The sequence below is a fragment of the Primulina eburnea genome, chromosome 7 (assembly GCF_022965805.1).
Source record: "Primulina eburnea isolate SZY01 chromosome 7, ASM2296580v1, whole genome shotgun sequence".
Taxonomy (NCBI): Eukaryota; Viridiplantae; Streptophyta; class Magnoliopsida; order Lamiales; family Gesneriaceae; genus Primulina; species Primulina eburnea.
In genome coordinates this window covers 1,781,644-1,836,900 of record NC_133107.1, presented here as the reverse complement: position 1 = coordinate 1,836,900, position 55,257 = coordinate 1,781,644, and the positions used below count along the sequence as shown (strand labels likewise).

At 35.7% G+C, this 55,257-nt stretch overlaps 9 protein-coding genes across 17 annotated transcripts; 4 read left to right on the top strand and 5 right to left on the bottom strand.

Moving 5' to 3' along the window:
- Positions 1–2,926: 2,926 nt before the first annotated feature.
- On the top strand, positions 2,927–12,346 carry LOC140836464 (vacuolar protein sorting-associated protein 35A-like). Of its 3 annotated transcripts, XR_012119097.1 has the most exons (23): positions 2,927–3,189; positions 3,308–3,404; positions 3,509–3,632; positions 4,276–4,461; positions 5,053–5,140; positions 5,266–5,322; positions 5,414–5,503; positions 5,603–5,725; positions 5,865–5,939; positions 6,006–6,065; positions 6,733–6,849; positions 7,522–7,761; positions 7,839–7,901; positions 8,143–8,232; positions 9,096–9,185; positions 9,981–10,070; positions 10,388–10,456; positions 10,544–10,624; positions 10,758–10,865; positions 11,052–11,155; positions 11,407–11,520; positions 11,607–11,874; positions 12,042–12,346. XR_012119097.1 is itself a non-coding variant. In XM_073202002.1 (22 exons), exons 1-22 carry the CDS (start codon positions 3,094–3,096, stop codon positions 11,815–11,817), a joined length of 2,373 nt encoding a protein of 790 aa, XP_073058103.1. In that variant the 5' UTR covers positions 2,927–3,093; the 3' UTR covers positions 11,818–12,346. The 3 variants fall into 3 exon arrangements, 2 of the variants coding, with proteins under 2 accessions (XP_073058103.1, XP_073058104.1); XM_073202002.1 differs by having other exon boundaries at positions 11,607–12,346; XM_073202003.1 differs by lacking the exons at positions 2,927–3,189; positions 3,308–3,404; positions 3,509–3,632; positions 4,276–4,461 and having other exon boundaries at positions 5,120–5,140; positions 5,266–5,305; positions 11,607–12,346.
- A 1,748-nt stretch (positions 12,347–14,094) lies between these two features.
- Positions 14,095–17,192, bottom strand: LOC140836463 (rac-like GTP-binding protein ARAC1). The gene is made up of 7 exons (XM_073202001.1): positions 16,702–17,192; positions 16,108–16,195; positions 15,851–15,960; positions 15,662–15,725; positions 14,794–14,858; positions 14,596–14,661; positions 14,095–14,496 (listed from the first exon to the last, which is right to left on the bottom strand). The coding sequence occupies exons 1-7, from the start codon at positions 16,798–16,800 to the stop codon at positions 14,395–14,397; spliced, it is 594 nt and encodes a 197-aa protein (XP_073058102.1). The 5' UTR covers positions 16,801–17,192; the 3' UTR covers positions 14,095–14,394.
- A 320-nt stretch (positions 17,193–17,512) lies between these two features.
- On the top strand, positions 17,513–20,817 carry LOC140836462 (L10-interacting MYB domain-containing protein-like). 2 transcript variants are annotated; one of them, XM_073201999.1, is made up of 3 exons: positions 17,513–17,608; positions 18,654–19,013; positions 20,024–20,817. In XM_073201999.1, exons 1-3 carry the CDS (start codon positions 17,534–17,536, stop codon positions 20,525–20,527), a joined length of 939 nt encoding a protein of 312 aa, XP_073058100.1. In that variant the 5' UTR covers positions 17,513–17,533; the 3' UTR covers positions 20,528–20,817. The 2 variants fall into 2 exon arrangements, with proteins under 2 accessions (XP_073058100.1, XP_073058101.1); XM_073202000.1 differs by lacking the exon at positions 17,513–17,608 and adding an exon at positions 17,748–17,888.
- A 26-nt stretch (positions 20,818–20,843) lies between these two features.
- On the bottom strand, positions 20,844–26,195 carry LOC140836461 (histidine kinase 1-like). 2 transcript variants are annotated; one of them, XM_073201997.1, is made up of 13 exons: positions 25,776–26,195; positions 25,395–25,637; positions 24,492–25,286; positions 24,163–24,410; positions 23,894–24,053; positions 23,661–23,787; positions 23,485–23,574; positions 23,201–23,395; positions 22,983–23,052; positions 22,787–22,829; positions 22,362–22,502; positions 21,402–22,283; positions 20,844–21,219 (listed from the first exon to the last, which is right to left on the bottom strand). In XM_073201997.1, the coding sequence occupies exons 1-13, from the start codon at positions 25,962–25,964 to the stop codon at positions 21,004–21,006; spliced, it is 3,399 nt and encodes a 1,132-aa protein (XP_073058098.1). In that variant the 5' UTR covers positions 25,965–26,195; the 3' UTR covers positions 20,844–21,003. The 2 variants fall into 2 exon arrangements, with proteins under 2 accessions (XP_073058098.1, XP_073058099.1); XM_073201998.1 differs by having other exon boundaries at positions 24,492–25,283.
- Positions 26,196–27,217: 1,022 nt separating this feature from the next.
- On the bottom strand, positions 27,218–31,790 carry LOC140836460 (protein EARLY-RESPONSIVE TO DEHYDRATION 7, chloroplastic-like). Its single transcript, XM_073201995.1, has 5 exons — positions 30,743–31,790; positions 30,353–30,519; positions 29,245–29,329; positions 28,573–29,176; positions 27,218–27,496 (listed from the first exon to the last, which is right to left on the bottom strand). Exons 1-4 carry the CDS (start codon positions 31,645–31,647, stop codon positions 28,990–28,992), a joined length of 1,344 nt encoding a protein of 447 aa, XP_073058096.1. The 5' UTR covers positions 31,648–31,790; the 3' UTR covers positions 27,218–27,496; positions 28,573–28,989.
- Positions 31,791–35,348: 3,558 nt separating this feature from the next.
- Positions 35,349–39,865, bottom strand: LOC140836459 (26S proteasome non-ATPase regulatory subunit 4 homolog). Of its 2 annotated transcripts, none has more exons than XM_073201993.1 (10): positions 39,710–39,865; positions 39,494–39,607; positions 39,243–39,348; positions 38,702–38,816; positions 38,395–38,604; positions 38,010–38,319; positions 37,315–37,438; positions 36,496–36,599; positions 36,299–36,367; positions 35,349–35,627 (listed from the first exon to the last, which is right to left on the bottom strand). In XM_073201993.1, the coding sequence occupies exons 1-10, from the start codon at positions 39,719–39,721 to the stop codon at positions 35,583–35,585; spliced, it is 1,209 nt and encodes a 402-aa protein (XP_073058094.1). In that variant the 5' UTR covers positions 39,722–39,865; the 3' UTR covers positions 35,349–35,582. The 2 variants fall into 2 exon arrangements, with proteins under 2 accessions (XP_073058094.1, XP_073058095.1); XM_073201994.1 differs by having other exon boundaries at positions 35,349–35,621.
- A 1,445-nt stretch (positions 39,866–41,310) lies between these two features.
- Positions 41,311–45,376, top strand: LOC140836457 (oligopeptide transporter 7-like). The gene is made up of 6 exons (XM_073201992.1): positions 41,311–41,469; positions 41,559–42,138; positions 42,579–43,148; positions 43,842–44,097; positions 44,193–44,375; positions 44,576–45,376. The coding sequence occupies exons 1-6, from the start codon at positions 41,424–41,426 to the stop codon at positions 45,188–45,190; spliced, it is 2,250 nt and encodes a 749-aa protein (XP_073058093.1). The 5' UTR covers positions 41,311–41,423; the 3' UTR covers positions 45,191–45,376.
- Positions 45,377–46,207: 831 nt separating this feature from the next.
- Positions 46,208–50,395, top strand: LOC140836454 (calmodulin-lysine N-methyltransferase). Of its 4 annotated transcripts, none has more exons than XM_073201989.1 (8): positions 46,208–46,366; positions 46,438–46,627; positions 46,892–46,971; positions 47,866–47,926; positions 48,008–48,123; positions 48,558–48,690; positions 48,967–49,228; positions 50,277–50,395. In XM_073201989.1, the coding sequence occupies exons 1-8, from the start codon at positions 46,273–46,275 to the stop codon at positions 50,301–50,303; spliced, it is 963 nt and encodes a 320-aa protein (XP_073058090.1). In that variant the 5' UTR covers positions 46,208–46,272; the 3' UTR covers positions 50,304–50,395. The 4 variants fall into 4 exon arrangements, with proteins under 4 accessions (XP_073058090.1, XP_073058088.1, XP_073058089.1 ...); XM_073201987.1 differs by lacking the exon at positions 50,277–50,395 and adding an exon at positions 49,874–49,939; XM_073201988.1 differs by lacking the exon at positions 50,277–50,395 and adding an exon at positions 49,874–49,939 and having other exon boundaries at positions 46,209–46,366; positions 46,450–46,627.
- Positions 50,396–50,714: 319 nt separating this feature from the next.
- Positions 50,715–51,808, bottom strand: LOC140836455 (thaumatin-like protein 1b). The gene has a single exon (XM_073201991.1). The coding sequence runs from the start codon at positions 51,444–51,446 to the stop codon at positions 50,715–50,717; it is 732 nt and encodes a 243-aa protein (XP_073058092.1). The 5' UTR covers positions 51,447–51,808.
- Between the last annotated feature and the right edge of the window lie 3,449 nt (positions 51,809–55,257).

Sequence of the window (55,257 nt, the reverse complement as noted above, 5' to 3'; positions counted from 1 at the left end):
GAGTAGCTTGCGAGCGGCTTGATTCGACCCTATTATTATCGTAGGCTCAAGACCAAACAAACTAGTTGTAAGGCCCAAGATTTTGATTATTGTAATCCGGAATAATTTGAGATTATTGATTTTGGATCTGATATGATTATAGATGCATTATGCTGAGACCGAACGGGGCCAAGTGTATGAATTATACAAGAGTGGACAGAACTATTGGCGCCCGAGTGGTAGTTTCTGACCGCCTGAGCGTCAATGTTCAACAGAAATGTGTCTCGGGCAGAAGATGTGGCACCCGAGCGGTAGAATATTACCGCCCGAGCGCCAATGCATGATAAGTTTTGAAATCGGGCAGAACATTCGGCGCCCGAGCGGTACTTTCTTACCGCCCGAGCGCCGACGGGGATTCAAGAAAATGGGACACGTTTCTCTACATGCAACGTGTGGTATATATATATATACTTTGCAATTCTTAAGAAAAAAATAACGAAAGAAATCGAGAAAGGGTTTCTGGAAAAGAGTGAAAAATCCTTACGCCTTTTGTGAGAAATCCGTCCGTCCGATTTTAAATCTGACTGCGGTACTGTGTTCTTATCAACGTAGGCTACAACTGGACGTAAGTTTTGCTACGTTTTGATATGTTTTGAAATTATGGTATTGTCAGAATCTGATATGATTCATATATGATGTTCTTGGCATGTTAGACATCGTATAATTGAAACCGGACTGAGGAACAGATACCATATGAAATTGTTATGATTTTTAGAGTTGAGTTGATTGAGAATTGATATCAGAATTGAGTGTTATTGATTATGAGATGTTGGGATTGATATCTGACTGATATGATTGTGCTGGATATATTGAAATTAACGTTATGTTGTTGAAACAAAATTTGATTAAATTCTGATTATATCCAGTATTGATTGAGTGATGTATTGATATCGTACCCTTGATATCGTTATTGTCAGACTGAGTATTGACAGGCTTGAGGTTCGAGACTTCGACAGAGTCAGAGTATCAGAAAGAAAGGTATAAATTAATGTTGAGTTGGGATTGCACAACTCGAGTGAGGTTTGACTCGAGTCTCCCTAAATCACATACTTCATTTATTGCATTGATATTTGCAATTGATGAGACTTATGATTGTAGTCTATTGATTTATAGCCACTGCATGTAATGACTGCTGATTCGCTAGTCATCGATTGATTTGTTTAGATACTGACTGCATGTATTGATTATTGAGTCGTTGAGTCACCGGCTGATTCGTCTGGTTATTGACTGATTCGTCTAACCTTAAGCTGATTCGCTTAATTACAGGCTGAGTTGTCTGATTCGCCTAATTACCGGCTGATTCGTCGGGTTATTGACTGAGTCGTCAATTCTGCGGCTGATTCGCCCAGACACTGATATATGAATTATATCGATGCCTTTAGGGATGGATTCATTCCTCTCGACTGAGATTCGATATAATTACCTATATCCAGACATCGGGATCCCTAGGTTAGAGTTGAGTCGAGTCTGAGACGACGCGTCAGTGGAGTCGAGTCTGATACGACGCGTCGGTTGAGTTGAGTCTGATACGACATGTTGATTTACATTGTTTATATCATTCATGATTATTGAATGCTTGATATTGATTTATGTTTCTGATTTGATACATGTTATGAATATTTCTTATATGCTTTCGTATATGCTTTTATATGATTGCATGTATACATTGTTTATACTGGGATTTATATCTCACCGGAGTTATCCGGCTGTTGTCTTGTTTTGTAACTGTGCATGACAACAGGTGGGGCTGGATCAGGGTCAAGAAGAGGATGAGAGAAGATTAGATAGCGTGGAGATCCGGGCTTCGAAGCAACATAGGATTCAACATTGATATGTAGTTGAACCTAGTTGAATTCTTGTAGATAACACAAGATTTGTATATTCATGTTTAATATGTAATTTGAGTAAATTACATTACGTTTCCGCTGTGTATTTAACAAAAAAAAAATTTAGACCATGTTTTATAATTGATTATTTAGTCCCAATAACAATTAAGAACATGATTAGCGTCCGGGTCCCCACACTAGTCGAGCTCGAGATCGGCTTGATAAACTTACCGAACGAGCTTCTTATCTAGCCAAATTCTAGATAACTCGCGAGCGGCTTAGGGCACTTCCCAAACCAAAACCATCTTTCCTAGATTTTATGAAAGGTGAAATGTTTAAGGTAAAAACTAGTATGAGACGGTATCACGGGTTGTATTTTATGAAACAAATCCCTTATTTGGGTAATTTTTTAAAAAACATTATTTTTATTGTGAATATCGATAGGGTTGACCCGTCTCATTAATAAAGATTTATGAGACTATCTCACAAGATACTTACTCAATATTGAAGGACCACAACATGTAACATGAATAAACAAGTGTTTTTTTAGGTTTGGAGTCCGCGTAGAATGATATACAATCTATTTCTGATCAGAAGCTTCATTATTAATTCAGTTTTAGTCCATCTATACATTAATATCAGGAAAAAAAAAACATAATATGTTAATTCGAATAATGTCTCGACCTATAAATGTTTTTAATGTCATCAAATAAATTGACAAGGTTCTTGGAAAGAGAAGTAAATGGATATTGTCGATTTTCAGTAAAAATTATGTCATTTAATTAATTTGTTATTAATATCTTGATAAATTAATTTTTATGTTAAAAATACAATCATCACCATACTTGCTATGCATCAAATAAGAACCTTAGATTTTTTAGTCTATTTGTTGTATGACTAAATATACGAAATCAGCATAATTATATGTTCTTTTTAAAAAAAAATTAAAAATTATGTATATTTCGTCATAAAATGGATTTAATATATATATATAATATATATATATAATTTATAATATAATTCGTATATTTGGTTTTTTTCTTAAAAAAAACCAAAAATCAACTATACGGTAGCACATTAGAACGGTGGATGTGAAACGAAATTGCCCAAAAACACCATAACTTCGATCGCCTTTTCGCAGGCACTGTAAACATTTCTGGTTTGCTGAGCTCTTGGGAATATACGCCAACTATAACTTCGGAAACCTCTGAAATCAAGAGTCAAAGAGATGATGATTTCAGACGGAGTTGAAGATGAAGAAAAATGGCTAACTGCTGGGATCGCCGGCATTCAGCAGAATGCTTTCTACATGCATCGCGCTCTTGTACGTGTAATCGGAAAATATTTGTCTTACATATTCATCGGCGTGGGCTTGTGTCGATGTTTTTGCGGTTTTGATAAACCCTAATTCTATAATTTCATTTGGGTTCTTTCAATTGTAGGATTCTAACAATTTGAAGGATGCTCTCAAGTATTCAGCTCAGATGCTGTCCGAGCTTCGCACTTCTAGGCTTTCCCCTCACAAGTACTACGAGCTTTGTATGTGAACGAAGCATAGACTTTCTAAATTTGTTTGGTTTTGCTTCGATTTTTTGTTCTCGTGATCTTAAAGATTTTGTTATTCAAAATTATATCATGATTAGATATGAGGGCATTTGATGAATTGAGGAAACTAGAGATCTTCTTCAAGGAGGAGACTAGTCGTGGCTGCTCAATGGTTGAGCTGTATGAGCTCGTCCAGCACGCTGGCAACATTTTGCCTAGACTGTAAGGCTTGTTTCCAGTGTTAAACATCTGCTGGGGTCTTCGGTGGTGATATTATATTCTGTTTAGAATTTTCTTCTGGATGCGATTCAATTGCTTATTAATTAGAAGCTAAAACACGTTCATTGAGGAAGAGGAACGGATTGCATTTATTATGCGAGTGATGGTTTATTACTCTTGTTTCCATTTGTTGGTCTGCGTTTGTTCCTTACCTCTGAAGTTCCCATCAAGAGGTAATGTCAATTGTTTTACTGTTTAAGATTTTATCCTATCTCGTGCATGCGTTATGCAATCTGTGTTTATAATTGTCAACAAGTTAATTGGTATATATTTTTGACTACACATTTGCGAAATTGCTCACCCCATGCATTAGGTTACTGCCTTCTCAGGGCTTGTGAGTTTTGGTGTATATTTATTATCTTTGAAAGTAAGTAGGCTGTTTCCTCACTTGAACTATTGTCATCTGGTCACTCTGTCATAGTCATTTATGTACATTTAATGTACTCTATGGAATACGGATAGAGGAATACATGGAGTTGAACAATGAAGGAGTATTTATGTCTCTCTCCAAGATCTGCCATCTAACGAAAATATGTCGAGGTGATGCAATTGGTTCTTGTACTTATCGCCATTTTCTGTTTCTTAGGTACTTGCTCTGTACTGTGGGTTCTGTTTACATAAAATCCAAAGAAGCTCCTGCTAAGGATATTCTTAAAGATCTTGTAGAAATGTGCCGCGGCATCCAGAACCCTGTTCGTGGGCTCTTTCTTAGGAGTTATCTCTCTCAAGTCAGTAAAGACAAATTGCCTGATATTGGTTCTGAATATGAAGGGTAATACTATGATGTTATTATTAAGATCTTGCGTCTTCATGAATATATGTTCAAGTATTAAAAAGTATAAGAATCAATAAAGAAATGTGTGGCCTACACCATGAACATCTAGATTTTATGCGTAAATTTTTCATCAACTGCTGTTGATTGCATTCTACCCCACCCTGAGGTACCATCTGAATTTAGATGAATGCCAGACTAAGTTACTGCACAAGATACAAAAGTGCTTACAATTTTGTTTATAATTACGATTTGCTTTCATGTAGATTAATATCTTACTTGTTGATATGTGTATTTTCACTGCAATTTTAGGTGTTAACATTTCCTCCAGTCAAGTGATGTAAGAAATGAGGGGAAAGTTCAGCACTTTTATTGTAACTTATTGTCATTTGTCTTATATGCACTAAATATTATTTATATCCCATATACTTCTGAAACATGTGTTAGAACAGTGGTTTATGAATATACATGCATGTATATAGATGCTATGTTTCTCCCATGTTTTATATTCACATGTATTCTTTTCCAATATACATGCCACATGATGTGAGTGTTCTTATGAATTCCAAAAATGGCTATTGTCTTCTACAGAGATTCCGATACAGTTATTGATGCCGTCGAATTTGTTCTCCAAAATTTCACGGAAATGAACAAACTTTGGGTCCGAATGCAATATCAGGTAAAACAAGAAATAACAAACTTAGTCTGAAAAATGTAGCATGCTTTTTGTTCGTTCATGTGCAATTTTTTAATGCATTCTATAATTTTCTAATTTGTCTTGCCACTGCCCCTATTTATTTTCAGGGACCAACTCGGGAAAGGGAGAAGCGGGAAAAAGAAAGGAGTGAGCTTCGTGATCTTGTAAAAACAAGCTGTCGTTTGTCACATTTCTTGAATCGTTGTTTGGGTTTAACTTGCAGAATCTTTAATCTGTTTCTCTCATTTTGATTAGGTTGGTAAAAACCTCCATGTTCTCGGGCAGATCGAGGGTGTTGACCTTGAAATGTATAAAGAAACTGTGCTTCCCAGAGTTTTAGAACAAGTAATCCAGTGACTTCGATTAAAACATTTGTTTCCATTCTCTGAAAGTAATATAATGGATGCAAGTAATATAGTGGATACACCTCTGTTGTGCATTCAGGTTGTCAACTGCAAAGATGAGCTTGCCCAATACTACTTGATGGATTGCATAATTCAAGTCTTTCCCGACGTTTACCATCTGCAGACCCTTGAAACACTATTGAATGCTTGCCCTCAGCTTCAGGTTGATGCATTCTTCTGCACTATCAAACGAACCCTATAATTCTTCAAGTTATGAATTCATGAACTAAGTCATTTACTTCTCTTTTTTCGTGTCACAAGTCATGCTGAGTTTACGCTCGTTCTTGATTGCTTTTTCTCAGTCCTCTGTTGATGTAAAAACAGTTCTTGCTCGGCTAATGGAAAGACTTTCAAATTATGCTGCTTCTGATGTTGAAGTAAGTAACTGAGAAAATTTCATTTGATTCAGTGTGAGATATGGTTCTCAGAAGTTTTTGTTGTAGGTATTACCGGAACTTTTTCAAGTAGAAGCGTTTGCCAAGTTGAACAATGCTATAGACAAGGTATCCTGCCTAGTTTCCTTTCGAAAGTCGAAAATTTAAGACCTATTGGAATATGTTTTTGAATATTATAAAAATTCTTACTTTGTCATATTCATAGTTATGAGGATACTAGGACCAATTATGACTTAAAAATTAATTCACAAGATTGGTCAAGATATGTCTTACAGTTATTATCATGGGATATAGTGAGGTTTATTACCTCTGTCAGAAAACACATTGGTGAGAATAGCCCTTAAATTATTACAGTGATAGATGCAGCCAATCTTTTTCATTTGGCTCAATCCATTCTTGTCTGCTTGCATGTAGTTTTTTATTCATGTAAACATTTGTGCTCATATGACTAGCATAAACTATGCTTCTTTTGCTTGAACTTCTTCCTGGCATGTAGTTTTTTTATTGATGTAAACATTTGTGCTCACGTGAGTAACATAAACTATGCTTCTTTTGCTTGAACTTCTCCTGGTTCAGCTTGATGCAATATAATGCTAAAAAATCATTATGATGAGTACTTGTACTTCTAATCATTATACACGTCTTAGTTCATTATTGTTTTTTCATAATAAGTTTATTCTTTCACGTTGCATTTGAACAAGCATTCCACTATTAATTGACTCGCTAGGAGAAAATTTCTTCGCACTCAAAGTTTAAAGTTGGTTCTTGAATGCAGGTGATAGCAGCACAAGATAATATGCCTATTGTTGGAGTAGTAACTTTGTATGCTTCTCTGTTGACATTTACTCTTCAAGTACATCCTGATCGGCTTGATTATGTTGACCAAATTCTTGTAAGTTAACTTTAATCTTGAATTAGCGATCTCTTCTACAATTATTTTTTATGAGTTATTTCTATTTCTTTCTTGCCACTTACCTTTCTGTTTTTCCTATTGTCGCCCCTTGTGATTGGCCTGATCATTTTATTATATAATTTAATTTAATTAAATGTTATTAAATAGCCTTTGCATAAGCATTGATATTTGTAGTCACATACAGTGGATTTACAAGGAGTCATGTGCATCACAATATCTCTCTTTTTTTTATCATGCAATTTGCATGTTCTCAGACACTTGCACGACAAAAAAGATAATAGTAGGAAACTGATTCTACCATATACATAGAAAAGTAAATGGCGTAAAAGAGTGAGGAACAAAGCAAGCAGCTCAGTGAGAATAGTGAATTAGGACCTGATATTCTGCTACTGAGTGCCTTGAGAAGTCAGCGATAATTATTGGTGAATAATGGGACAGTTTTCTCCACTGATTCAATGGGAGAGGATGCGAATTATTTTACTACCCTATTGAGCGCTTCTTCTCTGCAAAAAGCTGTTATTCTTTTCATTTATCCCTAAAGAACCCTTCATGAGTTTTCAGATGTTTAAATGTGAGACTTATGCAGGAATTGGACATTTGAGTTGTTTGTATTTTAAGATTATTGATTGGATCCTTGCCATCTTCCTGCAGGGAGCATGCGTAAAGAAACTTTCAGGAAAAGAAAGGCTTGATGACAGCAAAGCGACAAAACTGATCATTTCTCTTCTAAGTGCTCCACTTGAGAAATATAAAGATATTGATACTGTGTTGAAGCTGTCAAATTATCCTCTTGTCATAGAATTTCTAAGTGGTCAAACAAATAAGGAGATGGCCAATGTAATTGTTCAAAACATAATGAAAAACAGGACTTGCATTTCAACTGCCGAGAAGGTATATATTTCCCTATTAACTTTAAGTTAACTGATGTTTGATGACTGCCTTCTGACTTGGAGTTATTGATCTTATAGGCAGATGCATTGTTTGAATTGATTAAGGGGCTCATTAGAGACTTGAACGATTTTCATGATGAGGTGATATGGATCTATTATATCACGTGGCTTTTAATTGGATTTATTTTAGGTTGTTTTTTTTTTAAAAAAAACTAATTTTACCCTTGCTTGCACTATTGGTAACTCAAACCTGGGGACTAAGACCTACTAAACCAATTACCCCTCAACTGATTACGTTATTTATTTAGGTCGTTGAAACACAACTCTTGGATGTTATCATCCTATTATGTTCTGAAATTTGTTCTTTACCTTGTATCTTCAGCTTGATGAGGAGGATTTCAAAGAGGAGCAGAGTTTTGTTGCACGTCTTATCCAAATGATGCACAGTGATGATCCAAAAGAGATGTTGAAGGTGATTTTAAATTTTATGCTTCAAATTGATATATGCTCCAATTTATCTTTCCAATGGCAGTACTTTGACTTTTTCCATCTACGAACCCTGTGAACCAAAACCCGAACAATCCAAGTGACTCCCTGGTGGTTATAATGAGTGAAAAAATACCTCCGCTACATCCACACATGAAGTAATAATATTGATAAACTAAATATAATATATATGACGAGAATATAAGAATAAATATATATTTTTATTCGAAGTGTGGACTATCTGAGCATTTTAATATAAACTTATATACCAGAGCACAAAATAAATTATCTGCATTATAAACTTTTTGTGGTCAATTTTTTATAATTCCGTTTCATTGTTGATCCTTTCACACCAGTGACTTCAATATGCTCCACACCTGTTATTTTGGGACGACATAGTTACATACTTACAGTGGTTGAACAGGTCATATCCTTTGGGTATAGTGACACTTCTCACCTGATGATTGAATGCTCCTTCTCTTTGTTGTGTGACAAGAACACTCCTTTTGTAGATTAGTTGATGTGATGTAATTCCATAAGTATGCGGTATTTTCAATTGTGTTGGATGCTCCTCAGTTTTTTTACCACAATTTGATTGATGTGCCTCTTCTTCAAATGCAATGTTCTTTCTTTTAGCAACTTTTGTTGTTTTTGAATTGCCATTAACTTCATGAATTATCCTACCTAAAGTGGCCTACTGTTCTGTATTTACCTATTGGCATTTGAATTGCAGTTTAAGTGTTTTATAGTCAGGGAAAATGGTTTTATGTGTTAATATCGTTGGGAAAATGGTTTTATCTACTGGGTCTGCTTCATTTTGGTGATATTCAAATGTTTATTGTTTCCCAGATCATCTGTATTGTGAAGAAGCATATTTTGACAGGAGGAGCAAAGAGACTGCCATTTACTATCCCTCCACTTATATTTAGTACCTTAAAGGTATTAAAAAAAATTCATATTTTTTAATAAGTTCATACTTTACACATGTTCCTTTTAGCACAAATATGATAAGAAATTTGGAGCCTTGTGGATTATATGGTTTAGGATTGGTGTGTGCAATGGAACAAAAACACAGATTATGACCGCAGCTGTTCGACGATCATTACACGTTATGTTCTAACCCATTGGAGTGTGAAAACACGTCATATCCTAACCCTTTGGAGTGTGTTTGGAGTGTGAAAACTCATAATGTTGATTATTTACTTCTACATGGAAAATACAGTGTGTCTTTGAAATTGTGCGTAGAAATTGGTGCATTTTCAACCTTGTGGAAGGCTACAATCTGGTGTTGAACAATAACCTCACAAAGCTAAACTAAATTTATCTACTCCTGCATAAACAGTCAGATTAAGTTTTACAAAAAGGTGTAATTTAACCTGTCGAAAGGCTCTACAAGATGCAGACTCTAAATCCGGGAATAATTATTATTATTTGATAAGATTAGCTACATCATGGATCCTCAAACTTTTGCTCTGTTCCTGGTGCTTCATTCAGGTAACATATTTACAACATTAACTTTATTGGAGTTGTTTATGATTGGAGACGTAGAACAGGAATGAGAAATTGTAAACCATACTTGGTATATTTTACGTTCATCGGTGTTAGAATATTGGTGTGTATCATTTCCACAACGGTTTTTTATGCAAACCTGAAGCTGCTTCTTTAGGGTAGGTGTGGGTTCTCTTTTGTTTTAGCTATCTGATGTCTGCCTGAGTTACATTTGTTCTCCTGCAGTTGATAAGGCGACTGGAAAGTCAAGATGATAGTGTATCCAAGGAAGATGACTCAGCTATGCCAAAAAAATTATTTCAGATAGTGACGCAGGTATGTTAGTTGAACAAGGCTGTAGATTAAACCGCTGTTGGTTTGTTTATCTATCAGCAAAATCTTTGTGCACTGTTTTTTTATTAGACTCTTACATACTTCGTTTCGTAGTTGACGGTAACTAGACCACCTTCTGAGATAATTTACTTCAAAAATCTCATCACCCCATGTATTTATTTTTTTGTTCTTCAGCTAAAATAATTTTAAGAGATCTTCTCTGCGTGCAAAGTGAAAACCCTTCAGTTCTGCAGTTTCTATCCAATTGAAGCGTTTCCTTATTCTTTCCGATGACAACTCTTATTTATATTTTGTTATAGACGATTGAAGCTTTGTCCAGCGTTCCAGTTCCTGAACTGGCCCTAGGGTTGTATCTGCAGTGTGCTGAGGTAGTTTATCACCTGGAGTCCTCAGTCCTGGATGGAGTTAGTTTAATTTATCTGACCTATGCATACTACTCCTTTTCTGATTCTCAGGCTGCAAATGACTCGGATTTAGAACCTGTTGCATATGAATTTTTCACTCAAGCTTATATTTTATATGAAGAAGAAATCACGGTGAACTTCCTAGAGTCCTGTCTTATTCCTTTTGTTAGCTATTAAATTTGTTTGTTAGAAAATTGCCAGGTTAATCTTAAACATCCATGCCGTGCTTATTTTGTTCCATTTGCCTGAATTATTTTCTCCACAGGATTCGAAAGCTCAAGTAACCACCATACACCTAATTATAGGGACACTTCAAAGAATGCATGTCTTTGGCGTTGAGAACAGGGATGCATTAACACACAAGGCCACAGGGGTAAGCGTATGTTGTCATAGTATTAAGCAGATACACACGGGATAAGGTTTTATCGTGTTGCTTTTTTACTCTATGGTGTATTTGCGTATATAGACACACACAGAGAGAGGAGAGAAGAAGAAACACTTCATTATTGATACTATAAGAATGAACTTATCTTTTTCCTTTTTTGCTCTTTCGCTCTAGTATTCTGCTAAGCTGTTGAAGAAGCCTGATCAATGCAGAGCTGTCTATGCATGTTCCCACCTTTTTTGGCTTGATGAAAATGACAGAATCCAGGATGGAGAGAGGTGGGTTAGCACAATCTTGGCATCTATGGCAAGGGCACAATCTTCTAAATTTTTTTAGTCATTTTTCTGAACATGGTGTTTCCCACCCTGATTTACATATGATTTTTCTAAAAAATAATATTTTGCCAGGCAGACAAAAAAATGTCATTGTTTCATCGCTACATGTCCGATGGCTCGAGAATTCTCAACCCGGCCCTACTATTTTCAGTCGGGCCTTTCCTTTCTTACAACGACTTCTCAATTTTGTGTAGGGTCTTGCTTTGCTTGAAACGTGCTCAGAGAATTGCAAATGCTGCGCAACAAATGTCCAGTGCAACTCGAGGGAGCAGCGGATCAGTTTTACTCTATATAGAAATATTAAACAAGTAACGACTATTACTCATGCTCTCCTTTATTGCTGTTGGCCTTTATATTTATTAGAAATATCTGATGTTTTTTATTTCCTTTTCAGGTATCTCTACTTCTACGAGAAGGGGATCTCACAGATTACTGCTGATTTAATTCAGGGCTTGATTGAATTGATCACAAGTACAACAGGTGGTGAAAACACGACACTTGATCCAGCAGCAGATGCTTTTTTTGCCAGTACGCTAAGGTACATTCAATTTCAGAAGAACAAAGGCGGTGCAGTGGCAGAGAAATACGAGCATATCAATGTCTAATAATCTCTGCCGACTTTTACCGATAGAGAATTGGAAGACTCTTGCCTGTTGATTTCGGTTTGTACCCGTTTCACTCCAAGAGTATGCTGTTTGATTCGGCTTTGGGGCCCCTATGTTCTGACATTCGATATCGAAAGTGATTCTGCTATCAAATTTGTGGATAGGTGTATAACTCTATTCAACATAATAATAAATATTACATGATGTGTCTGTTTTTACGACAGAAAACGTTGTTTCTTAGATGAAAGTATCAAAGGAAGGATGCTGCGGGACGGCGTGAATTCATTGTTGATATTTGAGGGCTTCTTGTATTTATTTGATTGACCTTTTAGATATTTCTCTGCATCATCCCCTTTTGGAACTATGGAAAATGATATCGTTTCTTTTGCAAGAGTTTTTTTTTTCCATTGGGATTGTAAAATATATTATTGGAAGGACACTGGTTATGAATTGTTGAACCTCGTGCTGCTAATACGATACATCGGTTTCGCTCAAATTCTAGAGCCGCAAAGGTACATTTGGTCGGCTACTTTTCCTTCAGTTTACCTGTATTTTTATTAGGAAATCTTTTACTCGAAGTAGACAAGGACTGAAGTCCTTATGACGTAATCCAACCATCTTTATAGCAAAATTTACGTCACACTTAGTGTTCTAATTTCTTTCTTAACTATATTTATTTCTCCTTACTATTTTCAGAAGATATTTATTGGTACAGGTGAGCGTACGATTATGGAATGTCTTTTAAAGTAATTCATTTTGAGGTTTTTTTTTAAATGCAAAATTCGGGACATCATTGTCTTACATCGTTGATTGCTTTAATGTTTGTGTGCCAATTGATATTTGTTTATCTATAATACTAGTTTAGAAAATCTTGGTTGTGTAAAAAAATGATCAAAATATTTCGTTCGAAAAAAATAAGTTGATGATCTAAACCAAACCCCACCAGAAATCTGGATTTGGTTTGATTTTTTTTATCAAATTCGACATATGCTCACTGCTACTCCCACTGTCCCAAATTTCAAAGCAACAATTCATACTTTATGACCAAGTTCTTGAAATATATAAAATGAGCATTTGACAACAAGTGTAAGTTGTGTATGTATGTAATTACGTATGGCTAAAAATGCATTTGTATTATTATTATTATTATTATTATTATTGTACAATATCTTCCGATCTCATCATGAATCCAAAGTCTCTACAATTGGCATTGAATAATATTCCCATTGTTGTTAATATTTGGGTGGAACACTTTGGTCCTAAAATTGAATAGGTTTCCTGAGAGAAAACTAAATTTATATTTAAATTTTGAAATTAAAATTACCTTTGGAGGTTTAAAAGGGTAATAAGGGGGAAAATGGATAGTAACTTGGAAAACTCCACCCGCGTAGAGGGCTCTCGTTTGGTCCTATTATTGTCGCTTGTATTGACCGGCTAGACCTGATCATCACATCATTATATTTCATTTCATATATAACCAAAAATAAGTTCGGCGTGGTTAGTCGAATGACAATGACTGCGAGTTCTATCATCATAAAAATAAATAAATTTGATGTTAATTTTATTATAATGTCACAAACGCATGAAGTTGGAGGGTCTCTTTGCAATTCTCTAAGTTCTTTGAGAATTATTTTTTGTTATAGAGAAATTGAGGAAAATCTCGACTTTGGGATATCAAGCTTAGCAATACGACAAGTTTATATAAAAGGGACGAGAGAATTGACCACTTTTAAAGGTTTATGCTTCAAGGTTTATACACAACAACACACGTTGTATTCAACAAGAAGTGGATCGCCATTAACCAAGGAATCTTATCTTTAGTTTTTTGAAAAATCGACCAAAACTTTATTCCATTCTCGTCAAGGAGAAGAAAAATGGTGGCCAATAAAAGGTATGAAATTAGAAAAAGTGTTGCTTAATATTTAGGCAATAGAAGCTCTAAGATTATCAAGAATCTGGAAATGTCCATTGAGTCCTACAAGTGACAACGAGTCAACAATACATCAAAAATTAGATGAAATGATACTGATAGATTTGGATCATACGAGGCAAATCATAAAAAAGAAAATAGTGATAAAAAAAAAGAACATGCGTTTTAGAAACTTATCATTCGAGAGGAATAGATAAATACCCCTACCCACCATTGCTAAGCCGATCGAAGGTGAACGTCTTTGTGTTTACCAATCAATCCACGTGAAACATTGTAAAGTTTATGTATCCAAATTAAAAATCATAAAACATGTATTTGAAAGCATGAAAAAATTACTGCAATGAAAATAGAATGTAACCAGACCTGTTAATGTTAAGCAGAATCACAATTGTTGGTCTAGTTTATACATAAGAAAAAGCTAATCGAAGTAAATTGGAAAAACGAAGTGGTCTAAATGGTGACTTAGCAATCAAAGATCAAATTCACTAACATAATCCAAGCCAAAGCTATCACAAGAGATCACGAAATCCAAGCCACCATTACTTTCATAGAGCCATCTAGTTCATTGGGATTGAAGTAGAAGCAAAAGAAAGGGAAATCGGGAGAAAGTGACACTTGAAGAACAGTTATCCTTCTTCTAGTGCTGATCACAATATAGAACATGCCTTCTGAGCCTTACTCTTCTTTTTCTTTTGCTTGGGTGGCTGGAGCACGACTTTAATGGCAGAATCAAAAACTCCCTTGACATTCTGTAGCAAACGCATAATAAAATAAGGACAATGTGAGCTGAGTATTTTGAAAGAAGATTTCTACAAACAAGAATTACGAAAACAGGCCTCTGTACATACCTGTTGCGTTTTCGAACTGCATTCAATGTAAGCAGGAGCTCCAATCATCTTACTCAGCTCCTCACCCTTCAAGTTTGAATCAGAGTAACATAACGTTCAGAATAGGAGCAAGAATAAAGAAGTGTTGTCTTTTGTGTTTGCGTGCAAATCAGAAGACAACAAGAGAAAAGTGATATTGGTCAGGCATTATAGGCTCACTTGTGCCGTAGTGATTGGTACAGCACCTGGATGGTCAACAAAGAACTGCTTGTCATCCCGAAGATCTAAATCCGAAAATGTTTAAGATTCGATAAATAAAATCTGTTTCACAAATTATGCACAAATTTTTAATTGACTATGGACAACAGATTTATTTTTTCCAACATGTAAAATATTTTAATTTGGGACGTATAAACATAGAAAAGATGTACCATGCAAGAATTAAGAACAATAATGCTTTTCACATCTCATCAACAAGCTAATGACTGTCCACAAAAGCTTCCTCCATGAACGAAGCTTTACAGACTTGTGTAGACAACAGACCCATAAAGGGGGTAAAAAGTAACATAGCAATCAAATTTCAGGAAGATGGTGGAATTCATACCCAAGCACCAAAACCATTAACATCAGAGGTAAAGTAATTCCATCTGAGCTGCTTTTTTATATAGTCTTATCCAGAGGAAAAAGATGTTTTTTAACTAATTATTTAACAAGGAAACATAGTAACATCAAATTAAAAACACCAGCAGTGTTAAACCTTAGCCAGTAAAAATGTCACAAACAACAACAGTGAGCAATCAAATGACAACAGAAGACTAAATCATACTTTCCGCCATAATTTTCATTGAATATAACTTATATCAAATAAAACTACCTTAATCTACAGGCAATATATTACTCGAAATAATTTTTGTCCGGATAGCTGGAGCACAGAAGCTAAGCATCGAAAATCATCAACACCTACGAATTTTAGCTGCGACTTACAAGAGCATCTTTCTCCATCTGTATTCACATATAATACCTAATGGTGTCGCTTGTGTTGTTTACAGTGGCCTCAGTTTGGAGGGTACATGAATAAAAATCTCACCGAGTTTTGTTCCAACAAGAACTATAGGGACACCAGGGGCATAATGCTTCAGTTCAGGAATCCACTGGCAAAATAAGCGAATAAATTACTTCATCAATAATCAATAAAAAAGAAACAGCTGCGAGTAGAAGGGAAAAGAAGGAAGTAGACAAAGTAAGAGAAAGCAAATGAACAGAGATCAAGTGTCACCTTCTTGGAGACATTTTCATAGCTGGCCTTGCTAATGAGAGAAAATGCCAAAATGAAAACATCAGCTCCACGATAACTCAAAGGTCTCAACCTATTATAATCCTCTTGTCCTGCTCAATAAAATAAAAAATGAAAGTACAACAAAAATACACAAAAGTTCACGAATTTCTATTATAAAGACAATTAACAAAATCCGAAAATGTATAAGAAGCTTTAGCAAGTAAACATTTTGTGAAAAAGATATGTCTACGGCACACCTGCAGTATCCCATAGGCCAAGGTTAACCGTGCTTCCATTGACAACCACATTTGCACTGAAATTATCGAACACGGTTGGCACATAATCCTATTTCATTTCACAATGGGAATCAGGTAAAAATCATATATCAACTTCTCATAGGAAAAAAAACATAGCATCAAATTCAAACCCAATTCGAATAAAATATTCCGGGTATGATTGCACAATAATAGGAGAATCCACATATCGGTTGAAGACAAGTATTGCAGTTCCTACATGACATACACCACCGAACAATGAAGATACACAATCTCCCTCTCGATCTAACAAAGATATTCTTCAAAAAGATAGAGAATTTCACCTAGACAAATGTTGAAAAAGACAGGATCTTCACAAAATCATTCGAATTCCCATCAATGATATCAACTCCAAATTCAAAATCATAAACACAGGACAGGGAAATGCAGGCCCAATATAATATTTATCATTTCAAGCTATTTCTCAAGAACAAAGGAAATCATAACAAATCGTAAATGTTTATGCAGATCACATAAAGAAAAATCATCAAAAAACAACAAATATCCGCAGAGTTAAAGCATATATAAATGGCAGACCGTGGGGAAGGTGTTGCTGGTGTAGGATATCAAGAGACAGGTCTTGCCAACGGCACCATCACCTACTGTCACACACTTGATGAATCTCGAAGCGCTCATTCTACGCAAATGAAAACTCCCCCTTTCAACACACGCACACAGAACACAACACACTATCTCTCGGTCTCTCCCTCGATCTGTCTTCCACTCAGATCTTCTTCAGAAGACCTGACGCAATAGGTAGTTATGAAAAACACCCAATCACACATTAATGCATCAATTGCATGCTAAAAAAGTCGAACATAATCTCGATTTTTCCATCTATTCCACCCTTCAACAGAAAAAAATGCGTGGCAAATAATCAATTCCCAACCATAACCCTAACTGGCAAAGAATGAGAGCAAGAGGAAAAAGGAGTACATGGGGGGTGTAGATCTAGAGAGAGAGAAAAATGAGCATGAACAGGGATGAAGTGATCACAAAATAACAAGATTTACCCGCCAAATACTGCCCTTGAATCGGTCTCCGCTTAGGCACTTTTCAAATGGGCCGCCTAACGGTTTTTCTTCTCGGAGAAACATTTAAATGGGCCAATTATTGGGCCTCCAGGTGTACGAGTTATGGGTAATGTTTTTGGGCCTATCATCGTTGTTTTGTTATTCATGTCTACGTATTTGATAATGTATTACTTTTTTTAATTAATATTAATATTAATATTAGGCGATCAGCTTAAAATTTTGCACAATTTATTTGAAATTAAGCCAGAGAAAGTAAACCCCCTAGGAAAGAAGTGCAAATATATAAATACCCAGGGACGGAAAGTTAATTAAATGAGAAAGATACGAGAAATTAAATGGACAAAAAACAAAATTTCAGCCAAACCCCTTTCTCGTCTGTGTGCCAAGTGAAATTCTCATTCACTTTTAAGGTTTGAAGCTCTTCGCTTCCATTTTATACAGTTTTTTGTTTCGTAGTGTGTGCGTATTTTATGTGCTCTGAGTGCTTTATAGTCTCTGTTTATTTGTTTATGTGTCCCAACACTTGTGATCGGTCTGTATTGTGCTTGTTTTTTTTTTGGGTGGGGTGGGGGGGTGTTTAGTGAAGAACATGTTTAAAAAGTTCTCCTTTTTTTTTTTGGGATTGTGACGATGTTCCAAATTGTCAGTTTGAAGTAATTCGTTGGATTCTTTATTGCAAATGCCAATCAGGTTTATTTTACATTCTAGCTTTGCTCTTATTCTTTTTCAGATGTTCATATTTAAAACTTTTATTCGTAGCTGTTTATTGAAACTCGACTTTCAATCAATTTCTAATGAGTAAATGTAAAGAAAGGCTTTTTAATGGTGTAATCTTGTTTTTTCTGTCAAATTTTTGAGTTCGTTTGATTTAATGTTCATCATATTTTTAACATCTTATTACTATTATCGAAGTCCAAATAAGAGCGTATAATACACGGGTAATTAGAAGTTTTCTGTTGCTTGGTCTATTGGGAATTCTGCAGACTCTTCATAGAGGTTGTGTGGGGAATGCTAAATTAGTTTGTGACTGTATTTTCAGGCTTGACGTGAGTAGAATTGTTTTTATTTTTCTTTTCTTTTTTTAAATTGAACAAAGTTTCTTATGTGTATGCTCAGCTCAGCTGTCGATTTGCTCTGTGTTTTAGTTCAGGCAACAGCAACATTGATTTTGTATTGTTGTTTCCAGATAAGGTTTCTAGTAATATTTTGGGGTTTTTTTTCTTTATTGTGGAGTTTCTTTTTATAAATTTATTTCTGACATCTTGATGTGAGGAACAAAAATTGGGGAAATTTTGGAGTTTATGCAAAAAAAACCAAGATTTGTTTAGTTTCTTGTCATTGTCATTTTGTCTGATATTGTTCTTTATTAAGACACCACTATGTGATCAGTCTGTTTTTACTTCCCCCCTTAATTTCTCCATTCATTGTTTATTTGTTTTGATGGTTGCCTGCTAGATGACAAGCCGCATAACTCGATCAAGGAAACCACAGCCTGTTCAGCAGCTTGAAAATCAAGTACGGGCCAAGTGGACACCATCTTTAACTAAGACATTGGTTGACTTGATGGTGGACCAGATTCAGAAGGGAAATAAATCAAATAAAACTTTTAGCAAGAAAGGGTGGAAATTCATTTGTGATGACTTCCGTATACAAACAGGTTATTGGTGGGATAATGAACAACTGAAGAGCCGTTATATTGCCTTGAGGAAGCAGTATATCAGTGTTAGGTCGCTACTCAATCATTGTGATTTCCAGTGGGATGAAACTTCTGGTAAAATCACGGCAACAGATGACGCATGGGATCAATACATCAAGGTAGTTGCTTGGACCTCTAGTATTTTCGTTCCCCGGTACAAAATTTTGCGTGCTCCTATGAGGAATCATGGTGGTAAGTCACTCTTAATTGTGGCTAACCAATGTTTTAGATTATCAATTTTCTTCCCATGTATTTTATGTTGACATTTAGGCAGGCCTAGTCACAATTATTAATATTCTAAATGCACATCTTAGAACACTATATGAATTATGTGTCTTGGTTTCAAATAATCACGTGGTTAAACATGTTGCAATCAGCCAAATAACTAAATGGGCGATAGCAAACTTGTGAATATTTCTCCAGTTTGTTCATATTTGCATAATGTTTTCAAGCGTTTGTGGGAAGGTGTTGTCATTTTTAACATTGCTCTGCTGTTGTCAGCGACCGTAGCATTAGAAAAAATTGAAATAACAAGTGGATTTCGAGTGTCACATATTTTGGGGTTTTGGTATGGAAACAATAGAATTACATCATCTCTACTTTCATGTTCTACTTTTATTGATGATATATGGTAGATTGGTAGTCATAATTATGATGTCTCTTTACTTTTCGTGTTTGGTTATGATCTTATTCAACGTGGTTAGAGGCGAAATCTCCTGAGCAACTTGCTATGGAGTGATGAATTTTTCTGAACAAAGTGTCTTTTTTTTTATATCTTTTAAATGAAGAATCATATTTCCTTTTTAACAAATATAATATTTTAGTGAATATTTGTCATCATTTTTTTTCTCCCTCTAAGGCAACAGTGCAAGTCCGGCAATCCCAATGAATTCAAGTGTGCTTATGTAATACTGTCGTGAAACTATTATTTTCATTTTGCTTTCTTGGCAAAATTGCACTGGTATATCTTTTCCTGAATGCTGCTGGTTTTCTATTTGTTGGTCATTTTGACAAATGTGCCATTAATATTTGACACCATCCACCAACATATTGAAATCATAGAATCTCCAAGTGAAGAAAGCTTGCGATTGCTTTCCATGAAAATATCCTAATAGAACATGCCAATCAGGAACATCCTGATGCCGAGGCTGTGCGGAGTACAGGCTGCCCCATGTACAATCAGCTGCATATAATATTCGTTGAACCAGAGATTTCTGGAAAACACAATAAGTCAACCAAGGAAGGTGAAGAAACTCCTGGTTCAGTCCTTCAACAACATTTGAGCATTTCAGCAGAAGAGCTATCACCATCAGGATCAGATAAATATGCTGATTCGGCAAATCGTAAGAGAGGTCGCGGAGGAATAGAAATTGGTATTGCAAAAGGTATATTGGAGATTGCCTCTGCTACAAAATTCAGAGCAGAAGCTATAAAGAAGCGAAATGAAGAATTTTCAATAACGGATTGCATCAAGGCATTGGATGAACTAATAGGTGTTATTAGTGATCAAGTTTATTTTGGTGCACTGGACTTATTCACCAACCGTAACGCGAGGGAGACATTCCTAAGTCTCAAAGTGGAAAAGCGATCAATATGGTTACAGGGAAAGTGTCTGGGCAATAATATACCTTAGTATCTTTGGTTATGTTTCCATGTACATAACATATGCTAGATTGGAATGTTTTTTCTTCTTCAGATTTTAACCCAAGTTAGATGAAGGTTCAAATTCTTATTTCTGAGGAAAATTGAATTAGTAAGTTTGATATAAATTATGTGCAGTTCAAGAATGAATACTGGCTGAAGTGGGCATGCTGAGATTAGCTTCATTTTGTCTCCATTGAGAAGCTAATTAGAGTTGATGTAATTTCAGTAGTCTTGATGTAATTTAATTACATGCTGTTTCTTATTCCAAAATTCACATCCTTTTCGAGACCCATATTCGAGATATATATAGTAAGAAATCATAGATCGAATATTGGATTATGGTTACGGGGTTGTATGAACAAATGCTACTAATTATTGTCTGCACATTTACAATTTCCGTCTTATCATTTCTACAAAAATCAAGCACTCGATGTGGCTTGGAAGGAAGGGTACAAGGGTCAGATTTTAGGCCAGTCTCTTGGTCAAAAAAAGGATAGTGGAAACCATTAATTTGCGGTCGATTGGCTTAGTTAGATAAGCATCCATTCCCACTTCCAAGCATTTAGCTTCATCCGAAGACATTGCATGAGCAGTCAATGCAACTATGGGGACGTGCCAACCGGTGCTGGATTCGAGTCTTCGGATAGCTTTTGTTGCTTCATACCCATCCATTTTCGGCATCTGTGTTTTTATGCAAAAATAAAATAAGATGTCAGTTTCTTGGAACATTATAACCAAGATTTTGATTCTGTGAAAGTTATTATTTTTCCAAAAAAATATAATTTAAGATATAAAATTTAAGGGGACGGCTCCCCCTCCCGACCTCTCTTTGGAATCAAGAAACTACCAGTATCTAGACTTACTTGACAATCCATCAAAATCAAGTCGTATGGCAACGATTCTGTATGACTAGTCATGCAGTTTACATGAAGCACTTCCTCTCCATATTCATGGGATTGGATCGCTTTGTTAAGAGCATCAAGGACCTGTATTCCATCTCCTACAACGACTACTTTTGCTCCCATTTTTTCCAACATTATAGTTGCGACCCTCTGAAGTACCAATGTATCTTCTGCAAGGAGTATGTGTAGACCATCAAGAGGATTTTTGTCATTGTCGACCCTGTGGGAGCAAACAGAACTTTGATCTTCAAGATTTGATTTATTCAAATATTGTTCTTCCACCATTCTTCTCACTGAATTAGTCCTTTTAAAACACTCATTTTCCGACTTCTCTGAATCATCAGAGCTGGTAGAACCCAAGTGAAGAGTATTGATTTCAAGAAATTCGTGAATCTGTGACGCATTCGAATTGTTTGTGACAGATTCAAAAATCTGGATCATTTTTGCTTTGTATAGAGGCCTGTTGATCATTAACAAGTGCCCCCGTTTCCGGAGTTCAGCCTTGATGGCATTGGAGGTGTCATGGTTCAAGATCCAAGCAAAACTGGCTTGTCCACGGTATTTGTCTAGAAAATCAAGCTGTTGCTTCCATATTTCTGTTCTCAAGTCAAGAAATCCTATGTCGATTATTATGATGAAAATTGAGCTGATACTTCCCTGGAAATTTGAATCGTGAGGATTCGAGTACTTGGTATGTGAACTTTCAATAATGCTTTTGAAGGGTTCTTGAAGATTTAGCGTAAGATCATTCCAATCAGATGCTTCGTGGGTCTGAACTCCATTTTCTTGTAACCATTGAGTCATAAGCAATCTAGTCATTCTGCCACTGAGTGCAAGAAACACCTGTATTTTTTTGGGTTATGCATTTGAATTTGGGTAGTTTTATGTGGGATGTATTCAGGGGAAAAATGTGACACTTACATTCAAGTTGTGCTGTTCCAGGTTGAATTGGTACTGTCTTTTCGTTCTCTCCTCGGATGTATTAAGAAGCATATATAGCTGCATCATGGTTCCCGGTCCGTTCTTCTTCACCACTTTGATTTCTCCATTCATCTTATTCACCTGTTAAGAATTCTCTAATCATTTAAAGCACTCAAGAAAGTCACGACCTTACAGCGATTCCATAAAAATTCATGATTAATGAATGAGTTTGGAAGATTCTTGCCCCCGCCCCCTAACAGACTGACGGGTCTTTGAAGTTCTGATTTTATTAGCTTATAGTCCAACATAAAACCAGATATAGTTGTGGATCATATGAGAGGTAAACAGTGAGTGTCTCCCCAATTAAAATGACAAGTTTTAATATTTGAAATGCAAGTGCTCCCTCACAAAATTTATTAACTCACCAAGGTCCTTACAATGCAGAGGCCTAAACCAGTTCCACCATGCCTGAAATAATTAAAAAAAAAAACTATTTATTAGATTCCCTCATACGGAGCTTTCTTAATAGATACTTGGGAAACTTCCTTGTATTTGATGAGCTTCTAATTTACTATTCTGCTGCATTGAATCCCACTTGTTAACCATGAATAAGCTACTTACAATCGAGTTGTTGACGGATCAGCTTGCTCGAAACTCTCAAATACAGATTCCCATTTGCTTGGATCAATCCCTGAGAATCACGAGAAAGGCCAATCATCAGATTATAAGTGGAGAAAAAGCTTGTGCCTCGGCAAACGATGTATGCATCACTGTATGAATCACAAACACACATATATATGTTGGCAGGGTTCAATTTTGTATAACTGTATTATTCGTACCACAACCAGTGTCATCAACTTCAAACCAAAGAATCGTTTCATTTCCTTTCTTGGAGCATATCTGTTCATGGCATGTTTCCCGCTTCCGTTTCGTTTTATGTGCACGCCATGACTCCTTTTGATTAAATGATAAATTTCTTGTGCTATTATCAGTATCTAAAGTCTCACACCATCCTCGCAGAATAATGTATCCCGCTGTCACAAGCAAAGGGTAGTAAAATCAATTGGTCCAGAAAATTCCTTGGGTTTGTTTTAAATTTTGAGTTAAATTAACTGCAACTTACAAGTTGTAAACTTAATGGAATTGCTAATAAGGTTGGAAAAAATTTGAAGAACTCTACCAGAGTCTCCCAGAACCAGTTTCGGCATATCATCTGTAATAAGGAAGCATTAGTAAAATAGTAAAATTTGCGTAGAACTTAAAGGTGAGTCACAGACTTGGGACAAAAAAGGATCATACCTGAAATATCAAGAATTGTCTCTACGTTGTGGTTGATACACTGGACAGAGAACATGTCGATTAGCCCTTCAAGTTCTCGGCTTAAATCAAACTCATTTTCTTCCAGTACCAGTTTCCCAGATTCAACCTGCAGTGATTTCAGATGAGAGCTATTTATCATTTCCTAATATGCTGGAAAAGTCGCATGTCTGAAAAAAAATCAAGTAATATTCTCTTTTTCTCTGATGTCTCACCTTACTGAGATCTAAAATGTTGTTGAGAAGCCGGAGTAAAGCCGTGGAACATTTACGAATTTGAGTAATCATCGAATGTTGTTCATTTTTTAGACAGTCGTCTGTCAAAAGTATATCCAGCAACCCAATCACAGCTGCCATTGGGGTTCGAAGTTCATGGCTATGACAAAAGAAAAAAGAACGTATTGTAATCTAAAAGGAGTTGTTATTTTTCTTTCCGTTAAACGACCTAATTCTGGACAAAAAGGTCATTTCCAAAGACACCCTACCTCATATTTGCTAAAAACTGGCTTTTGTAGTTGCTTGATGCTTCTGCCTTTCTTCTTGCATCCAACTGTTTTATTAGTTCAGCCCTCAGATTCATCTCTTTTGAAACTCCATTTGTCAGTATAAAGATGCAGATACATCCAACCACCAGGATGCACACTGAAGCTGATATTAATACCATCAGAGTTTTGAAAGCTTTTTCATCAACTTTTCCCATTATATATTTTCTTGGAATGATTATAACCCCAACCTGTAAAAAATTGTTTGACACAAATAAGAACGGACAGGGAGACCCTTCAAAGATTTATAAAAAGGATAAACCAAAATTTACCATAGGAAGCCTTTTCAAGTTCAAGAAAAAGGAATCTATGTAATACAGTTGGTGCCCAAGCTTTGCATTTTCTATATGAACTTCTTGACTAGGAGGAAATTTGTCACCATAAGCTTTCTTTAAGTGCTCAGCTCCAGATCGTATCACGGTATCCTTAGAATCAACAGCCATAGTGAGCTTTGGCCCTGTCGTAGAATTCATGAGTAGAGGTGTATCAGTCGAAGTAGCAATAAGCCAACCTTCTTGAGAAGTCAAATAAATGTGGCCACTGTGGAATTCAACTAGATCTTTCATCAACTGTCCGACACTGGAAAGTGCTGTAGTAACACCCACAACAGCCACTATACTGTTGTGGGATGGATCCCAAACCGGTAATGCTGCGGAAAGTAATGGCGAGTCTGCATATTTGCTAACAGCTATATGCCAAGAAGCGGTACCATCAGGAACCTGTGAAATACCAGCGATATTTATAAACTGATCTGGTGGGATAGGTGTCGGTTTTCCAGTTTTTTCACCGGTCAAAGGATCCAGAGGTTCTCGGTACCAAATTGCAGAAACATTTCCTCGTATGGATTGGTCGTTCCATCCATGATGAGGCAACAGGGAATTAGTATCAGACGAGCTGCTTATTGAGTAATTAACAAGATCAGAGAATATGTAGTATGTGCTGTTACTCTTCCTATTTCTATGGAAAGCCTGGACAAAACCATTTCTATAACTCAAAGTGATGGAATTTAGAGCCGTGCTGCTCGCAAATAACGCCCATGTAAAGTCCCTCATAACCTCGTAAAGCTGCTGCGAAATCAACATATTGCCAAAAATGGATGGTTAGTGAACACTTTCATTCAAATCAGAGAATCATCAGTTAAACTTCTCAAAGAAAAAAGACAGCTTATCAAGAACCTCGATTTGCTGTGCTTGATTAACGGGCTTGTTATAACGTCTGATAACGGACTCAGAAAGCTTCACCTGAGCAGTTGCAACTTCGACAGTAGAATTAAGAACGTTCCACATGCGCAAAACGGGCCTCTGCAGAAGCTCGTGTCGAAGTCCACACGCCAAGGAGTTGAGTGATTTTGTTGTATAGACTCTAGTGATATGCCATGTTAGTAAAGTTAACAAGCCTATTAAAAATGCCAACATAACCTGCACGATCATAGCAACAAATTAATGGAACACGAGATCAGAGTAGACGCAGCACCGGGAGTTTCAATACCAACTTTAGTCTCTTGATAGTACTCATGGCTCTTAGATGAGAGTTTCAGAGGAACAAAAATTACATACCATGATAGCGAGACGAACAACGAAGACACTATAATATGATGATGAAAGACAAAGGGTACTTTCATCTCGAATCTCTTCTTCTACATCTCTTTGGTAAGATTTTCCGCATCTAGGAGAAGCGATATATCTTTTGATACCAGTCGAGAAGTGACAGATTTTATCAAAGACTCTTCCATGTAAGCACCCCATTAATGTAATAGCGTTATAGCCAAGGTAGTATAAGATTTGGAATGAAAATGGGAGATAAACAGTGAGGTGAAAAACTTGTTGAAGAAGTTGAGGTGGAGATAAATAGAGGAAATGAGTTCAAGAAAAGAGTGTTGAGAATAGAAACTTGGATTCCCACTTATTAAGACAAAGGTGGCTACGCTTTGTGTTTTCAAACAAGTGGGATTTGTAGTGTTATACACTTGTTCCTAATCCAAGATATTTCCTTCTTTTGCAACTTTCTAATACCACTTTTAGGTTGTGGTACTTTAAAAATAATATTCAATTGTGTGTTTTGGAATTGACTATGGATAACATGTTGCACGACAGTAATATTGCATTTAAGCCTTTAGCAATGAAACGCTCGTCGTAGTTACATATTATACAATACACGACATGATATATATTATTCCTTTTTATACATATCGATCATAATTTTAATTGAAAATGTTGTTTTTTCATAATTTATTTATCTATCCATTTATATCCTGCCGTTTATGCTAAATTATTTCCATACATAATATCACTACATGTTTTTTTCTTCCTTTTTTTTTTAAAAAAAATTGAAATTAAATGATACTTTTGGCATGACCTAAAAATTAAGAATTTCGGTAAATTTTAATCGTGATAAAATTAATTAATTATTGAAAAACACTAAGCGTAACTTCTCCACGTCACACGTGTTTATCCTACATAAATATATAAAATTAAACATGCTCTAGAAAAGGAAGCTAAGAGAACTGAAAATCTACTCATCGTTCAAAGGTGTCATTGCGCAGGAGCATTTGGGGGCATTAGCAAGAAGCTTATTTTATTACTATTATTCTTTTTTATGGGCCACACAATCACCCATTATCCATGTTCGGTGAAAATAAATTACTCATGCAGCCCCTGCGGGGTGGGATATACGTAACAATTGTGTTTTGAGTGTGGCCGATAGTATATGTTTTATTATACATGCAAAGCATATAGCTTAAGGTAATAATCATGAACAATGTCCTCATTTCATCACATGATTAGTGGCTTGCGAGCCCACAATTTCTCGTGGCCTATGGAGCATCATCCACTCATATTCTTGAGTCGGCACACTAGGAGAAAATTTAAATCCATACCTACCCTAATCCATTAGTTGAAATAAATCGAAAGATAACAAACTTTATTTGGTCTCCATTAGTGTAGTGTTCAGGTGTCAGCTGCGTCCGTTTCTGTCGAGGAACAAAAGAAAATGCACGGATCATTTGGTGCATATATACTGACTAGGTTCATGATCATAGGAATCATTTAACCTTCAACATGTATTTGAACAACTGATTCTATACTACTCCAGAAGTTCTTTCATCGTTGGAGCATAGCCTTTCAGTATGCGAAAAATGGGTGTAAGCCTCTAATTTTAACGAGACAAACTACAAGGAAGTCCCTTAAAGTTGATTGTAGATGCTGATGTAAGCCAAAAATGGCGCCACAATCAACATCAGCCGACTTTCTGATGTGGCTCACTGGTCGGTTTCCAGTGTCTAAAAGTAAAAAATAAGAGATCTAATATGATCATTTGTAGTAGATTAAATATTGATTATAAAAATATAGATGGACACTTTAGCGATAACCATGAGTTCATACAATATTGTCAAGTTGAGAAATGCTGAGGATACCACGCCATTAAAGTCTATAATATAAAATTGTATGGACAATAAAGCAAGAAAGCAAAACAATTTAAATGCATTTTCAGGAAGACGAATATGCATAGTTTACAACGATTTCTCATCCTGATGCGATTAAGCACATCTTTTTAGGTTCATGAACCAGGCTAAGATCTGCACTATCACTCGAAAGTGAAGATATGCCACAAGTCTATATTCTTCTACGAAGTTTATTAAAAATAGCTGGTCTGACAAAAGTTGGGGTGAGCATTCGTAAATAAAAATTATGTACCTTAATTGTATTAATTATTCTTAAACTTTATCACTAATCCACATTATTTGACTCTGAGGTTGATAAGCATTTGAAGGTACGTATCAACGTTATGATTTGTTTTCTGAAGAGCAGGATTCACTGAATTAGAGTTGAAGTGTTATGGGGCAAGCCAATTATATGGAATGAAACTGCATTAAATCCCAAAGTTGTAGGTTCTAATTATATTTTTATATATTCATATATACATGCCAAGGATGTATTAGCCTAATGACAAGAGTGAGGCCCAAAACTGGGTCTTTGATTCAAATCTCACTTGTGTGGGTGGTATCCGCAGTTCATAACTTCATATAGCTAATCCCCACATCCCTATTTATCAAATATATATATATATATATATATATATATATATATATATATATATAAACACAGCATCCGACACATGTAACAGATATCTCTGTCGTGCACTAGAGTTGGGATGCATAAAAGAAAAGAAAAGCAACTGCCAACAAGAGGAATAGTTCTAGTTAAACAAAGAAACCTTATTGTCTTTCTAATTATCACAGGAGAAAAATCCCATCTAATGAAAGATAAAAAAAAATGTCAAAACGGATATGCGCAGGTGTTGAAGTATAAGATTGATATGAGTTGAAGCAATCTCGTAGGACAGCCAAAAAGTTACCTTTTGAGTCCTTGAGCCATAATTTGGGTAGTTCATGACTATACTTCCATCACTGACATGACAATATTATCCTGAACTTCAAAGGCTTTCGGTAACTACTCAACCGCCAGGGTGCAGATGACTTTGCTCATAAAAATCTCACTAATTCATACACAAAAATGATGATGATCAAATAATAAATTAAAACTAAATTTTGGATATAAGAGGATCCTTTGTAAATGGAAAAGCAATTTACAAGGTCGATCCGACACACCACTTTGTGACATCAGCTAATTCAAAATATGATTGCAATGAACCGATGGAGACTCTAAAAGAAAAAATTAGAAAAAAATGTATCCCTTTATTTTGGGTACCATTTCTTAACATCAGAGAATCTGATAGCAATTCGGAACCAATTTAACAATACAATATCTTTTACTAGGAGCGCTTCCCCTTCCTTTCAGTAGCAGCAGATTCCGCAGCTGACTTGGCCAGGGCAGTGGGCTTTAGTACACTTTTCGGATTGAGTGCCTTCCTAATCTTAAACACAGTCCACGCAGTTCCTATGGCATGCCCTGCAGCATCCAACCCCTCACTTGTCGCCTTACCCGCCTCTTCACCATACCTTCAAAAGGGGTAACAAATTTTTACGCAGTAGGCAAAGGGAATCAAGATCAAATATGGTGAAGTTACCTGTGGGTGACAAGTCCTGTTGTCACAGTGGAAGAGGTTGACATCACATTCTTGCCAGCTACTTCAACAGCATCACATATTTTGCCTGTCATAAAATAAATTTACATCCCATCAGACAAAAGTGAGCTGCAAGTTAGCAAATTTCTCTAATCGCTACTGATGACGCAACCAGAGAGCTAAAGTTAATCCAAGAGCAAAGGTTCACTCCGTAAGAGGCTTAGAGCAGGATTATCTGAACTAGCTTCCAGACGATACATATTAAAGCAAGGTGAACCATCTGAATCTGTGAAAGGACTCAAAGGAGGGGGGAAAATAGGGTAGATATTCACCGAAAGTCATATTGTCATTATAGGTAGATCATTGCCTCGATAAATACTTAAACTGGCTTGTTATCTACTTTCCCTTGTTAAAAAAACTATTCTCTCTCTTGAAGTAAAGTGCAGACCAATGCCAACTTCTTCAGTCCATCTTTTAGATGTTTCATTTGTTTTTTCTAGTTTTTCTTTGTTCCTAGATTGTAAATGGGCGTACCATGTAAGGCGCAATTACTAACTCGCAGATTGAAGATAATGAAATCTGTTACGAACTAATTCACCAAGTCAAAGGTTGTACTCAACCGGAAATTGAACATTTAATCGCAAAATTTTGGCAACAAATATTAACTGAAAATAAATCGAAACAATAAGCAAACATCTGAGTCGAAGAACTCAGCCAAGGAAAACAACACTTTTACAAGAGTAAAGACAACAATCCTCCTGCCCTAGAGCCAGCCAGCAAATAAATGGAAAAACGATGCATGAATAATCCCCACTAACAAACTCTTGTCTTATATATCCTCCCCTCCAATTTTTCAATCCTTCCCATTCTTCTAGTTAATTTTCTAGTGTATTCTTGATGATTAATAGAACGGTCCCGACTCTATAGGCCCAATGTATTTGAGTCTGCGTACAAAATCACCAAAACTCATGTTCTAAAAGTGAAATGATGAATCAGAAACATTCAGTGATTGATTGAAACTATGCTAACAAGTAACAACCCAACCTCCGAAGTAGAATGCCTAGCGAACTACAGCAAGAAGAAAGTACAATGGAATGGATAGTTCACATACTAAATCCATCTAGAGAAGCTAAGATAATTTCCCCCGGCAATAAACCAAAGAATTTTTTTCCGATTTTTGAGTTAGCGATTGAACCCGTGAAGAATCCTGTGACCTTCACAGCTCCTGAAAGGACCCCCGATGCAACATTTTCTGTCATCTTTGTCACCCTCTTTACCCTGAAGAGGACAAGCCAATGGCAACAAATTATTTCCCATATGCATCCAAAGTTGAAATCATTCTCTGGGTATTATAATGATTAATGACTAATGTGAGACCAGTGTGTGACAGGAAAAACAAGCTAAGAAGACAATATTGGGAGACCATACGGCTATAAACTGATGTGGTGAACCTAAAAAATAAAGAAACAGTCCAAATGCTGACATCTAATAAAAAACAAACCTTTTGATCCTCTTTAAAGTGTTGGGATCAATCTCAGCTGTACCCCCTGGAGCCATCCTCTTGATCATAATATCATTTCCCTTCTTAAGTCTATCTACGGTCACATCCCCACACCACAATACTCCCTTAATCAGCTGCCCTGACCCTGCCGCAATCAACCTTGCCACTGTCCCACTATACTCCTCCACGTTTGGCGCCAAGATCGTCCAGTATGCCGCACACTGCCCCTCTACTGCTTGCTTCTTGTTCCTGTCAGTCTTCAAATCATTTACCGACACATCTCTGGCCGCCACGCCCCCCTCCACCAATACAGCTTTCTCATTCACCTTATGCACTGAAAAAGTACAGTAAGTCTCCAAAATCACGTCCAACTCCTTCAGCAAACCTTTCTGCCCCTTGGAAACAATAGTCAACCCGTAACTCAACATTGCACTCCCTGGGTTATTACTTTTGTTGAGGTTCTTCTTCTCCTCCTCGTCGCTGGAGTCCGAGTCCTCCGTTTCGTGTGGAGGCTTAAAGGTGAAGAAATAATGTGAAGAGTCCAGCTTGACTGCGGAAAGGTCCTTGGTTAACGGCCATTGAATGTCGTCGGATACAGCAGCGAGGGCAGCAACAGTGTTACTACCCTGGCGCAGACGGAGGATCCGGAGATCACCGGTGGCGAGCTCGACGGAATATTCACTATCTATCAAGTGAAGGATGGCCGCAGATATCGAAATGAGGGTTTCCTCGATGGTCTCGGGAGGAGCGGATGGGGGATAAGGATAGGTTTCGGGTTCATTTCCGTCAGGGAAAAGGTTCTCGACGAGGTTTTTCGTGTCGATGGTGGGGTAGAGGCCGACGGAGGACGAATTGCGGCGGGACGGAGAAGTTCCGAGGTTTGGATCGCTGATTCTAGGGTACATTGGCGTTGAATTTAGTGGGACGCGCCGTAAAGCTTTCAGTTTGGGTAAGGAGGCGGAAGATCCGGGGGAGAATCAAACGATCGATTGGTACAGTACAAAGCAAAGTACAGTGGCACTTCGCTATCAGTTCAGTTCAAGTTCAAGTTCAGTTCATTCGAATGTTTAATTTAAATTTTTTTCCCCCGAATTTTAACTTATGGGAAAAAAAATCTAAAAAACTTATTAAAAATAATTTATTTTAACTTTTATTTTTAAATTTTGTAAATAAAATATTTACAAAAAAAATATTTTTCTTTGTGAATATAGTTTATGTCACATCGTCCTAGATACAGATATGTGAAACTGTCTCTTATTACTTACTCTACACACAAATTCTTATGAGATTGTCTTACGTATCAATTTTGTAAGACAAAACTCATATCTAATCCAACGACCCATGAAAAGTTTTTTTTTATTAAGATATAGATCAAGTCGATCAATCTCACGAATATAAATATGTGAAAGAGTCTCACAAATAAAATATACATTCATTTTAAATCGAAGAAAATTTACTAATTTAAATCAAATCAACACCTAATCAAGTCCCAATTTAATTTTCGCGAATACAAGAATACATTTTCCAGAAGTACAACACCGAAAACCCACCGGCACGTCCCTGTTTTGTATCTCCACTGTCGACACAATACTCCGGCAATACCAAGGATCTCACCGGGAACCCCAACTTGATCTCACTCTTATCTTTATTGTACTGATTCAATTTCGAGATTAGGTAATAAAAATAAAACTTAAATACAAATCCCAATTCATTGTTATTACTGTCGGATAATAGATTAGTCCTACATTTATTATAAATGCCATGTAATAATGTACAAGCAAATGCCATTTATTCTTAGTGAATGATACGTTACGTATATAACTCCACAAGTCCTTCTTAGCCCTTTTAATCTCCAACTTATAGGTATCTTATATTTTATTTTAGATTGAAAACATTCATGTCTCTTCGTTGAGAGTTCATTCATCTTATCGGAAACAAATTCTCAACTCGTGAGCATGTGTGAAAAGAAAAATAACCAAGATATCTTTTCAAATGAAAGTGGAACGTGCACATGACTCATTGTATTTGATTCATATGAATGTAAGTGGCCCGTTAAGTGTTACCACGAAATATGAGCATTCTTACTTACTACCTGTATGGATGACTATTCAATGTACGTGTATGTATATGTGTATTAGATTAAATATAAGTCCTGTAACCTTTGAAATGTTCGAATAATTTAGAGTTAAAGTATGACAATTTGATCTGATCGATCCTCCAACAACTTCACGTCTACAGACAACAGATGAATAGCAGAACGTGGTAATCGAATATTAATAGAAATAGATCAACATATCTCCAATATTCGTTGTTCAGTGTTAAATGTGAAAGTTATAAACCATTAAAAACCCAACAAAAAATCTTCCAACAAAAGAATGATTTGAAATGTGACGAAAGAATTTAGAACATCGATACTACTTGTTATCTTGATTTATATGATTTTGACAATCAGAAGTTTTGACACTTAATTTAAGAATTTTGTTTAAGTTTCGTTATTTTTAGACTTTTATTTAAATTAAATATAAAAAATTATTTATTTTTTATATATTTTTATCAATATATCAAATATATTTTATCAGTGTATATGATTGATTTTTTTAATTTTATTGATATATAATAATAAGAATAGATATATTTTACATGGACTATAATATAAAATAGGGAAAAAACACCATCTTATTATATATTTATAAATATCTTTAAAATATATTATAATTTTCAATATATAATTTATTAGTTAATAATCATAATATTTTTATACAAATATTATGATTCTTTATACAAATATTATGATTCTTATTTATATACTATAATTTTGATTTATTTTAAAAAACTAAACAACAAAATTATCTTAAAAAATAATATGTCTATATATTTTAATTTAGTAACAATAATTGGACTCAAAAGAAATTAATATTAGAGATAAAATTGGCTTTTTAGTATGAGCACGTACATGTATCAATTTATCAATAATTTGTTTACAAAATATTATTTACTACACGATACATTTAGTTATAAATTTTTGTGATATACCATTGGCTCGATATGTAATTATTTATTTGGATCGATTATAAGATTACTTACTATCCTTAATTATTTAATTACCATAGCGGTGAAATAATTTTTTTTGGCAATGGTGAGCACACAGCTTACTTAATTAAAAAGACTTAATTTATAATTAAAGACAGGATAAGTATTCAAATTTATTACACATATATTATTTATTCCTTTGAATAGAACAACCAATTTGCAAGAGCATCATCACTCGAAGTGGCAGTAACATAAAATGTCTTTCCAGAATGCCCAACGATCCCAGCTACACAACCCTATTGGAAAACCCAATTTTTTACAATCTTTCGTGCAATCCTCATCGTAGAATCCGTAGATGATCCCGCATTTTTTGTTCGTAGGCAATCCTTGCTCTGTCGAAAATTTATTGTTTGACATATCAAATGACTCGTGAGATAAGATGATAAATGATTTATAATACGAGAATAATAAAGTTGAAAATTACGGATAATATGATTATTCTTGACTCTGATTTTGGAAAACTCGAATCAAACGCTTGATGAAACTAGGATATTGAGTCTTATTCTTGGCAAATAGTATATATTATATTACATATGTGAATCATATATGCACCAAGTAAATATAGGAAATTAAACTAATAGAGAATGTGAAATTCAATTATATATATATAAAAGTTAATTGTAAAAAGAGGTAGATTTAACTGCTATATGCACACGACGAGTTAGATTTACGAACTTTTTGATGGTATAAATTCAATTAATCTTACCGGGTATTGGAGTTCTTGCCATGGCAATAGGAAGAAGCACCAACAGAATGGCGATTGCAATTTTGGAGAAACCCATTATCAAATTCTTTTTTTTTTTAATTTTATTTGACGGGAGATTCCCTCGTTAAATAGAAATTCTGATGAACGTAACATCCAGAAGTCATGGGTAATTAATTAAGCGTTACTATTTGATCATCCCATGAGGCATGTTCATGTCATGCTTGTAGACCCGAGGATCATAATAAAATGGGCATGCCAAATATGTCAGAAACTAGTATAAATATAATTTCTGACAACTCATTGAAAAATAAATATACATCTAACCTCGTATGCTTTAAAACAAATTAAATAACATCGATTTCATAATTTTATATATATGTATTTTTAATACTTTTAACAATTGAAATTCACACTTTTATAAGCTTGAAAATACGAAATTTGTCATTAAAATAATACAACTAATGATTTTACATGTAACTGCAATAGTTTTCACAACATAACATTATAAGATGATCAAAGAAATCAAATTAAAATACCACACCTTTAACTAAATAATAATAATTATGTGATTTACATTCATTCTACTTATTATATTTTAGTTATATGGAGAAAATCTATTTATTTTCAAGAGGCTTACTAGCTCTTTTAAAATTTCACAAAATGGTTGTATGAAATTTACCCGAACTAAGCACCAAATACACCATAATATAAGCAAAAGACATGATTCAACATCCATCCAAATTGATTAGTTCATCCGAAATCAGTATTACTGAATTTATCATCACCACATTCCCCTCCGACAATGATTGGTTAAGCAGAGAAGAAAAGTTATCTGTTTAATAGATTAATCTGACCACACGTTACAGTATGATAAAAGGCATCAAATGATTGTGAAAGGATAGGGGACAAATAGAAACATATAAAGATTGCCAAGAGTTTCTCCTCTATCAATCACAAAAGGTCGTTTCGGTACAAATCAATTATAAAAGGAGAACCAGAGATGCTTGGAACTATACCAGATGGTGGATATCAAGTGTGGCAACTTCACTTCTTTTCCTCTTCTTTTGGTTCCTTGTCTTCATCCTTGCTCTGCAGGACCAAGATAATATTATTAAAAGAACAAGGAACGCAAAAATGTGCATTAGAAAAACAGTATACTAATTTTATAAATAATAATTAAAAAGTATTCATACTAGAATTCATTAATTTTTTGTTAAAAAACCATATTCATGGTATGAATTCTTAACGAAGATACCATCATGTCTCGTAGATGAATAAGTTACAGAACACCATGGTCAATTATCTTCTAATGACCAAAGCTAAGCAAAGAAAAATCACTCTTAGCATCCTTCTTCAACCATAAATGTTCCAATGAAATCATAAATGAAAGACAAAGGATTGCACATGAGAAACCAAACAGAAAAGGAAAAGGAAAATTTTCCAAGGATATAGATGTTATCGTACAAGACTAATACAAAGGTACCGAACACGACCATGATAAGTTTGCACTAAAATCTAATTCTTGCAGGCTAGACTTCCAACAAAAGAGACTGGGATTTCATCGGAAACTATTGTTATTAACCCAAATTTTTTTCTTTGGACACCTCATCATCCATCTACTGTAACTGTTAAAATAGGTCACAAATACATACAAGGCTGCAGTAACCAATACCAAGAGACTTTTAAGTTGTTGATGAACCACTACATAAATTTTAATCTAAACTTTGTTAGCTTTTGCCAATATCAATCATCAAACTCACCTCAGATTGACTCTGCATGGAAGCAAGTAAATCTTTGACATGGGGATCATTTGGATCAACTCCCGGAAGCTGTTCAAGCAAGAAGGTCGTGAAACAAACAATAGAGTCACAGTTCACTTCTAGTTCATCTCAATTACTTGATTAAGAGTTCATTAAATCTTCATATTAGAACTGTAGTTCTGACATAATAGACTTACAGAGGCAAGGATGGAGGACATGAAGGATTGATCTCCAAGCAGCTTATTCACATCTGTTTGGTTTGTTTGATCAGCTGTGCTGTCTTGCACAGACAATTGGAGGGCTACAAGAACATTGACAAGGAAAATATATTAAAAAATATAGTCAGGGGCACAGTCCGTTTTTTTGTAACGAAAAACCCAAAAAGGAAAAAGTAAATGATAAAATTTAAAAAATACAAAAGCCTTAATGTAGAAATAAAAAATAGAGAACAACTTTGAAAAGGGGCGTTTCGTAAATAAATAGCCACCAAAGGCAATAGATGTACATCAATTTTACAAAGGTGGTATTTTCGTAAATGAATAGCCATCAAAGGGCAAAAAAAAGAGGGAAGTCGTGTCAATGTACCAAACCACCCAACGCCCCCTCTCCGTCAAGCTTAATATAGTTTAGAGATAAAAGGGCTGAATAAACATTGGGCAAATGGATAAAAGGAAAATTGGAAAAGGGTTAAAAAAACTCTTGGAGTGGAGGTTGTTTTCATGAAATTTATAGATAAGAAGTAAAGCATATAGTCACTCTGTGCCTCAACAAGTTAATCAGACTTCAGCAAAGAGGCAACACTTCTAAGGTTTAAACTAAGAAGATGTGGCACAAAACCTAAAAGATAGACCACCATATGTCTCTAATTATCCCATGCAAATTATAGTCCTCGTCCTAGGAAAGCAGAAGAAAGAAAATTCAAAAAATGGTGCAAACAGAAAAAGAATAACGAGGAAAATATTCAGCAAGTTGAACAAATCAAAAAGGGAGATCACCAAGACAACACAAGTTCTCACCAAGTTGCAGATCATGATCATCAGCAGATGCATCTGACATGTCGGTATCCCGTACAACAGCAACAGAGGAAGAATCATCCATGGACATTTCCAGGGCCTGCTGTAACAGCGCATTATCATCATCCTGTAAATGAATCACAATCAAGTGTTACACCCAGTCAATTGCTCATAGCACTCATGCGTAAGTAGACCAATATTGAACAGTTTATTGTTCAGCAACTCAAGCATCCAAATAGTTTTAGTGAAAAAGGGAATAAAAATGAACATTTTAAACTGAAGTTTGTGCTCCAGATGGCTGTAATTCACATAAATGAGAGTATGGGCGATTTCTTATAAACCAAATAAAATCTCTTCTGATGCATGTTCCACAAACCGTAGCAACACTCTCAACCCCATAACAAAAAGTACATAAAGAGAATTTGTTTACCTGTGACCCCATTTGCTAAATTCTTTATTATTTTTATTAAGGCAGACTAATTTAAGGTTTCTCATAAATTTATCCCTCTTCAATTTGTTTTGGACAAGGCAAAACATTAACACTTCAAGAAGCACGCAAATAATCGCCATGATCACAAGTACCAGATCAGATAAGAAACTTTTGAAGAATAGAGCTTAATATAGTTCCATTTAAAAAATTTATTCATTTTTATACTAAATAAAATTATGTTAGGAGTCATCGCAAAAGAGATTCCAACCATTAGACCCCGTGTCTTGTTTTCAGGCACGGTGGTTCCTGAGTTTACATTTTCAGCCATGGTTACATCTTGTGAATTGGACTGCTGTTCTCCTACATCCTGTTTTGCAGCTTCTTCCGCAGCCTTCTTTGCAGCAGCTTCTTGCCTTGCCCTCTCTTCTTCCATTGAAACTCGAAGAGCAAGAGCAAGTTCAGGATCCAGGTTTGGATCCACACCGAAGTCAAACCCAGATACTCCACCAGCGGCAGCTGCAGCTGCTGCTGCCGCAAAACCACTGCCCCCTTCTCCATCACCGGTGAAGATAGGGGTACTGAATGACAGAAATAATGTCAAAACTAAGAAAGTACATTAAATTTGAATTGACTGAGATAGCATTTCAAATCACCTGATCAGCACATCAGAAAGAGCACTTGGACCAGGAGGAACATGAACAATATGACTGCTATCATTGTTATTAACTGCTGAAAGTAATGCCTCAAGCTTCTCAGCCTTTTCACCATCTTCTTCACCAAAATTTATAATATCAAGAGATACACTGTTCTTTTTCAATTTTCTTCCAATCAACTCTAGCACCTTCTTGTCATATTTAACAGGACTAAAAACACAGGAATTAACAATATGTAAAGTTGAAATGAAAAAAGAGGGAAAAAAACAAAAAGAGGACTTCGAATTCACATAAAGGTGAGTTATACCTTCCCGCAAACACAATTATCCTTTGTTGTTGCTTCTTGTTTTGTCGATGCTTGAGAGCCAATTGAGCCACCTGGATCCCAGCAGTCAAGTTCATCTCGCCACCAATTTCTAAGCCTAAAAAAACAAAGAACGGTGTCCATCCAGTCCCAATAATGTGGCAAATGGCAATCACAAAAAAGATAGAAGATAACTAGATTAAACTTGCATGCTCCACACAGGACACACAATGACCCAACTTTACCCCAAAATTTCTTAAAACATTCATACATCAAATGTATACTCAAACGCAAAGTCCAAACACTAAGCATTGAGAATCCAACTATACCGCCACTATGCTAATCCATCGGCCATGACCTCTATTCATTTTCACATCCATATATCATCATAGGAGACCAAACCTATTTCCTTTTGGGGCAACTCTAGAACTCTCAGCTTCGAATAACCCATGCCATTAGTCATGGAGTGCAAAATAATAATAAAAACTAAAATAGAAATATGCCATGAGACATTAAAATGGTATATACGATAATTCAGGCTGACCGTGCATGCAAGCCAAGATTTTTCCGAGATCACTAGTTGGAGTGACCAATACTCGAACACCTTTTCCTGCCATCGTTAATATTCCGACCGTGTTCTCCGGATTGGACTACAATACAATTAAACCACTTAACGTATCAAAATCACCTTAATTAATAGCACTTTGAACAAACAAGAAAATAGGATCCCTATTCACGAGAAAAAAGGGGGAGATATTTAAACCGAAATCAGTGAAAACAAAATTAATAAAATACTTGAGTCTTAGCTCCACAAATTAGATTGACGGCGTCGGCTTGAGCTTGAAATCGATTGGGAGAGTAATCACCGTTACGCATCCACTCAGAATTATCAATGCAGATCATTGTCGCCTATTTTTTTACAGAAAAACGACGGTAAAGAAAACAAATGGAAAACAATGGAACCCTAATCCCAAGGATGAAAAAAACAAGTATGAAAAGCTCGGAACAGACCTCAAGCACCATGATTGTCACGAATTGGTATCGGATTGATCGAAGAAATGGAAAGACGGTGTTTGGAGGTTTTTCGTTACTTGATAGCTTCGTTTCCACGAAAGAATTTGGGTTTATTTTTGTCGAAGGAGTTCGGATGAAGTGTGATTACTGGAGCGGGCCATATATGAGGCTATAACCCAAAATTTGGCGTGTGGGCCACACCGTAAGCCCATAAGCAATGGATTTCAAAAAGGCACGCACACACCCACAACATTTTTTGGCTGCTGGTTTTCTTACTCGCAAACCAATCAAACAGCCAATTGTTTCAGTTCAAGAATCTCGTTTACTGATTGGCGAGAATCCAATGCCCCGAAAACCTAAGGATTCTTCTGCAGGGTTTGTCCACGGAGGCTGAGTCAGGGCCTAAGATCAGGCCAAAAGGCACAGGTGCGCGCACACACATTTATATTATTTTTGATTTAGCTGTTTTTTTTTAGCTTCCATAATTTAAATAATTTTGGGTCTCCTTAATAATGAATAACGATGCAGGTTGGGTGAAGAATCCCAATTTTGTACAACAAGTTTTGTCCATCTTTATCAAGAGTAAGACTCTTGTTCGACGATCTCACGAATCTTTATCTGTAAGATGAGTCAATCATACCGATATTCACAATAAAAAGTAATACTCTTTATATAAAATGAATGACCCAAATAAAATATCTGTCTCATAAAACATGATCTATGAGATCGTCTCATACAATTTTTTCTATTGTGATAGTCATATCAAATTGTTGTGGTGAGTCTACATAAATATATAAGATATTTTAATAGGTTATAGAATGGAGCAAACCTTTGCACGGAAAAAAAAAAAAAAGAAAAAATCATAGCTTGTAACTATAATAATGTAGCAATCCTTTTTGCAGGAGTTCAAGCATGGGCGGGGGATACGTGGCTTGGATTGAGGTTCAAAAGCCACGTCACGAGGAACTTTGATTTTAGAAAAAAACAAAAATCGGATGTCTTTTATCGTTATTTGTCATTAAACCTATTTAATTTATAGTTGCTACATTATACCTAGTACTTTTAGAAATTAAATCGACTTTTCTTGAGAAACATAAGCCCACAACTTTGTTCAAATTCTAAACAAATATTTTTAAAACCGAACTGGACTGTCGGTTAGAAACATTCATATAAACCGTTTTTACGTCAAAATTGATCAAAAACATATTGAATCTGTCTTGAACTGGTGAACCGGTTTAAAACTTATTCGACCGGTTCAATTTTTTTTAAAAATTATTCCTTTCACATTTAAAATTTTATTTTATTGGTTACATGTATAAGATTATTTGGATTTTGATGTTTGTTAAAAATATTAGTTTAATAAGATTAGATATTGTTTTTTGATTTATTTATTGTTTAAAAAAATTTAAATTGAAATAAATAGATTATGAAAACATTGTTATAGGCTGCTTTAAAAAAAATGAGACTTTTGAAACCACATCATCCCCTTACCCCAGTACCCGTCCGGGTACATCATCACTTTAGAATGAACAGACAGTTTCGTGACTTTACTATTAGAACTTTTTATAACAATTATTATAATTTATTTTTTACGTCACTGATGACCGAGAGTCACGTGGATTCCTCAAAAATGGCGATTTCCCATTATTTATCTTCTCCCTCCTGCTCGCGGCAATCATCTTCGGTCAACTGATTCAAGCCAACGGCAGAGATGATTGGAACTGATGAGGAAGAAGAAGAAATCTCCACCCCACTTAGTAAGTCAGAATCCCAATTGTTTTTGGCTTAGATTATGCTCATCATGTCAACAAACTATCAAATAACCGATTTAAGTGAAAATGTGCAGTTCACAAGATCAAACCCGAACGCCATTCGGCCAATGCATCCTCTTCGGAAGAAGAGAACTCGTCTGTGGAGCAGGTGGCGCTCACCGTCCCGTTGACCGACGACCCGGAGCTGCCGGTTGTCACCTTCCGTTTGTGGGTACTGGGTTCCCTAGCCTGTGTTGCGCTCTCCTTCCTCAATCAGTTCTTCTGGTACCGCCGCGAGCCGCTGTCGATCACTGCTATATCCGCCCAGATCGCGGTTGTCCCGCTCGGACACCTGATGGCGGCGGTGCTCACTCGGCGGGTCTTCTTCAAGGGCCGAAAGTGGGAATTCAGCTTGAATCCAGGCCCGTTCAACGTGAAGGAGCACGTTCTGATCACAATCTTTGCGAATTCCGGGGCTTCCAATCCTTACTCTATTCACATCGTGAGCGTGGTGAAGATCTTTTACAGGCAGAGGATGACGTTTTGGGTGTCTTTGGGTGTGGTTTTGACCACGCAGATTCTGGGTTTTGGATGGGCCGGGCTTTTCCGAAGGTTCTTGGTCGAGCCCGCTACGATGTGGTGGCCCCAAAATCTGGTCCAGGTTTCTCTCTTCAGGTTCCTACCACTCTACTCAACTTCAGTTACTCCTGTCAGCAGTCAACTCAAATTCGCTGTGATTTTGATCTGCCATAAAACTTTACTGCAAGTTGTCTGATGATCATAAATAATGAAAACTATGAGTTACTTTTTGAATTTTTATTTAATGTGATTTACCTTTTGTGTATTTTGTGGTTGCGTGAGTTATCCTCTTCACTTTTTCTACACATGGTTGTTGGAGCTACAGAATGCAGATTATGTGCAAGGGCTAATGAGAACCAAAATATTCTTTTTTATACTCAATACATCCTACTTTTTGTTTAATCAATAGGTCTTACCTTCATTTTTCAATCAATTAAACAGTGTAAAAACTACATTAAGAGATGTTATATATTTTCTGCATTCAACAATATCAGATAATTGAGGTGGTTTGTAATCATTCCAGATTCCAATGGCAGGGCACTTCACGAGAAAGAAGAGAGAACTAAGGGTGGATTGACGCGAGACCAATTCTTCCTTACCGCCTTTATCTGCAGCTTTGCTTACTACGTCTTCCCGGGATACCTTTTCCCAAAACTCACCTCAGTTTCCTGGCTTTGCTGGATATTTTCTTCTTCTGTCTTAGTCCAGCAGCTGGGTTCCGGACTCCATGGTCTAGGAATCGGTGCTATTGGACTTGATTGGTCCAGCATATCCTCATACCTCGGCAGCCCACTTGCTAGCCCATGGTTTGCTACTGCTAACATTGCTGTTGGATATTTTCTTTGCATGTATATAGTCACCCCGATTATGTACTGGCTCGACGTCTTCAAAGCAAAGACGTTTCCCATATTCTCGGATGATCTTTTTACGTCAACTGGGGAAAAATATAACGTCTCTGCCATTGTAGATTCAAACTTCCACATTGACTTGCAGGCATATGAGCGTGAAGGACATCTCTATCTCAGCACATTCTTTGCTATGACGTATGCTTTTAGCTTCGCGTGTCTAACTGCCACCATTGTTCATGTCCTCCTCTTTCACGGCAGGTATGTCGAGAACAATGGCTTATGCACAAGTTTTGCAGTATTACTTATTCACTCTCTACCATGATTAAACTGCATTTATAAAGAAAGGGTCAAAACGTTCCTCTAAGTTAGAGACTTGACTGTTGTCAAAAACTTAGAGCTTATTGAACATATGGAACTTCTTTCCTTTTATAATTTAGCCACCTAGATCTTATTTACTATCTTGGAATTCTCCTGGATAACATGACATCGAGTAGCAATGATTGCTCCTCATGCCATATATGGCAGCCTATATTGCACAAGAATGAAGACATGACATTTTAACTATTGTATATTTCAAAATATTTGAGTTGAAATGTTATCCCCTGTTGTAGTATTTGATTAAGCATAACCACTTGATACTTCAGAAATCACGCAACTTGGTTGCCTTTTGTCCTGATAAACGTTTTATCTTCCTTGCTTATTAAAACCGCAATTTTTTTCCCCAAATAATCAACAAAGTTGGATCTCATTTTATTTTTCCATTTCAAGTTATGAGAACTCAAACACCCCAACCCCACGAATTCTCTCTTTCTTGCCAAGTATCTCCATATACAACTCTTGCTACTTTTTAATGTGCTACTATCTCAGATGGTACAGCAAAATGCAGCCTGTAATATTATGCTTGTATAGTGTATTTCTGTTTTCTGAAAGTGCAGCCTTTTTTAAACTTAGAGATCTATGGCTGCTCAGCAAGTCAGCGTTTGAGGAGAAAAAGATGGATGTACACACAAAGCTCATGCAAAAATACAAGCAAGTTCCTGAATGGTGGTTCATATGCATTCTTTTGGTAAACATTTTAGCAACCTTACTTATCTGCCATTACTACAACGATCAACTTCAGCTACCGTGGTGGGGTTTCTTGTTAGCGTGTGTTATTGCCTTCAGTTTTACTCTTCCAGTGGGAGTTATTACAGCCACAACGAACCAAGTGAGATTTATACGCAGCTAGCTAAAAATCTAAATTGTTTGATATTGGATGAGATATTGAACTTCTATTTCTGAAATCTAAGCCTTTTTTATCAGACACCAGGGCTGAACGTGATAACAGAGTACATAATTGGTTTCCTGTATCCTGGATATCCAGTTGCCAACATGTGCTTTAAGGTGTATGGCTACATCAGCATGAAACAGGCGCTAACATTTCTACAAGACTTGAAACTCGGACATTACATGAAAATACCTCCAAGAACAATGTTCATGGCTCAGGTTCGTTTGTCTCCTTTCTTCCTTCTAAACAAATAGAGGAGTGACCAGAGGTGGATTTAAGAATATCAACGTGAGAGCAAGACAGCGCTAGAGGGTGATTCCATGATATTGAGGGAGTGGAATTTAAATATTTGGAAAAATTGTGCTTGTGTGATTGAGACATTCATCACAAAATCTGACCATTTCTGCCTATTAATCAGGTGTTTGGCACCCTAATATCAGCATTAGTTCATCTAGGAACAGCATGGTGGCTAATGGACACCGTCCCAAACATTTGTGACCGAACAGCACTTCCTCCAGGAAGCCCATGGACATGCCCAAGCGACCATGTATTCTACGATGCCTCTGTAATCTGGGGTTTGATTGGGCCGCGAAGAATCTTTGGTGATCTTGGCTATTATTCAACAATCAACTGGGCTTTTCTAGTGGGTGCCATAGCTCCCCTTCTAGTTTGGTTTGCACATAAAGCATTTCGCAACCAGCACTGGATCAGACATATTACAGTTCCCGTTTTGTTGGTTTCCATAATTAACATGCCACCGGCAACTTCTGTAAACTACAACAGCTGGATTATAATCGGGTTTGCCTCTGGCTTTGTTGCATACAGATACTATCGTGACTTGTGGAGTCGACACAATTACGTGCTTTCGGGGGCTCTGGATGCCGGGCTTGCGTTTATGGGGGTATTTCTGTATTTATGTTTGGGAATGGAACATATTAAGCTTGACTGGTGGGGAACCGAAACAGATGGTTGCCCTTTAGCTTCTTGCCCAACTGCTGAAGGCATTGTGGTAAAAGGCTGTCCTGTTGTTTGAGTGGCGTTGTATATTTTTTCATGGCGCTCTACGGACTACTTTTCATTGAATTTGTTATATTTGTATCCACACTGTACAAGTAGAAAAGGATAATAAAAATGTACTGTTTAATGTTATTATTTGAAATTTGTATAACCAATTGAACATGTTAATAGTTAAATCAGATGGATAAGTTTGCTTGAGAAATTCTATTATTTAACATGTTTACATTGGAAGATTATTATTATGATTATTAAAACAAATTATTTTTTTGAAAGAAACTATATCTAGAACTGAATATTTAGTATGTTTCTATTTTTATTTTTTTAATATGATGAACTATGTGGCTTTTATTTTATATTGCACACTGGATAAATGAAATCTATGACTTATATTTTTCAGTATATACTGAATAAATCATTTGTTAACGCATTATCTTACTATCTATTGAATAAATCATGTGTGATATACTCGTCCGATGAAATATTAGTAATGAAAATCAGACTCGTAATTATTATCTAAACGTTTATTTATTTAAACAACTCTTATACTCACAAGTTATGATATTCTTTTAAAGCATACGAGAATATTTGTTTAATTTAGCACCATAACAATATTTTCAAAACAAATTTCAAATTTAACAGTTAAATCATGTTTTGAATTCTTCAATATTGGTCCTAACAAAACCCTCAATTAGAATTCGTAAACAGATGAATCTGAGTAATTGGGAAAAAGCTATTATGTAGGTTGAGATTGGTAAGTCCAAGTGCAAATTATTATTATTTTTTTTAAAAAGATAAAAACTTGTGTAAGACGGTTTCACGGATCGTATTTTGTAAGACAGATCTCTTAATCGGACATCCATGAAAAAGTATTACTTTTTATGCTAAGAATATTATTTTTTACTATGAATATCGACACGTTTAACTCATCTCACAGATAAAAATTCGTGAGATCGTCTCACAAAATATATACTCTGAAAAAAGAAAAAAAAACAAAACTAACGAATAACGATTATGTTTTTCCTTTTTTATAACATTGTTTTAAAGAAAAAAGAAAAACTTGCCACAGTTAATCGTTTGATTTGATCATCGAAGCTTCAAATGGAGACTGATAACGCCAAAGCTACCCCAACGTCTTCCTCTTTGCGGTGGCGAATCCTCCGGCGCGCCCTTCTTCGGCGCTCATCTTGTTCCGGTAAGCATCTATTGAATATTGCCATATACACGTGATACCTTGATATTCTGTTAATGGCGAACAACTCGTAGAAAATCCATTAGAAGCGATCCATTCGAATCAAATTTCTCGAAGGACGAAAATTGGTTTCAATTTGGTACCTTTCCGTTTGGTGGATAAAGATGGAGAGAAGAATCCAGATTTTTCTTCGATGGAAATACATAGAGATGTTTGTTTCTGCTACATGCTGCCTCTTCCTAGTGCTCCGAAGCTTTTTCTCCGGTTAGTTTAGTTAAATTTCACTTACGTGCTTTTAATATTTCGTTTATTCTCTCTTCTCTATTTATGGACACGTTATTTCTTTCATTATTAATTGGATCGGTTTAGGAATCTAGCGACCGTGAAAAGTGTGTTTGGAATATCAATTTCGTTGGAATTGTTCCGACTTTAATGCAGCTCGCAATAGGATTTTGTTTTTGTAACGATGCTTTATGTAGCTGTGTTGGTTGGAGAGTGACAATTGATTACTTGTGGAGCTTAACGCAGTCAAAGATTGGAAGATTGTGCGGATCTCCATGATTTTGAAGTTTGCAATAGATACAAAATTGACAACACCGGACTTGTCTGTAAGTAGAACATAATATCTCGTTTTCAACCTCATTTTGTTGCATGGCGAATATAATAAAAGTTATGATCTTTGTGCAACCATTCTCATCTGCCATTTACCACTACAATTAGCATTCGAGCTAGCTAGTCTTGTGCCACTTTTGTTTCATAAATTTATTTGTGTAGTACCAACTTAGCTTTTTGGGATATCAGCTCTAGAACTGAAATGAAGAAATATGTTAGTGATCACAACTAACATCTAGGTGTGTAAACAAAGAAAGTCAAAAATATATTTATAAGTATTCTAGAAGCATCTTTAATCTCATGAGAGGGAAACAGAATCATAAAAATTTACTAAAAATCTTTGTAGTCTCTATATCTCTCTTATTCAATTCGTTTCTCTCTTCATTCATGTTGTCTTTTGATTTTATTTTGTCACCTCCTTTTCTCACCACTTATTTGTTGGAGTACATGATTGTTATGGATGAGCTAAGCAATAGGGATAAAAGAAGTGGAAGAGGATGTGAATGGCCCTGCTTAAGTGGACCAGGTAGAGAATTTGGTGATTTGAGCCGTCAAATTCTTATTGATGTGTTGCAACAATGTTGGGCGCGAAACAGACTATTGGGAATCAATTGAGTTCAATTTTTGTTATGTGGATTTTTTCTTATTTTTCACCTTGAGGGAAAGGCGATTTTATAGGTGGATGGAATGAGGAAAAAATTGTCATTGTGATTCATCGGATCATATTTGAAATTTGCGTCGTAAGAATTTTAAGTAAGCGATTTTTCTGTTTCTGATGCAATACCTATCGCTATCAGCTATAATCAGGATGTTTTTTCCAAACACAGTCAAAATTGAGTGGTTATTTCTCCAGAATTTACTATTTTAGACTTGTTTTTGTTTTTGAATAGGTCAATGGCCTTCTGAGGATGTACTTGCTTATTATTCCTTGTCGCGCCGTGATAGCTTCAGGTTTATCACTTCTTCTCGATTTAATTATAGTCTAGTGGTGTTTTCCTTGGTTTAATTCTCATTCTTTTTCAAAATTTCCAGAGATAAAAGAGTAATTGAACTTGGAGCAGGCTATGGTTTAGCCGGTTTAGTTATTGCAATGGTCACAGATGTATCTGAACTTTTGATATCAGATGGAAATCCTCAAGTAGTTAATTGTATCCTTTGGACTAGGTCTTATAACTTAGTGAAATTTGTGAGCCCTTATAACACATCAGATCATATGTCGTTGGCAGCAAATGTAACTTCCACATTTAACTTTGTGCAGCATGCTCCAAATGAAGATATTGCCCTGTCTTTTCTTGAGCAACGTGCTTTAAAGTTTCTTAGCTCGTGAACATTGATAATTTTCAAGTTAGGAAACTAGAAACTTTCTGGGGAAAAAAGTTGTCCCTTGAATGAAGATTATTATTGATAGGAACATGATATCACTGCACCTTTGTTCCATGTTAATGTTCTACAAGTCAAGAATTATTTTATGAAAACTCGTTTGAGACAATATTGATTGACCATACTAGTTTCCTTCATTTATCAATGGTGCGTGTCTATCGTAAATTCCTTCTCACCAAGAATTGGAATTCTTAACAAGCAGATATTCAACATAATATAGACGCCAATGCTACATCATTTGGCAACACAAAGGTGAAGTCAATGATGCTACATTGGGGTCAGCATGAAGTCTCAGAAATCAATGGTACCTTTGACGTGATTATTGCAAGTGACTGGTAACTTATTGTCCTATGATATGACTGACTGGCACTCAATAAATTGTTTATATTGCCGGACAGGGTTAAAATTTTGTTATGTGTAAAACGAGAAATCCCTCTCTTGCATTAATGATGAGGGATTTGGTTTTTTTGTCAAACTACGATTTTCCAATCAGCATGGACCTTTTTGGGCAATCCTAACATACCTGGAAGAAATTCGTTTTTAGCATTATATCAATCTCACTGGTTTCCTTGCTTGGACCAGCAAGAATTTTTTATTTTCTGATTTTGCAGCACTTTCTTTAAGGAGTTCCACAAAGGCCTTGCTCGAACAATCAAATGCTTGCTAAAAGTAGATGAACCCTCTGAAGCCCTACTTTTTAGCCCCAAAAGAGGTGATTCGTTGGATAAGTTTCTCGCTGAAGTCAAGGACAATGGCCTGCACTTCAGCATAACAGAGAACTATGACACAACCATTTGGAAGCGTCATCAAGAATTTCTTAGTGGCGATGAATCCTGGCCCAACTACGAGCCAGATCATTGTTACCCTTTATTGGTCAGTATCAAACACTAGAATCTTGTCATTTGCTTTTGCCATTTCATATCTGTTGCCTACATTGCTTTTAGATTCGTTATATTCGTTTTAACAAAGAAATATGGTCGTCGTTGTTAACACTACTACATTTGAAGCATTGATCTTTGCAGCTACTTCCATGCCTCGTGTTTCATGCACGTCTTTGTTTATGTTTATTCTTCTGATAGGCTTCAAGTGCTTATGCCTTTTTAGGAACTGGCACCACCTTTCGTTATAATGAACCTTAGTTTGTTGGTCCTCGGAAAATACGCAATAAAAGTGATTTAACATATGATCGTGACATATTTATTAAATATTTTAAGTCACACTTCTGATGATCTTATATGTAATATATGATACGATTCAATGAATGACTTGTAGGGTTATAATCCGATTTAATCCGTATTTTGACAGTTTTTTTTTAATCACATACGATTTCAAATTGTGCTTGGTATCATGTTCTATCAAAAAAGTAATTGTGCTTAATATCATGCTCCATTCATATATGATTGGCATGCGGATACTAAATTGTTGTTAAATATAGTAAATACATGATACCCAATTGCATATGCAAAATCAAAGTATTAGGTAGAACAATATGTGAAAAATATCTGAATCATGTTGTAGGATGCATACATGGCATGTCAACTGGATTTGTTGAAACAGGATGGAGTGTAAGTCTAATTTATATATATACACACATGGCATGTCAACTGGATTTGTTGAAACAGGATGGAGTGTAAGTTTATATATAATTTTAAGTAAGTGAGAGGTTAGCATTCCATGTGGACTTTTTGGCAAAAATATACAGTGGGCCCTTAAGTTTATTTTAACAAATAGTAGTAGTAAATAAACAAACAAACAAATACGACTTGAAACCAACAAGGGATTGATTTTGCGTTCCTTCTTTCCGTTTGCTGAGAGATGTACATTTTTTACCACTGATTTAAAGTGGTGTATCGGGCCGGGTTTCATTCATCTAAGCCCAAAGATTTGTACAAACTCCATTTTTCCTTGGGTTATGAGTCAGGTGAACTCCAAATATCAGATTAAGTAGATGGCCTAACTAACTGCCAAACAGCTGATACAAAGGTGATGAGAATGGAGGTGAACTGCAAGGGAGCAGCAGCAGATACAATTGACACACGGGTGGGCACAGTTACTTCCCCTTCTCTTGATTTCTTTTTACTGCACAAAATTATCAATTATTTTTGCTAATAATAAATAAAATAGGATAAATAATGCACCCAGACCGACCAGTACTATATATAATAAAATTTTCTAAATAAAATTGGGATTGTGTTTGGTTTGCAAAAAAGATAGGATCAGAGGATTACCGATCAATATAGTTATTTAATGAATATTGTCGAGGAGCTTTTAATTCTAAAAGATAATTAAATGGATTTTTTTAAATTATTATTTAATTTGAAGTTATTTATTATTTAATCTGGAATTCGAGAGTTTGAAGTTACCCGGCGACTGAAAGAGGGGGGCAGAAAGTGATGACATAATCGGATGAAGCACAGGTAAATGTGCTGCTCCTATCATCATACGCGTAGCTGTAAGCCCTGGGGCACGCGTTCTTGAAGAACTCTGAGTATGCACTCGGTCTGCAAGTCTCCGGCGTCCTGTACTCGCCGCTGCAGCAATATCTAGAATCCCTGAAGGCCTCACAGGCGCTCCTACACGCCACGCAATCCCCCGAGCTGCTGCTCACCACCTTCAGCTCCTGAGGGCACGCGGCGTTGAGGTCTGCACTGCATCCCGTGTACGTACAGTTCCCGTCTCCGACCCCATTATGTGGGACCACCAACACAGGTAGATTGAACCCATCGACGAGGCTGACGTCGTAGAAGTCAAGCCCACTGAAGCCGTTGAGGGTGAACTCAACCAGGGTAGCTGGAGGCACCGCACCGTTGCCCCCACACTCTACCTTTCCGGAGACACAATCGCCAGTGATGCAGTTGAAAATCCCGGTGGTGGAGTCTTGGGCACAAAATGTGCGTCCCCATAAACGGCCAGACCAAGAAGAGGGTACATGTATAGAAACCGAATCGCCGGAGTTGAGCACAAATCCGGTGGATGAAAGCTGGGGAGAATTAGCGTTTGATAATATCCCCGGCCACACAGCATGGGAGCACTGGTTCGCTACCGTAAATGTCGCGGAACACACCACACCTGCATGGCGCACAACAAACATGTTTGCATGAAAATATTATGAAAAGATATTCAACCGAGTAGAATTAATTAAATACCTGGCATTGATAGAAGGAGACTTGAAAGGAGAAGGGATTTAAGGAACTCGTGTGCTTCAGCCATCTTTTGATGAAGAAGGGAAAAAGAGCAATGAATGCGAAGAATGAAGATTGTCGTTGCGGGAAACTGAGAGTACTTGAAAAGTGAATATTCGACGACTGTGTTTTCTATTAAATCGTACGGATGAAATGTTTGTTTAATTGAATATTCTAGCTGTAATCTTGAAGCTATGGTGGAAGTATTTGAAACTCGGATTCTTGGTAATGAACAAAGACATAAGTTACTATTGAAGTTATTTATATGAACTCTTTTGGCTTATTCAATTCATCAAAACATTTTAGGAAATTTCAATAGGACGACAAAAAATATTATAGTTAGATTATTATGTTTGACTGGAAAGCATAATCCTAGCATTAATTGAAAATTTCAAACTAATGCTTCCTTTGGTGGATATATTTGTTATATATAATAATAGAAAGTAAAAGAAGTAGGATTCGGAGAGCAAAGTGGCAACAATTTCGAGATCAGGCAGAGTCAAATACGTGGAAACTCAGAAGCCTCTTCCGACAAGTTTACTTATGATTGTGGAATTTGACTAATTTCAGAAGTCAGACCGACGATTCTCTTGTTGCGTTTGTCATGTGGGGAAAGTCCTCCAATTTATTGTAGTTATGACTAGTCAAATAATTAACGGCATCAAGGAATATACTATATATCATGCATAATAAAACTTGCAAAAGTTTATGAGTGGATTTGATCTATGTAAAATATTATTTTTTATGTTCAAAGTATTATTGTTTATTGTAAAAATTATTATTTTTGTTATTTATGTTATGAAGAAATATCATGTAATATACGATGATTTGAGTTAAAATTATAATTATTTTATATCAAAATAATGACTTTTCATTAACTGCGTTATGATACAGTTCCACTAGAAACCTACTAAATACAATATTTGGATCTCAATGTTGGTAGGGATTTCTTCAAAACACCTTTACGGGATCCGTGAGTTGAAGATAATAAGACTCAAAAATTATTTTAAAAAATTCCAAGTCGAGACAAAAGAGAACTTTGTCTTTAAGACGATTTGCATCGTACATGGTGTTTCACGAGATATGACAATCGTCTCTTAAGATACAACGACTTCCAATTTATGATAGCGATACTACAAATCATAAGTTTTACGATCAGAAATATAGCAAACTGTTTTTTAGAAGAAATAAGAACTATTCAACGACAATATGAATGCAATTGCTCTTCTTTTGTTTTATTTCCTCAAATGTGAGATTATAATCTGAATAGTATGTTAATTTATTAAGATTGATTGATATTTAAGTCACATATCTGAAAATTGTGACATTTATACAACTTTTAGCAACATTGTTCCATGAGAACTCGCATCATTCAACAACACAAACATTGCAGGGACGTCATATTTGGTACCCCACGTTGCCTGTAATTTCCATACAACACTTGGGGTCCCCTGAGCTGCCTTTAATTCCCAGGCAACGCTTGGGAGTGTGGGTTTTCCTTCAATGCTTTTGTTTCGAGTTTTTTTTCTTGTCTTCTTTGCTCAATTAATTCATTAAGCTTAAATTTCCAAATATATGTCACGTGAATTAAATTAGTGCATGAATGTCACGATGTCGAAAGAGAGTTCACTGAAAATTATTGCATCAGAGTGACTTTTGGCTTTGAACATTTCTTAATAAATACTATCGGATTTACTAAGCCACAAAGTGAACATAATATCTTGAACTTTTTGACGGATTATATAAAATCAGACAATAACATCAACACAATAATTTTCCTAACTTTTCCTTTGATTTTTCGGCTGTATTCGTTTTGATCATGGAACACAACTTAACTTCATAAGTGCTTCGTCAAGACGGCTCGTCCTCACACTTAGATAGGACGACCTCCTTTTAATAGTATAATACCATACTCCGTATTTTCCAAGTAAAAAGTTCATTATAAATACAAAATTTAACCTCGTTATATTGATAGACAACAACACTCTTTGTCTTAAGAATGAATATGAAACAATTCCTAAGTATTATCTCAAGTTTTTATAATTTAGTTCTCGTATTGAACAAAAATCGTGTGACCAAACGACCTATTTTAACAACATTGTTCCATGAAAACTCACATCATTCCATGAAACAACACATCTATCATAAAACCTCTCAAGAATATTTGAGTATTTAAGAGGCCACATCAAGTAGCACTTCACAAAAAATAGGTATTTTTGGTGTCGCTTTAGGTATTCGTTGTTTCACTTTTTGAAACACTTCATGGAAATTTTTTACCATTATGTATTTGTAATTGTAAGAAACCATAAAGCCACCACATCATTGTAGCTATTTTTAAACAACTGTCAGTACAATTTTTTTGATTTAACAACCGCTTAAACCTGCAAGAAATTAAAACAAAAAAAAAAATTAGATGTTGGTCTGAAATTTTCAAAATAAATAACAAAGAAAACTACTGAGAATTAGCTTAATTGCATGAAATGATATATTATTAATGTCTATGCACTTCAAACCAATTATGGAACTGATTCTTTGCACTGAATTGATACTGAGAATGTTGAGTCGAGTTAGAGTGTTTTAAAGCAGGAATTTGCAAAGGTATTTATTTTGGGAAAATATGGTGCATGAAAAAATACCCATAAACTCTCTACAAGGTGAGCTTTAAGGGATTTAGAGTCGTTCTTGAAGCTGAAAGATATTTGAATTTATTAGGTAACACGCCTTTTTTTATCTTGAATATCATTCAACAACCTATATAAAATAATAAAATAAATATAAAAAAGATCCAAGAAAAAACGACAACGACAACTTACCAACTTACGATTTGACATCAAAAACACAAAAAATGTCATTACTGATTATAAGAACACAACTATTGATTAAAAAAATTAGATATATTAAATCAAGATGTCTTCTTCATTCAAAAAGGAAAAAAAAAACATAAAAGTCCAAAAGGATCCAAACTTTATTACATTTACATACTGAAACTCCGATGAACATATCAGAAGCACTAGATCAACTAACATACCTCTTCACATACAAAATCAATTGAACATAATCAAGAAAATCACGAAAGCTTAAGAAAGTGAGTGTCAACCAAGAAGCAAAAATTAGGAAAAAAATTATGGGTATGGCAAATCATCAAACACAAAAATCAAATCATCAAACACATCAAAGGATGACATGTAAACAACACAGTCAAACTTGAAGCATAAAATTACTGATATCGAATATGACTGTCGACTTGCACTGCCGAGCTTGATCTTGAATTACCTTTTTCAAAGCCAAAATGGAGTACAATTAGACGATGGATTTACTTGGGAGAGGGGCCGATGGAAATGGATTTGATTTAGGGAGAAAACGGTAGATATTTTTTGGGGAGGATTTTAATCCCGTAGTTAATGGTTCAGAGAAGGTTTTTTCATATCGCTCTTTAAATAATTGAATTTGTTACTTCCAAGTACATATTTTTAGCTGATATAGCTGCTAATATGATTTACCGTGACATTTTATTCAAGCACTAAGCTAAAAGAAACTAAAGAACAAAAAATCCATTAAACTACTTTAAATGTGTTTTTTACTAGACAAAGTAAAGTAGGTAATGAAGATCATTAGACGCAAATATCTCCAAAAATATATCAAAGAGATCGCGAACCGAATGTCTTTCTACAAAAAAAAAAAGAAAAAGAAAGAAAAAGTTGAGTTTAATACATTAAGTTT

Excerpts from the sequence above, each read along its gene's own strand:
- LOC140836464 (XM_073202002.1), top strand. The coding sequence starts at position 3,094 with ATGATGATTTCAGACGGAGTTGAAGATGAAGAAAAATGGCTAACTGCT. Across the intron at positions 5,726-5,864 it reads ATGCTTGCCCTCAGCTTCAG|TCCTCTGTTGATGTAAAAAC; the intron begins GTTGATGCATTC and ends GCTTTTTCTCAG. Across the intron at positions 9,186-9,980 it reads TTATATTTAGTACCTTAAAG|TTGATAAGGCGACTGGAAAG; the intron begins GTATTAAAAAAA and ends GTTCTCCTGCAG.
- LOC140836463 (XM_073202001.1), bottom strand. The coding sequence starts at position 16,800 with ATGAGCGCTTCGAGATTCATCAAGTGTGTGACAGTAGGTGATGGTGCC. Across the intron at positions 16,196-16,701 it reads CCAGCAACACCTTCCCCACG|GATTATGTGCCAACCGTGTT; the intron begins GTCTGCCATTTA and ends GAAATGAAATAG. Across the intron at positions 15,961-16,107 it reads TGGCCTATGGGATACTGCAG|GACAAGAGGATTATAATAGG; the intron begins GTGTGCCGTAGA and ends TTTATTGAGCAG.
- LOC140836462 (XM_073201999.1), top strand. The coding sequence starts at position 17,534 with ATGGACAAAAAACAAAATTTCAGCCAAACCCCTTTCTCGTCTGTGTGC. Across the intron at positions 17,609-18,653 it reads AATTCTCATTCACTTTTAAG|ATGACAAGCCGCATAACTCG; the intron begins GTTTGAAGCTCT and ends GTTGCCTGCTAG. Across the intron at positions 19,014-20,023 it reads CATGGGATCAATACATCAAG|GAACATCCTGATGCCGAGGC; the intron begins GTAGTTGCTTGG and ends CATGCCAATCAG.
- LOC140836461 (XM_073201997.1), bottom strand. The coding sequence starts at position 25,964 with ATGGGGTGCTTACATGGAAGAGTCTTTGATAAAATCTGTCACTTCTCG. Across the intron at positions 23,788-23,893 it reads ACATTTTAGATCTCAGTAAG|GTTGAATCTGGGAAACTGGT; the intron begins GTGAGACATCAG and ends AAATCACTGCAG. Across the intron at positions 21,220-21,401 it reads TGATTTTGATGGATTGTCAA|ATGCCGAAAATGGATGGGTA; the intron begins GTAAGTCTAGAT and ends ATAAAAACACAG.
- LOC140836460 (XM_073201995.1), bottom strand. The coding sequence starts at position 31,647 with ATGTACCCTAGAATCAGCGATCCAAACCTCGGAACTTCTCCGTCCCGC. Across the intron at positions 29,330-30,352 it reads AGCTTCTCTAGATGGATTTA|GCAAAATATGTGATGCTGTT; the intron begins GTATGTGAACTA and ends ATTTTATGACAG. Across the intron at positions 29,177-29,244 it reads ACAGGACTTGTCACCCACAG|GTATGGTGAAGAGGCGGGTA; the intron begins GTAACTTCACCA and ends CCCCTTTTGAAG.
- LOC140836459 (XM_073201993.1), bottom strand. Across the intron at positions 38,605-38,701 it reads ATAATTGTGTTTGCGGGAAG|TCCTGTTAAATATGACAAGA; the intron begins GTATAACTCACC and ends CTGTGTTTTTAG. Across the intron at positions 38,320-38,394 it reads CTTTCTGATGTGCTGATCAG|TACCCCTATCTTCACCGGTG; the intron begins GTGATTTGAAAT and ends TCTGTCATTCAG.
- LOC140836457 (XM_073201992.1), top strand. The coding sequence starts at position 41,424 with ATGATTGGAACTGATGAGGAAGAAGAAGAAATCTCCACCCCACTTA. Across the intron at positions 41,470-41,558 it reads AGAAATCTCCACCCCACTTA|TTCACAAGATCAAACCCGAA; the intron begins GTAAGTCAGAAT and ends GAAAATGTGCAG. Across the intron at positions 44,098-44,192 it reads TTACAGCCACAACGAACCAA|ACACCAGGGCTGAACGTGAT; the intron begins GTGAGATTTATA and ends CTTTTTTATCAG.
- LOC140836454 (XM_073201987.1), top strand. The coding sequence starts at position 46,273 with ATGGAGACTGATAACGCCAAAGCTACCCCAACGTCTTCCTCTTTGCGG. Across the intron at positions 46,367-46,437 it reads TCGGCGCTCATCTTGTTCCG|AAAATCCATTAGAAGCGATC; the intron begins GTAAGCATCTAT and ends AACAACTCGTAG. Across the intron at positions 47,927-48,007 it reads TCGCGCCGTGATAGCTTCAG|AGATAAAAGAGTAATTGAAC; the intron begins GTTTATCACTTC and ends CAAAATTTCCAG.
- LOC140836455 (XM_073201991.1), bottom strand. The coding sequence starts at position 51,446 with ATGTTTGTTGTGCGCCATGCAGGTGTGGTGTGTTCCGCGACATTTACG.